The sequence below is a fragment of the Taudactylus pleione genome, unplaced genomic scaffold (genome assembly GCF_031769625.1).
Source record: "Taudactylus pleione unplaced genomic scaffold, aTauple2 ptg000242l, whole genome shotgun sequence".
Taxonomy (NCBI): domain Eukaryota; kingdom Metazoa; phylum Chordata; class Amphibia; order Anura; family Myobatrachidae; genus Taudactylus; species Taudactylus pleione.
This window is the reverse complement of record NW_028284644.1, coordinates 12,302,359-12,374,447: the sequence shown is the minus strand read 5'-3', so window position 1 is coordinate 12,374,447 and position 72,089 is coordinate 12,302,359. Positions and strand designations below refer to the sequence as shown.

Sequence of the window (72,089 nt, the reverse complement as noted above, 5' to 3'; positions counted from 1 at the left end):
AACAAAAAAACTGTAATAACAAAAAGAAAAAAATGGCGTGCCCCCCCCCCCCAAAGAGCAACCAGCCTTGGGCTTTAGTGACCCAGTGCTGGGTGTGCTTAAATACAGGAGACATACGATGCAGGGGTCCCCTGTACTTAAGCACAACCAGCACCAGTTTAGTCTGAACCAGCACTGGTAGCCAAAATACGGGGTACAAACAATACAGGGGTCCCCCATACTTTGCGCAACCAGCACTGGGCTCTGATCCGGTCCTGATTCTGGAAATAAAGGGGAAAAAATTAGTAGGGTCCCCCTGTATTATCCAGAACCAGCACAGGACTTTTTCTAGTGGGGGGCTAATGGTACAGCCAGGGGAGCCCTTTCACCGGGCCCCCAGTCAAAGCATTAACTCTGACCGCTAGTCAGCACAGCCCGGGGATCCCTGGGAAGCTAGGGACCCCCACAATAAAGGGGTCCCCTTCTCCAGGCCACCCCAGGCCTAGGTTGATAGCCTGGGGCTATCCCCGGCACCCCTGTGCGGTGAGTGCCGGGTTGATTATGTAGTTTAGTGCATTTCAGATAATTAAAAATATTGGCCCTCATTCAGAGCCACTCGCTAGCGGCAGTACGCTCGTTCCGAGCGATGTTCGCACATCTGCGCATGCGTACGGTTTTTAGTACGCATGCGCAAACCAGTCAGTGCGGCTGAAAATCGTTGGTACGCAATATAGCGAGGGCCTGCTATTTTGAGTGACAGAATGAGGCGTATGTGGGTGGTAACAGGGGAAGGTGCTTGAAAACGGGGAGTGGAGATCCGAAAGCAGGCGTGCTTAAAGGTCAAAACGGGCGTTTTAAGGGAGTGCATAATTAATACAGCAGCGTCATTGACCACGTCACTTGTTTTTTTTTAACTCAGAACTGCTCGCAAAATAGCGGTTGAAAACACCAACCACAAGAATAGCGAGCAGTTCATACGCTGTACGATGTACTCGATTAATCTAATAAATAGCGGACATGACGTATGGTGCGTGCGGCCAGGGGGCGTTTTTATCAAATAAACGAGCGTATGTTTTGCTCGCTCGTTCAGACTTAGAGGTGGGAACAGACTGCAATTTGCGAACGGATCATTTGAATAGCCACCCCTTGTTTTTGAACGAACGACCACAAATAGCGAACGGCTCTGAATCAGGCCCATTGTCTTTTGCTGGTACTTGGAGAACCACAAGTACCAGCATTCGGGGCATAACGGCATGCTGATACCTGTAGCTCCACAGCAAAAACAATATTAAAATAAACACAGGGCACACACACACTGTTCACAGTATAAGTTTATTAAACATACATGCACTCATACTTGTACACACACATTTACACATACTCACCTATGTATCCCTGTAGCCATCTGTCCCCTTCTCCAGTAGAATATCCATACGGTACCTGTGAAAAAATATCAACATTCACTGTTTCCTATGCGAAGTTCGGCTCCTCTTCGGTCCAAAGTAGGCATGCAGGTACTTGGCAAAATAAAAAAAAACGGAAAGCGCGGACCCACGTACTTAAGTACTATTCTATAAGAAAGGTACTTCCAGGATATGAGAGCTTAGCGGCGGGCAGGGCCGGATTATGGTTTGTGGGGGCCCAGGGCAACAACAAACTTGTGGGGGCCCCCAGTGTGGTGAGTCTGGCTGAGGGTCTGTGTGCAGGACTTAGGAGAGCTGCGGCAGGCACTGCCCGACATGTCAGTACTGCATACTTACTGGTTAATGGGTGGAGGCGGAGCACTGCAGAGGATCTCCATCTCCTCTTCTTCATCATCACTCCAGCGAATCCGTTTCTTCCGCCGGGCCCAGCACCTGACCACTGAAGTAGAGCGGCAGCAGTGGGGAAAGCACTTCAGAGCCTACGGGCACTTCTGTCATCAGCCCCGAGCGCCAAGAGCTGCGGCCATCCTGGAGCGCGGAGTCTGTGAAGGGGTGTGTGCTGCTGTGGCCTCTCTGCCCATATGCTCACTGGCCGCTGTGGACGGGGGCGGGGACCAGCGCACCAAACTACTGAGCCCCGGAGGTGAACTGGAGTGCAGGCAGCGCAATGCTGTTCTGCCCTCCATTAATGTACTCTTTGGAATCACTGTGTGGGGGCCCTCTATGTATGGGGGCCCAGGGACGACCGCCCCTGTCGCCCCCCCTATAATCCGGCCCTGGCGGCGGGATTTCACCATGGAACCCCTCTGCTGAGCGTTCATTGTGTGTGCATGTGTGAGTGCATGTATGTATAATAAACTTATACTGTGTACGGTGTGTGTGTCCAGTGTTTATTTTAATATTGCTTTTGCTGTGGAACTACAGTTACCAGCGGGCCCATAATGCCCCAAATGCTGGTTCTTGTGGTTCTCCAAGTACCAGCATGCGGGGGAGGCTTGCTGAGACCTGCAGTTCCACAGCAAAGACAATATTTTTAACTATTTGAAATGCACTGACTACACTACATAATCAAGCTGGCACCCACCACCCAGGGGTGTCGGGGATAGCCTTGAGCCCCTTTATTGTGGGGTCCCCAGTTCCCCAGGGATCCACGGCCTGAGCTGGCTAGCGGTCAGGGTTAATGCTTAGGCTGGAGGACCCAGTGCAAGGGCTCCTCTGGCTGTGGCATTAGCCCCCCGCTAGAAAAAGTCTGGTGCCGGTTTTGGTTAAAACAGGGGGATCCTACACATTTTTTCCCCCTGCATTTTCAGAACCAGGACCAGATATTTTGGCAACCAGGGCTGGTTCTGACTAGCCCGGTGCTGGTTGTGCTTAATTACAGGGGACCCCTATGTTTTTTTTTAACACAGCAGCACAGACGGGTCACACTGACCCGTCCGTACTCTGGGCCTGATTCAGACCCGCTCGCAAGTGCTGAGCGCTCGCAAGCGGGTCGATGTTGGTCCAGTGCGCATGCGCACGACGGAGGCGGCTCCGTCGTGCGCATGTGCGAGACCCGGATAGCGATGGGCAAGCCATCACTCCGGGTCTCGCTACAAAGGGGGCATGCTGTCGATGTTGAGTGACAGCACGCCCCCTTTGGTGGACAGGCAGGGGGCGTGGCTGCCTAGAGGCGTTCCCATGGAAATGCCTACCATCTAGGGCCGGCCCCACTGACATCACAAGTGATGTCAGTGAGTGGACTTCTTGCTCTGTAAGAGCAAGAAGTCCATCGGGACTTGCGGCAACGAGACCTTACCACAAGGGTCTCGTCGCAAGTCCGACCATCATCCTGGCCACTCGCATTAGCTGTGGGTGGTCACCCACAGCTATGCGAGCGGCCAGGAGGCCGCTCTAAAAATACAATAGGCGGGCACTGATTCAGAGAGAGCGCTCTGAAAGAACGTCCGGCTCTGAATCAGGCCCTCTGTGTCCAGGGCTGCCATCAGGGGGGTCTGCCAGGACAGGAGTCCCGGGCCCAGATACTCAGCAGAAAGGAGGAGGCCCGTCTGCTCCTTCCGCCCACTCCTATTTTCTTTGAATAAAAAGTGAAAGGGGGGCAGCTACCTCCGTGGTCCGAGCAATAAAAGTGAATGGCAGGGGACACTGTAGCACGCTCCTACTACCCGCCCCCTCGGCAGTTCAATAAAGTAAATTTTTTTGTTTTTGACCCGGCGCGCATGATGTCGTGCGTGCCAATGACTGGAAGAGAGAAACAGAGGAGCCGCGGCGCTGAGGACTCAGAGCAGTGCCAGCAAGAACAAGAGAAGGTCTGATAAGTCATGTTTTGAAGGCTTGCAGCAGCATGAGATACGGATATGAGGAGTGGGACTTCCGGGCTAAGGCTGGAGACGGAGAGTGGAGAGGCAGAGGGGGAGAGAGAAGAGAGTTGAGCTGGCTGTATTACTTATATAAGCAGGGGCACAGTGAAAGAAAGCTAGGTACATTAGAGAAAGGAGAAAATAAAAGAACATAGCTGTGCATATTATAGGGACAAGTACAGAAAAGGTACAAAAAGAGGAGCCAGGTGCAGAGAGGAATATAATGGGAGAGAGCCATGTATACTAGACAGGGGCAGAATTATAGATAGCTGTGCATAATGCAGAAAGAGTGACAGACAGATAGATACCATCATGACAGTGACTGATGTCTGGTGATCTATATCTTTCATATGGACATTGGGCCTGATTCAGAACTGCTCGCTAGATGCGATCGCTCGCACGATGTGTATGCAAATTGCATAGGCAATGCTACCGCACAGCAATGCATTGGCATGCCAAATATTTATTAGAGAGCGATCACATAGTGTATGCAGACACCCATCAGCCTGTTTTAAGACGCCCACTTGTGCACGTCATGTCCAGGAAGTGTATGCAACCATCGGTACATCGGATGCTATCGCAACGCTTGAGGTTGGCCATACCCTGCCGCAAGCACTGCGAGCACTTCAGTGTAAAAACAAGCCATGTGACGTGTACTATGATGCTGTCTTATAATTATGCACACCTCTAAAACGCCATTGAGATGCTCAGGCACGCCTGCGTTTACACCTCCACTCCGTTTTTAATGGCCAGCCCGTTACCACCTACAGTACAAATGGCTTCCCCTGTCATTCACTCTGCTGGGCTGTCTATGCACAGCGAGCGAATGCATTGTGACCTTTCACTAAGGTATGCACATGCGCACTGCAATGCATACACACTGCATACCATCGGCAGCAGCGAGAGTATGCATCTTAGCGAGCGGGTCTGAATGAGCTCCATTGGTAGTAATGCTTGTCATTCTACAGAGGTGGTAGGATTGCTGATCTGTCTGTTTTTTATATGCCACGAAAATAGACTTTATTATTTGCCTAGTGCCTACCTTGAGGTGGTGGTAGACTAGATAATTTTTTTACGGTGGGGGGGGAGGGAGCCCTTTGCCTATTTTGTCAGTCCCAGGCCCCACAATTTCTGATGGCAGCCCTGTCTGTGTCAATGACACAGATGCAAGTAGCACGGATCTCCTGGTCTGTGCGTGCATCTGTGTCATTGAAATACACTTCTGGAAATACAGGATGGTTCCAGCACTTTCTATGACTTATCCTATGAATTTGTTTGATAGTGTTCTTGATGTATTTAGAGATATGTAAAAAACAGAATGGCAATATTGTATAATACCGTAAAAAAAGGTTTCTCTATTAAGAAATATAAACGCACTCACCATTTACCGGTGGGTGATAGGCGCTGGACACAATTTTCACCGTGATTCTGCGGTGGTTGCAAAATGCAATGTAGATCTGGATATCTATTGAAATACACTACTGCACATGCACAATCATCAGACTGTGTATGTGAGAACAGACAGTAACTTGGAGGAATCCCAAGGACCCATCTCCTGGAAAGTTTTGCACCATGTAGACCATAGGCTGCAATGTATAACACCATCTATAAATGTCATTAGCTGACAAAGCCAAGCTCAGGAATTATTTGTATTCCGGAGCTTGGTAATTAGTAGAAACCTATGGTGGCTGCTTTTGTGATCAAAGAAATATCTGTTGTAGTCCCCAGTATATACATTCAGGGGGTGCCTAATATTTGCAGGTAGGCCCCGAAAATGACTTTTCAGGGATAAATCATAAATATTTGTTGTTAAATATTCTGCATAATAAAAATGTTTTATATTTTACCATATAATAAATAATGTTTTATGTATTCATTGCCAGAGTCTCCATTCCTTACTGACTGCTACTGCAGGGCGGCTCCAGGGTTCTGAGCACCCTGTGCCGGCTCCTGAGAGAGCGCCCTTACCATAGGTCACGCCCCCAGTGTGACGTTATTTGGAGGCGTGCTCACATGGCACGCCTCCAAATAACGTCAGGCTAACGTCATCCATTCACTCTCCGGGGGTCCGGCACCACCACAGCGGTGGGGGTCCCCAGCCTCCCGATTTGACCACCCACGGGCCACTTCGGCCCGCGGGTGGAACAGCAGGACGGTACTGTACCGCTGAAATCGGAATGCTGGGGAGGGGTGCCGCCCCTGTGCGACCGCACTGGTCGAACACCCCTAGAGCCGGCCCTGTGCTACTGTCACAGGATGCACAAATGATTACTGCTATGACTGTTACTGTACTGTCCTGCTGGTGCTGATTAGCAGCCAGACACAATCATGTTATATACAGCAGCCTTGGAAAGAGATAAGGTGGAGAAGTTGTCCAAAGCCACCAATCAGCTTCTAACTGTCATTTATGTACAGTAGCGCAATATTTGAAATGATAGTTAGAAGCTGATTGGTTGCTTTGGGCAACTACTCTACTTTATCTCTCTCCAATGCTTGATACTTCTTCCCAACAGTGTTCTGTCCCCCTTTCACTTAATTAGCAAGTTACAATTATTATTGACAATGGCTATGTCTTTCAGAGCCACTCGCTAGCGGCAGTACGCTCGTTCCGAGCGATGTTCGCACATCTGCGCATGCGTACGGATCGTTATACGCATGCGCGAACCAGTCAGTGCGGCCGAAATTCATGTGCTCGCAATATAGCGAATGCCTGCTATTTTGAGTGACAGAATGAGGCGTATGTGGGTGGTAACAGGGGAAGGTGTTTGAAAATGGGGAGTGGAGATCCGAACGCAGGCGTGCTTAAAGGTCAAAACGGGCGTTTTATGGGTGTGCATAATTAATACAGCAGCGTCATTGACCACGTCACTGGGTTATTTTATAGCCAGAACTGCTCGCAAGATTGTGGTTGAAAAAACCAACCACAAGAATAGCGAGCACTTCATACGCTGTTCGATGTACTCGATTAATCTAATAAATAGCGGACATGACGTATGGTGCGAGCGGCCAGGGGGCGTTTTTATCAAATAAACGAGCGTATGTTTTGCTCGCTCGTTCAGACATGGAGGCGGCAACAGACCGCAAAGAGCGAACGGTTCATTTGAATAGCCACCCCCTTTTTATGAACGAGCGAGCGCTAATTGCGAGTGGCTCTGAATGAGGGCATTTGTCTTGGTAAATAGGGTAAGACATTCACAGTATAAAATAATGGTAAAATAATAATAATTGCATTTATATAGTGCTATTCCCCAATAGGTCTTATGGTGCTTAAAAATGAGTTTTATAGAACTTCCCTTTGTTAACTCTTTTTCTTTGACATCCATAGGGTCCACAGGGAGACCTTGGGGTGTAGGTTGGATTTGGATCCCGGGCACCACACAGTTAAAACTTTTGCTCTGAGGATGCACTGGTCCATCCTTCCTATACCCTGCCCCCGAGCCAGAGGCATCTCAGTTGGTAAGTAGCCAAAGGCTGGAGGAGGATAAGAGAGAAGGAAGACTGGTACACACAAGAATCACACTCTCACAGAGAAGAAAAAGGGAAACCAGTGACCAGAAATATAGCCCATATGAAGCCAGGTGCATCAGGGCGGGTTCCCTGTGGACCCTATGGACTTTGAAGAAAGAGAGTTGACAAAGGTATGTTCTTACCATAACTCATTTTCTTCTTCAGGGTCCATAGGCTCCACAGGGAGACCTTGGGGATGTCTCAAAGCAGTCCTTTTAAGGGTGGGGATGCTCCTGTGCTGAAAGGAGAATCCAGCGCCCAAAGGAAGCATCCTGAGAGGCTAAGGTATAAAATGCATAGAACCTTAGAAAAGTCTGAATGGAAGACCACGTGGCCGCCTTACAAAGCTGAACAGCCGAGGCTCCATGGCAAACCGCCCACGAGGGGCTCACAGACTAAGTAGAATGAGTTTTAACAGAAGCTGGAACAGGCAGGCCTGCCTGTGTGTAAGCCTCTGAGATAGTCATACGAAGCCATCTGGCCAATGTTTGTTTATTGGCTGGCCATCCCTTTTTGTGAAATCCATAGATCACAAACAAGGAGTCCGATTTCCGAAGGGAACTGGTATCGATCAACCGAAATCCTGAGAGCGCGGATCACATCCAATGAGGCCTCACCAGCCGAGAGGTCTGGTGACTGAAAGGCTGGTACTATAATTTCCTGTTTATATGGAAATGAGAAACCACCTTAGGAAGAAACTTAGGGCGAGTGTGAAACACAGCCCTATCCTGGTGAAATATCAGAAAGGGGGGATGACAGGAGAGCGCCCCCAATTCTGACACCCTCCTATAAGATGCAATAGCCAGAAAAAAAAGAGTCTTCGCTGTGAATCACTTGAGTTCTACAGAATCCAGGGGTTCCAGGATCGTAGCTTCTGGTACGATGCCATTGGAAATATGTACACCACACTCTGTGGTAGATCCGAGCAGAGGCTGGCTTACACGCTCTGAGCATTGTGCTGACTACAGAGCTAGAGAATCCTTTTGACTTCAGGAGGGATGTCTCTAGAGCCACGTCGTCAAAGACAGACAACCCAGGTCTGGGTAAAGGTAAGGACCTTGAGACAGCAGGAACAGAGTGTCGATGGAGAGACTCCAAAGATCTGAGTACCAGTGATGTCTGGGCCAAACTGGATTCACCAGCAAGACAGTGCCTCCGTCTTGTTTGAACTTCCGAAGAACTCAAGGTAGACTGGAGGTAATAGGTACACAAATTGGAAGGTCCACTTTACTGGTGCATCTATCAAGGTTGCCCCGGCATCTCATGTTCTTGACCCATTCACTAGCAGTTTGTGATTGTGTTGGGAGGCCATGAGGTCCACCTCTGAGAGCCCTCATCTGTGCACTAGGAGTTGAAACACCTCTTGGAGAAGTGACCATTCCCCGGGATGCACGTCATGACGGCCGAGGAAGTCTGCTTCCCAATTGAGAACTACCGGAAGGAACACTGCAGAGTGACCCTCGGCCCATGAAAGAATGCGTGACACTTCTGTCATTGCTGCCTGACTTCGAGTGCCTTCTTGATGATCAATGTAAGGCACTTTTGTGGCAATGTCGGACTGAACCTTTACAGGATTTCCATGAAGTATGTGCTGGGCCAGGTTGAGGGCCTTGTAGACAGCTCAAAGCTCCAATATGCTGATTGGCAGGGTTGAGTTGACAGATGTCCAACAGTCCTGAAAGGAGCATGGATCAATCACTGCACCCCAACGCAGGAGACTGGCGTCCAATGTTAAAATTACCCAGTCCGGGATTCAAAAGGGGCGACCCTTGGATAGATGAGATGTCTGTAGCTACTAAGATAGAGACAGACGCACCTCTGGAGAGAGCACCATCATCTGAGCTTTGATCTGATGGTGAGCATATTCCACCATGTCGAAGGTGGATCCCAGAACCTGCATTGCTGAGGGGATCAACACCCGGCGACTGTGGAGACATCTGCGCACTCGTAGTTGAAGTGTGGAGATCTTGTCAGAAAGATTCTCTGATCCTGAAAATCCAGCCGGGCTCCCAGATGAATCATTCTCTGTGAGGGATTCAGGGAGGACTTTTTTCAGTTGATTAACCATCCATGCTTGTGCAGGAAAGCAATGGTTAACTACAGATGGCTGTGAAGCACTTCTGGGGATCCTGCTAGGAGCAGGAGGTTGTCCAGATATGGAAACAGTTGGACACCCTGACCACACAGGTGGGCCGCCCTGATCGCCATAATTTTGGTAAACACCCATGGAGCTGTGGAAAGTCCAAGGGGCAGAGCCTGAAATTGGAAATGTTGCCGTAGTATAGCAAACCGGATAAATATCGCTAATGTGAGGGCGCTATAGGTACCTGTAGGTACACGTCCTGAATATCCAGAGATACTATAAAGTCCCCAAGCTCCTATAGTTAGGATGACGGAGCAAAGGGTTACCATCCTGGACTTTGGCCCCCTTAGGAATTTGTTCAAGGTTCTGAGGATAGGCCGATGAGACCCATTTGACTTCTGAACCAGTAGAATAATAATAGTGGGACTGGCACAATTACCCCTGCTTGTAGCAAGGACTGCATGGCTTTCTGGCTTTGTAAGGTCTTGTTCGGGTCTGAATGAGGGCCTGTGTAGAAAAACTGGTGGGGAGACCATCTGAGAAATGAGAGGGTGTACCCATTTGAGACCATTTCTCTTACCCAAGTATCTGTGGTGTTTTGACACCAGTACTGGGCGAACTGAAGAAGTCGGCCTCCCACTCTGGGATATCCCAGAGGGAGGCCCGTCCTGTCAGGCTGAGGGTTTATCCTCGAGCTTTGAAGCAGGACATCTGGTGGTGATTGGCGGCTCTAGCGGAAGCCGACTGCCTAGGAAAAGACTGATCTTTAGGCTTTCCTAGGCCTAGCAGAAGTAGTTACAATCTGGTCAAGGTCTTTGCCCAGCAAGATCTCCCCATTGTAGGGTAACTGTGAGGTTCTGGTTTTGTTGTGGGCCCGGGGTGGTAAAAGGAGCAGACACTGAAGCAGACTTAAAAATAAACGTGGAGTTTTTAATGAGTGGCTTAACAGACATGAATGTGGAAAAACAAAACGTCCAGGTATAGCACTAAAGTGCACTTGGGAAACTGTAGTGAAACAATGGGAAAAAGTCCAGGTAGTGATAACAGAAGGTAGTCCAGTATTCCAGGGTTTGTGAGGCTGAAAAGAATTGCAGGCTGAAATGAGTTGCAAACTGAAGTAAATTGCAGGCTGAAGTGAATGGCAGGCTGAAGTGAATTGCAGGCTGAAATGAATTGTAGGCTGAGAAATAATGTCCAGGGAAACTGCAAGTGGAGGCAAGGTGCAGGGTAACAGCTGACACAGGTACTCAGGCAAGGGAGAGGCAAAGGAGGAGGCAGGAGCCAGCGGGGCTGGAACAGGCAGGATGAAGCAGGCTAGGTAATGATCACAACAGACAGGTGAATGAACACAGGAACTCTCTCTCAGCTCTCACTCAGAAACACGTTGCACTGGCAATGAGAGGAAGCTCGGCACTCCCTTAAATACGAAGTGCTGCACTGTGACAGGCCAGAGAGAGCATGTGACACACCAGGATAGGGCGACTAGGTCACATGACCAAAGGCAAGATGGCGGCGTCCATGCCATGGCGGAACGGAAGCACCACCAGGCCTAACCAGACCAGAGTGACAATATGCCCGCACAGGACTACGCACACCCAATCCACCCTGCAAGATACCAGCACCACCGCCAGACGCCCGTCGCCATAGCGTCCTCACAGGTAATACCTGCCGGCCGGCATGCAGAGAAACCATGGTCATGACAGTAACTCTTCTAGGCCTTTCTTGGAATCCACATCAGCCTTCCATGAGTGTAGCCACAGGGTACGGTGGGCAGACACGGCCGCGGCCGAGACTCTGGAGGTTAGGAGACTGGCATCTAATGTTTTTCCAAAATAGTAGGATGCATCTCGAATGTGAGCAACAAATGACATCTGATCCCTAGAAGCATCTGAGGGAAAAGTCTTCAAATGCGTCAGCCCAGCCCTCTGTAGCTTTAGCCACCCATGCAATAGCCATGGTTGGATGGGCAACAGTCCCTGAAAAATACAGAATTATGGTATAACATACCTTTTGATACTTATTTTTCTTCGAGGTCCATAGGGTCCATAGGAATTACCTTGGGATATATAGTTGGATAGCATCCAATGCACCAAACAGCAAAGCTTTGGAGCTCCCGGCATGCACTGGTCCTCCTTACTATATACCCCGCCTCCAGCCATAGGCATTCAGTTCATGACCAAGCCTCGCGGCAAGAGACAGAGTGGAGAAGGAATAAATATGTCACGAGAAAGCACTCAACAAGCAAAGAGGGAATCCGTGATATAAAGTTTAAGAACAAGTCCGTCTGAGGCCATGTGTGTCAGGGTGGGTGCCCTGTGGACCCTATGGACCTCGAAGAAAAAGAATTATCAAAAGGTATGTTAACTCCAAGCCTGTTTCTTGGGCTTCGTGACCTTATTTCCTGACGGTCTGGGAAAGGACTGAACCTTGGCCTTACTCTGAGGACGGAAAGTCCGAAAGGACTGAGTTCCTAATCCCGACGGCATTGGGGCCGAGGGTAAGCATGCCGACTTGTCTGCAGCCAAAGTGTCCACAATTTTGTCCAAATCTGGTCCAAATAAGACCTGGTCATTAAAGGGTAAACCTTCTAATCCTTTCCTGGACTCAGCATCTGCTCTCCAAGATCGCAGCCAAAGAGAGCGTCTAGCTGATACTGCAGCCGATGAAGTGCGAGATGTCAGGAGACTAACATCCAAAGCAGCTTCATTCACATATGTAGCCGAGTCTCTGAGGAAGTTCAATTTGTTCACTGGTAGCCTCTACAGGTAAGAACGCCTCCAAGGCATTAGCCCAACGTTCCATGGCCCTGGCCACCCAGCATATAGCCATAGCCGACCTAGGGAGTAAATGGACTTTAGGCAAACCTCCACTTTTCTGTCTGTAACATTCTTTAATGATGACATGGACGGCATAGGAAGTGTTGTACTTTTGACAAGGCGCGTAATATGAAATCAACCTGAGGAGTTTCCCATTTAGAGAACTACTTTTCCTTAAACGGATAAGTGGCCTCCAACCATCTCTGTGGTTGAAATCTCTTGCTTGGAGCTTTCCAGGCTTCCTCCAGGTGCTCAATTAGCTGATCCGACAGAGGAAAAGCTGTCGCTGAGATTTTGACTTCCTTAAAGAAAGCATGCCTGGATTTGGCTGCTGGGGTATCCTCGTCCCAAATATCCATTGCCACACGGACCGCCCGAATGAGGCCATGTACATAAATTTTGGACTTTGGCTCTGCCTCTTTTTGAGGGGTCTCTGAATCAGATAAGTCCTGAATGTCCCCATCATCAGTCGACACGTCATCATGATAGTAAGTGGACTGGGATGACAGTACCTCCTTCCTAGTGGTACGCTGGAAGGACTCCCCCTGTAACACCTCCGTCAGGTTTTACACCGTATTGGAGAGAGTATTAACCCATACAGGTTCAGGTGACGCCTGGTAGGGAGAAGGTTGTAAAGGCATATTATGAGTCACAACCAACTATGCTTGTGCTAGTGCTTGTGCAAAACAAGCCCAGGGCGGCTCTTGAGAAGAGCTGGGCCCAGCAGGTAGTCCTGCATTTCTGGTACACAGGATACACAATCCTCCCACAATAATCTCTCCCTCCTTTATTCCAGCCAAACACCTGTTGCAGTACTGTGTGAGGGGAATATCAGCTTGTCCAGAATAACTGCCAGACATGATGAGTGAACTGTGAAGTAATTTGATCCCGCAGCAGCACTGTCACCGCAAGGGCTAGTGAAATAGAAGTACAGCATACCTCCCAACTTTTGGAGATGGGAAGGAGGGACAGGGCGCGCGCCGAAGGTGCACGCGCCCGAAAAAGGGGTGTGGCTTCCGGAAAGGGGCGGGGCCAAATGAAAACGGGGTGGAGCCTCGCGGCTTCCCCCCGTTTTTGTCACTATAGGGGGCGTGCCCAGCACTCTCCGAGATGCTGGGCAGCCCCCCAGGCTCTCCTTACGCTAGTGAGCAGATGCCGTGCGATGCGCACAGCATTTGTTCACCTTCTGCACACCCGCTGCTCTGCTAGGCAGAGCAGTAGGTGTGCTCTCCCCAACTTCCCCCCCACCGCGGGACACTGCGGCCCGCGGGCGGGACAGTCCCAGAAAAACGGGACAGTTGGGAGGTATGGTACAGAGATAGTTAAAATGGCTGACAGAGAAAAGAATACAGTCAGACAGCACGCATTCGGTATGAAATCCCGGCTGCCGCATGGCTGGCAGTTCGATTCCCGCCAGCGGAAATGACAAAAGAGCAGAGCCCGGGAGCGGAAGCCCGGGAGCGCTGGAAATCCCGATCGTCCCTAAGGTAAGTAAAAACTAACCTAACCAACCCCCCTAACCCTCCTTAGGGGTGCCTAACCCTAACCCCCCCCCAAGTGCCTAACCCTAACCCCCCCTTCCCCGCTGCCTAAACCTAAGTCCCCCCCAGGTGCCCTAAACCTAACCCTCCCCCCCGTGGCTGTCCGCTTGCGGCGCCCGGCATCCCTTCGATCCCTGGCGCCGTGCCAGCGTCTCGGCGCCGGCGGGGTGTCGGTGTGGCAGCATGGGCGTCCTCCGAACAGCCCATGCTGACTACTCTTGAAAAAAAAAACTATTTTCAGAGGCTGTCCACACAAGTGACCCGACTCCTGTGCCGTGCACCTATGAAACTGAGGTGCCTTGGCATGGGGGCGGGGTATAGGAGAGGGACCTGGTGCATCCTGGGAGCACAATTTTAACTATTGACGTGCTCGACGACTGACGTCATCAGCCTATACCCCCAAGGTCTCCTGTGGAGCCCTATGGACCCTGAAGTAGAAATAATCCTGATAAACTCTACAATTAACATGGAGTATAAGTGAAGTTCTAAGTACATGTTTGGCCAAAGATATACTAAGTCCCCCCCGAGAACCCTAAACCCGCTATCCGCGCTCGGCATCCCTTCGATCAAGATGCCTGGCGTCGGGCTCCCAGCGTATGTCTAATGACAGGCATCGGCATATCGACGCCTGTCTTTAGACCCTTGCCGGGATATGACAGTCGGGAAGCCGGCTGTCGGGATTAGGTCTGCTGGCTTCCCGACTTCATACCGTCACTCACACACTGCAGCAGGCGAGCGTGCGGGTGGGCTTCCAGGCAGGCTGCTGGGTGGGAGGTAAACAGAGAGGGAGCTGGCTGGCAGAGCAGGTGGGAGTGCAGCAGCCAACGCAGCATGCGTGACCTGTGATGTCACGCTGCCACATCTTTGCAGGTCACTGCCCGAGGGCGCTTGAGTCTCCCAGAGCTCAGCGGCCCGGGCTGCTGCAGTACTGTAAAATGTGCCCGGTGGCTCTGACCACCACGGCACACTTCACAACCGACCACGACACGACAGCGGATGAAAACCGCTGTGGTGGTGCGTGGAAGCGGTGTTAGTGTATGCAGTGTAAACACTGACTGGATGGCTGGGAGGCAGGCTGACAATTCTCTCTGCATGCTGGGTGTGTCGGCGGCCCCACAGTAGTAGAATTGTACCGGCCCGGGGGGGCAGATAGCACCCTGACCCCAGCCCAGCCCGCCCCTGGGTATACTGTACATATAGGTCTGACTGGAAATGCAATATGGCAGTAGTAAAATGGTGCATCTAAAGCCACTGCCATTACTCTGCATATGTGCGTATTTAAGAATTGTTTCTGAGACAAGCAACCCGCATATTACTTGCTCACACACATGGATGTTTCACACTTTTAAGATGCATTAAACTCTGCATCGGTTTTACAATATATATTTCCCATATACTGTACTCGGAATCGGTATGTGATCAAATCCCGACTGCTTCTAAAGGTAAGTAACCCCAATCTACTCCCCCTAACCCTCCCTTAGGGGTGCCTAACCCTAACCTCCTCCCTCTAAGTGCCCAAACCTAACCACCCTTCCCCGCTACCTAAACCTAAGTCTCTTGGGGGGGTGCCTAACCCTAAGTCCCCTCGGGAGCCCTAGAACCTAACCCCCCCCACAGCTGTCCGCGCCCGGCTCCCCTTTGTTTGGTATGCCGGGCATTGGGCACCCAGCGCAGGTCTAATGACAGGCGTCGGGATTTCGAGGCCTGTCATTAGTGCCTTGCCGTTCATGGGAACGCCTCCGTTTGGGCAGCCACCCCCCGGCCCGCCCCCTTTGTTGCGAGACACGGAGCGATGGAGTGCCCGTCGCTAGCCAGGTCTCATGCATCCTCACGACAGAGCCAGCTCCGTCGTGCGCATGCGCTGTGGGCCACCCTAGACCTGGTTGCAAGCATTTAGCGCTTGCGAACAGGCCTGAATCAGGCCCACAGAACCTCATTCAGAGGCGGTCGTTAGTTGCAAGCGGTCGCCCTGAATCAGGGCGGACGCTTGCATCCTGAACGACCGCCTCCTTGTCGATCGCTAAGCTGTGGGTTAACACAGCTTAGCGACCGACATGGGTGATGGTCAAGACCATCGGGCTTACAACCAGACCCTAAGGTTGGGTCTGGGCACTCACAAGCCCCAGGGAGCTTCCTGCTTTGATCGAGCAGGAAGCTGCCCACTGACATCAGCAGTTATGTCAGTGGGGTCACCCCCAACGGCAAGCGTTCTGGTGGGAACGCCTCCGTTTGGGCAGGCACACCCCCTGTCCGCCTCCCAAACGGGGCGAGCTGTCACTCACTGCTGCGAGACCCCTAGCGATGGAGTATCCGTCGCTAGCCGGGTCTCGCACATGCGCACGACGGAGCCGGCTCCGTCGTGAGCATGCCCAGTGGGGCAACATCGAGTTGGTTGCGAGCGCTCAGCGCTTGCGACTGACTCTAAATGACCCCCACAGTGCAGAACTTCTGGTACACCCCTTCCAATGAAAAATCGTGTACTTGGAGGGGTTTAAATAGCATAATTTGATTAATAAAGACATGTCAGTTTACAGGTGAATTTCTCTGTAAAGCTCAATAATGGGTTAAATGATGTGGGAAAGGTAATGTGGAGTGTTGTTTTGATGGAAGAGGAGTGTAGGAACTTGCAGATGAGAGGTAAAAGTGTTTATTCCAGCTTTTTACAAAATTGCATAAAAACACTGAAAAACCACTATATGGACATTTATCTGTACCCCAAAATGCTGGACTTTAATTTGCTGAAAAACACTTGCTGGCTATAATTTTTCACCCATTAATACAATGTGCAAAAATCAGCCATTTGACACCTTTTAAGAACGGTAGTGTCTAGATGCCCTTCACCGAGTGGACCCTGACGCCATCAGTTACTGTCCAATGTCATTCCCTACTAACAGCGCCTTGCAAAAGTATTCACACCCCTTTACATTTTTCATGTTTTGTTGCCTAACAACCTGGAATTAAAATGGATTGTTTTAAGGTGTGCATCATTTCATTAACAGAACATGCCTATAACTGTGAAGTTGTGTTTTTTTTATATTGTGAATCAAACAATATTTAGGACAACATAACAGAAAACTTCAGCGTGCATAACTATTCACCCCCCTAAAGTCAGTACTTTGTCGAGCTACCTTTTGCGGCAATTACAGCTGCAATTCGCTTTCGATAAGTCTCTATGAGCTTGCCACATCTTGCCCCTGGGATTTTTGTCCATTCCTCAAGGCAAAACTGCTCCAGCTCTTTCATGTTGAATGGTTTCCGCTTGTGAACAGCAATCTTCAAGTCTGACCACAGATTCTCAATTGGATTGAGATCTGGGCTTTGACTAGGCCATTCCAACACATTTAAATGTTTCCCCTTAAACCACTCGAGTGTTGCTTTAGCAGTATTCTTCGGTTCATTGTCCTGCTGGAAGGTGAACCTACATCCCAGTCTCAAACCACAGGGAGACTGAAACAGGTTTTGCTCAAGAATATCCCTGTATTTAGCACCATCCATCTTTCCCTTGACTCAAATCAGTTTCCCAGTCCCTGCTGCTGAAAAACATCCCCACAGCATGATGCTGCCACCACGTTTCACTGTGGGGATGGTGTTCTTGGGGTGATGGGATGTGTTGAGATTGCGCCAAACATAGCGTTTTCCTTGGTAGCCGAAGTTTAATTTTAGTCTCATCTGACCAGAGCACCTTCTTCCATATATTTGGGGAGTCGTCCACATGCCTTTTGGCACACTTAAATCATGTCTTATTTTTATCACTAAGTAATCGCTTTTATCTGGCCACTCTTCCATAAAGCCCAGCTCTATGGAGTGTACGGCTTATTGTGGTCATACACTAGTCTCTGCTGTGGAACTCTGCAGCTCCTTTAGGGTTACCTTTGGTCTCTGTGCTGCCTCTCTGATTAATGCCCTCTTTGACCGGTCTGTGAGTTTTGGTGGGCAGCCCTCTCTTGGAAGGTTTGTTGTGGTACCATGTTCTTTCTATTTGATGATGATGATGGATTTTATGGTGCTCCGGGGGATCATCAAAGATTTGGATATTCTTTTATAACTCAACCCAGAATTGTACTTCTCAACAACTTTGTCCCTGACTTGTTTGGAGAGCTCCTTGGTCTTCATGGTGTGATGCCTCTTGCTTAGTGGTGTTGCAGCCTCTGAGCTCTTTCAGAAAAGGTGTGTTTATACAGACAGATCATGTGACACTAAAGCTGCCCACACACGATTTGGCGGATTTTGACGAATCGTAAAAAACATGCCCAAATCGTGAGTTTCCACTCACGGTCACGATGCCAATGCGCGTGTCCCTGCTGGTCGTACATCGCATCTTCAGATCTGCCGTGCTGTAGGGCAGATTTGCCAATCTGGGACATGATGTGATGCAGATTGTGAGTATTTTTTACTCACAATGGATCTCACAATTCATCGTACGTCACGGAATTTGACATGGAGGACCCTGTACATGCCCAATCGCCATCTTGTGCAGCATCGTGGATAGATGAACGACGCACGATAGAGCCTGCCTGCACACTGAAGTCTGGATTGCAGCACTTTGAGAGTATTGGTACTGTATTTAATGCAACCCCACTGCCCACCAATGTGTGCCACCCACTTATAAATGCATGACCCAGCCACCGGAATGAGGCGGGCGGTGGCAGGGTCAAGCATTAACCTTCCACTGCCCACCAATGTGTGCCACCCTTATAAATGCATGACCCAGCCACCAGAATGAGGCGGGCGGTGGCAGGGTCATGCATTAACCTTCCACTGCCCACCAATGTGTGCCACCCACTTATAAATGCATGACCCAGCCACCGCCCGTCGGAATGAGGCGGGCGGTGGCTGGGTCATGCATTAACCTCCCACTGCCCACCAATGTGTGCTACCAATGTCACGGGCCACCGAATAAATAACTGCAAAATCGTAAAACACTCTAAATAATTTAAAATTGCAAAAACAAATTTAGATTAACAACAAAAAAATAAAACATTGCAACAACATCAATACATATTGTCGAAGCTGGATGATTGGCTGAGATCAGATCTTTGAAAATATCTGAAGACGCCATGTTTGCATTGTCTGCACGACGCCATCTGGCGTAGTCAGAATATCATTGTGTACGGCGCTATTTAGCGTTGTGTACATCTGCCGTGTTACTGCACACTGTTAAAGTCTTTACATAATAACTGCGCACGGTTACACATATGTATTTAAAGACTTTATATATATATATTTAAAAATGCTAGGTTTGGTCAGTGCTGGGAGACAAGTCCTGTGGACAGGTCTGTGACTAGTAATTGAAAAACACACACATACTGTAAGGTGCAGACGAGTGTTTTGAATGAACCATTGTCTTTAAGTGTGACTATCATTTTATGCTTAAAGGAACTAGCATTTACATTCCAAATAGGCTGGAGAGGCCTCTGATTACATTGTAACTCCATCAAGTATCTGCTGACCATTTATGATCAGAACTCCATTGTCTAGTCATTTTTGAACTTAGGGCCTGATTCAGACCCGGTCGCAAGCGCTGAGCGCTCACAACCGGGTCGATGGTGGCCCAGAGCGCATGCACACGACGGAGCCAGCTCCGTCGTGCGCATGTGCGAGACCCGGATAGCGACGGGATGTCGAAATCTCTCTGGGGCTTGCGGCAACAAGACCCTACCACAAGGGTCTCGTTGCAAGCCCGATGGTCGCGATGGTCTTGACCATCTTCCTGGCCACTCACTATAGCTGTGGGTGGTCACCCACAGCTATGCGAGTGGCAAGGATGCCGTTCTAAAAAAAAATAGCCCGGCCCTGATTCAGAGCAAGCGCACTGTCAGAGCGTCCGGCTCTGAATCAGGGCCTTAGTTCAGACAGAAGTAATATCAATAATACCAGTTACTGGATAAAGCTATATATATTATATATATATATATAAAAATACATGACACTGATGCACATTTGCACACACATATATATATATATATATATATATACACTTAAACGATCGCATGTGTATCCACAATGCGTGCACACATATACACAGTTGCTATTGTAAATATAAACACACACAGCGCATGTTTGCGCTGTACACAACCCCTGCACACAGCACACCTTTTACGCTACGTATAGACGCACAACGCATACTTACATATAATCATAAATATACACGCACTCATAAAAGGTTCCTTCACATTAAACGTAATATTAAAGGTTTTAGTAGCATATAACTATGTTGTGAAATGTATGTATATGATATTTAAGGTATACAACATGGTAGACATGGCATGTTTGGTACTATACTGACAGCAAGGTAGTCGCATCTTGCGTTCGATGGTTATGGATCATAGGAAATTATTGGTTAGAATGTATACTCTGTATGTAGTGTCTTAAACCAATTAAAGAAAGACAATGTAATCTCAAGAGTCTGTGGAGAATCGGGACATACTCCTAGTGAACCGTCCTATGAACTACAGTGTACTACAAAGACCAAGAACCAATGGAATTATGGGGGTCATTCAGACCCACTCGCGAGCAGCAGTACGCTCGCAAGTGGGTCGATGTTCCCCACTGCGCATGCGCATGACGGAGGGAGCTCGGTCGTGCGCATGCGCGAGACCCGGCGAGCGACGGGCTTTCCATCGCTCGGGGTCTCGCACCAAAGGGGGCGTGCTGTGGATGTTGATTGACAGCACGCCCCCTTTGGTGGGCGTGCCTGCCAGACGGAGGCGTTCCCATGGGAACGCCTACCGTCTGAAACCGGCCCCACTGACATCACTAGTGATGTCAGTGGGAGTGATTTTGGCTCGGATAGAGCCAAAATCACTCCAGGGCTTGTGGCAGGGAAACCCGACCGCAGGGTTTCCCTCGCAAGTCCGATGGTCAAGACCATCGTGACCATCTTTTTGCGCGCTCGTATATGCTGTGGGTGGTGACCCACAGCTATACGAGCGTCCAGGAGGACGCTCCATTTTAATGGAGGAGGGCCCTGATTCAGAGCGAGCGCTCTGGTCAGAGCGTCCGGCTCTGAATCAGGCCCTATGTTTGTCTGTCTACATTGTTGTTATCATGATCTGTTATGGTATATAGCCTGTGTCCCGGTCCCAGTCAGTAGCCATTCTTCTTGGATGACCAAAGGCTTCTGGAGTGATGACTGTTTACTGGGACCGGTGCGCATGCGTATGGATCAAGCTGTACCTTTTGTATTTAATTGTCTTTGCGCTAATTGTGATAGATCATAGCGTGTAACTTACTTTTTGTTGCAATAAGTACTTTTTGTGCTTTGGAAACACAGTTGGGCTGGAAAGCAATTATTTATTGTGCGACAGGTAGCGCTAAATAGCGACAATATGGTATTCATAATATATAAAATTTGTTTATGCAATACATTTGTTTATGATGTTTGAATATACCACCATAAATAAATGTATGTCACATAAACAAATACATTGCAACAAAAATAAAACATATTACAATACATATAAAAACACATTACATTCCTCAAAAAAAAAAATACAAATAAAAACATAATAAAAAACACAAATAAAAACATATTAAAAACCTAAAAAAAAGTTTTTAAAAATCTGGAAAACTGTAGAAATAAACATTAAAAATGTACGAAAAAATTCACAATTCTAGATTAATAAATGTCCTTATTATTTTTTCTTCCTAGCAATCTCTATGGATAGTGAACGGGAGTTTGTGACGGGATTCCTAGAGATCCTCTAGTCAAAGGAGTGTCTATTGTGGATATCCTGTCGACAATACCACAACAAGTCGCAGAAATTGGCAGCTTTGGGGGTGTTGTTGGACTACAGCAAAAACTTCATTGCGGATGCTGACCTTAAAACAGTACGCCACAAAATCTAGAACCTGTGTACCGTCTACATAAAGGAAAAGAGAAAAGTAGATGATTCAAAAAGCTCTGATGCAGGCACCGACGACGTGTAGCAGGCAACACTGTGCTACTATCACCTGATAAGCTTCATCAGCGAACAGGAGCCACAACGCCAGTCAGTTGTCCTGATGGCCAAGCGAGAGGGAGAAGAGGAGGCGGCAGAAGTGAGTGGACTGTCCGAGGAAATTTTGGTAAGTAGAGACACAGTTCATAAACCAAAACTTTTTATTGCTTTTGTAGCTTAATCCCAAATGTCCACTATAGTAATTTATCTCACATACAGTCCTCCTGCCAGGGCACCGCACCTGGTCCGTTGAAATAGGCCATATACTCCTCCCTCACTTCTTTGGCATGTGCTGTTGATGTTGTAGGAATTGGTAGTGCAGACACTGATGTAAACTGGGCAATCTCCTCCGGTGGTCCTACATCTTCTGGTCTAGCTGGGACTGGTCCTCGTTGTGTAGTTTTCCTTCGCAGAAAGTTATGCAGCACACAGCACGCCATCACGACCCAGTCTATCTTCTCCACACGTAGGTTTATGGTGGTGTGGAAAATGCGGAACCAGTTGCTGAGTATTCCAAACGCATTTTCCACAATGCGCCGTGCCCGGGATAGATGATAGTTGTAGACCCTCTTCTCTATGGTCAGGCATCTCTGTGCAAATGGCTTCATCACATGTTTGTCTTCATCTGAAGCACGGCCATTCTTGCCGACATCCACAATCAAAAATTCGTAGCTGGCATTCACCACTGCCATGAGAACGATGCTGAAGAAGCCTTTGTAGTTGTAGTAATATGATCCAGTGTTGGCAGGTGGGTTGATGCGGATGTGTTTTCCATCGATGGCTCCTCCACAGTTAGGGAAATTCCAACGTTATTCAAATTCTTCAGCGATGCTCTTCCACTCATCCACGGTGTTAGGAAACTGGAAAAATAGTAAAAAATGTGTTAAAACATGACTATAATATTGCTTTTCTTTTGTTTCTATATAGACTCCCACCAAAGAGCCTGATTTGTCCTCCACGCCGGACCTAAGTTTGGTCGGGGACAGCGAGGTGGAAAAGTTGACCCCAATACCAGCACCCATTCTACCAGGACCATCATCTTCTTCGGTACCACCTCAAAAAAAAAAAAAAAAAATAACAGGGAAGAAAGCAGCAGCACACAGAACAGGAGGACTTGTTTCTCCAAAAAGCTGAAAGCATCCTTTAGAAACTACCGGATGATATCGACGATTGTACTGCATATTAATAGTCGCATGAGAAAAATGGATGAGGTCACTAAGAAAAACTTCCAGAGGCTCGTCTATGAGCTTTTAATTAGGTCACTCAACAGCAATTTACACGACTCCACCTACATTGCAGACCCACTGCTTTATTCACCTGCCCCAACTGCCTATGTCAGCCCCCCCAGCCAAGTTGGAGATTACTCCCCCACCCAGCACCCCAACCCAAACCATTTATAATGCTCTGCTGGAGTCAGAGGAAGATTTGCCGCGTTACTCTTAATTTTTAGTTTTTTTTTCTTCTTCTTGCCTGTACTATCAACAAATTGTATCACTCCCAATAGGTGCTGGCTGTATGCTATACAGTGGTGATGACACTAATTGGACAAGGTCACTACACACATGGCGCAAGTACAGATTGCTGGAACCCGGGGCCATAATCTGTACTTGTGCCATGTGTGCATTGGCCTGTTCAATCTGGTGTCTGACCCACCGTACAACATACAGCAGGCTACCTATTGAGATTGATAAAATTTGTTGATAATGCTGTTTTGTACAATTTATATACATGTTTATTTTATATATTAAAAATAAATAAAAATGATGTTATTGCCAACAGTTCAGTGCACAGTCTGGTTTATGCAGCCTAATTGGCTGTCTGATAACATAGTTTAAATAAAAACAACAGAAAAATTGTTGACACAGTGCAGAGCAGTGTTATTGCCACATTGCCTGTCAGTTTTTAGAATGAGTTAAAAAAACTTACAAAAAAATGTAATTGACTACTATGTAGTGTTGTTGCCACACAAATGTTAATGACTGCTATGCAGCACAGTCTTGTTAATGCTGCCTTATTGGCTGTCACAGTTATGATAGTTATATTTAAAAAAAAAAAAAAAAAAAAAAAAAAAATAATAAAAAACTTTTTTCTTTGACAAGAAACAAATGTGTAGTGTGTTTTTTTTTCTTTACCTTGCAATACTGGTACTGCAGCACTTTAACGATAGCCTTGAAGATCTCCAGGTTGATGACGCCCAAGGACTGAGGTGAGATGAGTGACCCAAACTTCAGGTCTTCAAATGACCTTCCTGTAGCCAGGTACCTTAGGGTAGCCACGAGCCTCTGTTCAGCAGGGATTGCCCTCCGCCACCATGTGTCTTGCCTCCGGATGTGGTGGGTCACCAGATGCAGCAACTCCTGGAAGGTAGCGTCATCCATGCGCAGGTAGTTGCGGTAGTCGTCTGAGTTGTTCTCCTTGATCGCCATCAGCAGGGACATGTGAGAGTGAGTATCCCTTTGCTGCAGCCACTCCTTGGTCCAGCATGTTCTTCTCCTCCTTCGCTGGGCCCTCTCCTGGATCACCTTGACCCCAGCTTAGGCGACCAACACTCTATACCGATAGGGATCCATCAGCACAGAATTCAGGAACAGGATAGAATGCAGTTCAGTGCTCTCGCCAGAAATTTTTTCCAGCCGGGTGGCATCAAGAAGTAGCCAGATGGGGGCCCTCGCAATAAAAAATTTTTTAAACCCTGACATTATGATTTCAACTTGAAATAACATTTTATATATTAATTTTCCACTTCTGGTTAGGGGCCCAGTCGTCTGATTATGAAAAAGATGCAAAGTTTGTAGAATCTGGTCCTTTTTATACATCTCCCAGATACTGTCCCCACTTGCAGGCTCCCAAAGTGCCGGGTGGTAGGCAGTTTCTTGCCAGGTGGTGCAACCGCCAAAAACAGCCTGGGGGGGGAACACTGCAGTTGCACACACTTGCAGGTAGAAGACACTTTGTAAACGGCAAGCCAAATACAAAGAGCACAGTAGAAATGTACAGGGAATTACCTTCGCTGTCGGGATTTGAAACCATCGGGCTGCGGCAGTCGGGATTTGATCCGCCGGTCATTCATACTGATTTCATAAGCGAACCTTTTAAAAACCTCCAGCACATTCCTTATGGCCACTACCAGTCTTCTATATGGCCCTGTTATTACAGTTTGGTCCTGCTATTAGTTTCACTTTTTTGGGGTTCAGGAAGGTTTCCCCACTTTTTCATGCACTTCTCCCAGGTTGCATTTTGTAGGAAAGTTGTGCTGCAACCTCACCGTGACTACTGCAAATTGCCATTTCTAAATGATCCTCGCACTTCTTTGGTGTGGGCATTCACGCAATATATGCGCATTACATGGCACAAACTTGCTTTCGCAAACTCGGATTGACCCCAAAGATTATGTTTGAGATGGAATTTTTCCTCTAGAGCTTTATAGAATTTAGTGCAGATAAACATGATATATAGAAAGTAATGCAATTTTAAATAAGGCTTTAAATGGCTGGGAAATGGGTGAACATTTGGAGCTAGACTGACATATTTATATATTTCACCAGCTAATAGAAATTACATTTCGGCAAGAGTTAATTATTTTACTAGAAATATTAAGGAAGTCGGCATCAGGCAGTGTACGTGATGCGATATAAATATTCCCTTTCCAATCCATGGCATAGAAAGGCCGTTTACGTGCAAATTGGTGTTTTCTGACGAATCTGCAGACTCCAATTCTGAAAAAAAAAAAAAAGCAGGGTACAACAGTATATAAACAATGTTCGTGCTAATATCTGTTGAGCTCAAGATCATGCGCTGATGACAAGAGTGACACGTTTAATTCTATAAAATGTAAGATAATATTGTAGCGAATCTGCCGCCGCCCCCCCCCAGCCTAGGGCCGACTCCATGTTCCATTTTTCTGTCAAACGTGACCTCTCAATCTCACTTGCTATCGCTCTTGCAGCCGCGCCACCTACCTACATCTCGTCGCAGCAAATTATCTCCGAGAGTGATGTTTTGAATAATCCAATCATCGCTTTGTTCGCCCTGTACCACCCAATGGGCGTGTGAGGCGTACATACAGCGAGATAGGCTGCCCTTGGCTCAGGCAGGGCTTGAGGCGGCGGTTGGGGAGGGGGGGAGACGCGAAGTGAAGCGGCGACACATTGCAGTTTAATTCGGATTCGGCAGTTTGGAGCTGTTACGGAGGGGGAAGGGTGAGAGTGACGGGGGTCGGGCGCTGTGCAGGGACCACCTGATACGCTCGGGCGATTCGCCGCGATACATTCGTCTGTCTGCTCCGCCTCCCCCGGTTTTCCCGCCTCTTTTCACTCCTTGGTGAGACGGCCATTAATGCGATCTATTCCCGGGGAAGGAGGGAGATCTGGGATTTTGCCCCCCTACTTCTAGTGATAGCACGGATACGCCTGGGCCTCTCTGCTTACAGCCCCCACCCTCCATAAAGCGGCCTCTCTGGGGTTTCTTACAAAGGAAGCCGCTCGTCCCCCCCAGCTCCCACCTCCTCCGTCTCCAGTCGCTGCTTGTTGTCCGCAGGAACCATGTCCAGGCCGGTCAGGTAAGTACCGTGGGTCAACGGGGCCTGTGGGAGCGCTCACCCCTTCCCCGACTACACGTGCATCTCTCTGCCTCCATCTAGCAGCGCACTGTATGTATGTATGTGTGTGTCAGGGCCATGCAGCCTGCATATATGTCCTAAGTACAGCATCGGCAGCATCCAGATGTGGCAGAGCCCCCATGCTGTACACACATTCATCATCTATCCCCGTCCCAGTAGCAGGAGCCGGGGCTGCATGTGTTAGATGGAGAGAGAACGTGGCCTTCCGTCTTCTATGGCTATAAGTAACAGGCAGCTATTTTACAGCACTTAATCCATTGTCTCCCCGGTGTGTTCTACCCTCTATTGGCTGAGGCATCTCAGTGTGTAGGAAGGCATTAGTGTTATTAATCATGAATTGCCAGTCTCGTGTCTTCTGGGTGCAGACGACTGATATTATTGCCTTTTTAGATCTTTATTACATTTATGTGGCTATTGAAGATGTGCGTGACCTAGATCTTGTACAAAGTGTAACAAAACAGCAATATAGTATATTGGTTTGTATACAATATGCATAAGCCTATATACAAGGTTACAGTGGGCTGGTCTAGCAGCTGCTTCTGGGGGAAGGGCACAGATTTGTGTACACCGTCTGCAACACATTGCTCTGTGCATGCCTACCCGAACAAAGGCTGAGATGGCCACACATCTTTCTGCCGCTTTGATTTTGCTAGATCTATTGCTTTTACGAGAACTAAGTTGCAGAATGGTCATAGAAATAAGTTTTTCTATATTTCCAAATGTAACCTGCCCCCCCCCCTCCCCCCCACGCGCGCACACTCTAAAGCAATATTTCATGATTGTATTGCATGTATGTACAAAGCTGTCACATCTTGTCTATTCCGTTTTGAGTTGTAGTGTGCGTAGGTTTTTAACTGTAGATCAAATATATTTGTGTGCATTGAAGAAATCTTTTTATTGTAGCAGTCTTCACTGGGGAAATGCATATTTTTAGCAATCAGTGTTGGGAAGTCTGTTTGGTTTTTCCATCTGTGGCTGCATGAATTCACTATCATACTTGCAAATCCACTTTTATCTATTGAGAACATTAACTTAAGTGTCTAACAGTTGGATTCTACATTGTTATATTTGCTGAAACTTTCCTAATGGGTAAGATTCTTGGTAAAGTCAGAATTCTAATGTGTCCTTACTAATTTCAAAATTATGTTTTTACATCTTATTTTAGGAAACCTTTCTATGGCCTCATCAAGCCTAACTGTACATTAGGCCAAATTGGCCAGTGATGTGTAGATATGACTAGGGACTAGGCTGAGACCACTAAAGAATCAGTTACAATTCCACCCCCACAACTCTAAAAGATCTGCCTTTTTTTTTTTTTTTTTTTCTTGTACATGCACTCTTGAAAAGGTGTAGTAAGACTAGCACTCCCATTTTTCTGTTTTTAAAGGCAAAACAACCTGTCTTTTTGTGTGGGAGTCTCAGGCGCATTCCATGTGCAAACCGTTTGTTATACAGCATTAGATTATTGTCAATTTATTAGTGTTCACACAATACTAATTTTGTGCGGTTTTCTTTCAAACAGGAACAGAAAAGTGGTCGATTATTCACAGTTTCAGGACTCCGATGGTATGTGCAGCGGTGCATTAAAATTGTGAAATATAAGGTGGTGATTCAATTCAGTGCGATTTGAATAGTGGAAAGGGGGCCCTAGACTGCACACCCTGAAAACATATACAATGGGAGGTGCTACCTGTGGAGACTACTGTTGCAAACATGCAAAAAAAAAAGACAGATTCACATCTCCAACATTACTCATTATATATAATAATACATTCAGGTGTGCATAAGAACACACTAAATAGAATGTGGGAAGGGGGCCCTAGACTGCACACCCTGAAAATATATACAATGGTTTGGGGGTGTCTTGCGCTATGGATTTCATCTCCATTATGTTAGGGACCTACCCTCAGAGGTTACCTGGGCACGGTGGGTAGGCCCATAGCCATGATTATGCCAAAACCTTTTTTATAATTTGCAAAATTCTATTGCAAAATCTATTATTATAGATAATGGGTAATGTTGGAGTTGTGCATCTGTAACTCTTTTTTGTATGTTTGCGATTTGAATAGTGCCAGGAGTGAGTTCCTGGGGCTATTCAACTGTCCCCATAGCTATTGGCGCACACGTTCAGCCCATAAACAGCATTGCGGCACTAGTGGTGGTGCAAGCAGAAATCCTGTAATTGGGGTTAACAGCGAGGTCAATTAAAAAGCTCCGGGAAGACCTTCACGGCGCTATTCAAAATCGCATTGAATTGAATCTCCCGTAGTGTTATGTTGGTTGTACGAAGTGGTGCAGATTGCATGTTTTTTAAATGCATTGAATATTTTAAAGAAAAGGGACCGGGACTGCACACACCCTAGCTCTTTCTAATGGGATGTGCTACCTAGCTGAGACTTGGTACTACAACATAGAAAACAGGGGGAAACAACCATTATAATTATACGTCATACAATATACGAAGATTTTTGGCATAAATTTGGCCAAAGTTCTGATCTTACCCACCAACGTCAAGATAACCTCATCGGTAAGTCCCTAACATAGGGGTTCATGTCTGGGGTGTAGGGCACCCCCAAACCAAACCACCCCAGGGCACCACCACACAAAGAAAATAATTAAATTAGCAGTGAAGTGTTAGGCAAGTGAAAGTGGCTGCATACACACACGATTTTGTTACCAACGATTTTATGAACGATTATCTGTCAGATTTTTTAAAGTGTAATAAACTAATTTTTTTTTTTAACTGCAAACTATTTTTGCATATTCCCTTAATGAAAATCGTTGAGTTTGTCAGTCTGACAACTACAAATGTGAACGTGCATGAACGATAATCGTTCATCGTTCTAACTCAGAAAGTGAACGATTTTTTCAACAATAAGCGATATAGTTTGATTGTTCAAAAAATCGTATATGCACCTAGTGTGTGTTTGCAGTTTTTGAAATATACAGCAAAGTGTCGGGCAGCCAAGTGCCTTTTCTCAGGCTACCAGAGTAACTGGCCACATCAGGTGTACATGGGCTTCACTTAATTAGCTAATTATTATGTCATCAATTTAACACCTGCATCAATTATGCATAAAATAAACAGCAAAATACAGCAATGTTTTTCGGGCAGTCAATTACTGTGTTTTTCAAATTCTGTAAATAAACACTTTGATGTTGAAATCACAATTTATAGTGCCCTTTTTCACATCTTATGCTGCATCTACTACATCCTGATACCATTGAAAACATTGGACACTGGAGTGCCCATTTCCTGTGTCTTGGTCACTTGTATCCTAAATATACTCTTACTCCATTAATTTTTTATTTTAGAGCATATAACATGACACTAAGTTAAATGATTATCAGTATTTGCCCCTGCTGTCCATTTTAAAGACTGGCTTATTACCTCACCCGAATAAATACATTTTTTTTTTTTTTTTTTAAATCTCTAAAGACAGACCTATTTTCTATGTAGAATTATCTATTTTGTGGGCTCTTGTATTTATGAAACTGAATTATTTCATTATGAAGTATTCTCATTAACTAGGACATGCTCTGGTGAAGTCATTACTAAATACTGGATATAGTAAGGATTATAATGCCAGCCCTCTAGTAACCTAGGCAACCATTAAAATATACCTTCAGTGGCTCAATTCAATGCAAATTGAATAGCGCCGGGAAGGCGCTCCTGGAGCTATCGAATTCAGCGTGCTGTTATGTAGGAGAATGCCCGTTCTCGTACCTTAAACTGTTTAGTCGCGAGAGCCGGCATTTTCCGACTTAAGTGCCTGGCGCGATGCTGTTTCTGCAGCGCTAAGGGAAGAAAACAGCAATGCATCAGCAGCTTTGTCTGATTTCTGCTTAGTCAGGCTTAACAGCACGCTGAATTGAATGGCTCTGGGAGCTCCTTCCTGGCGCTATTCAATTCACATTGAATTGAGCCCATAATGTTTTATTTTTTTAGATGACGTGGTAGCATCTTGCGTGTTTCAGACAGCAGCTCTCAATCATTAATTACTACAATCAACTTTACACAAGGTATCCTGCAAATAAATATCTTCACATCATTGGTGAACATCACTGCTATGAAAATGTAAAAAAAGAAAAAGGAATTTAGTGGTTTAAGAATTGTGTAAAATAGCTGGAGAGGTAGCACATTTGCTCCGAGGCCAGTTAAGCTCTCCTTGTTGAGGCTTAGAGTGAGATCTGTGGCAGCAGAGGATGCACAAACTACTTATCTGAAGGATTTCTTAAGACTGTTTGATCCAACAGAAATTCCACCTGCACTGCTCTTTTCAGGCACCTCTTATACCTGTCCCTGTAGAGGATTTTTCAGGAAAAACATGTATATAATTTGGATTAAGAGCTCTTCCCACTACCCTTTATTGGTAGATGGACAAGGGTCATGCCACTGTATCCATTTGTTTTAATAGTCTGTGTTGCATAATTTGATAATTACATCTTTAAAGATTTAATTAAGTCAAGATACAGTTTATCCTTTTCAACTTGACATTTTCTGAATTCATAACTGGTGTATAGAGTTGCTCCTGTTCTGCAGCGGTATGAAATGCCCTGTCATAATTCTGGTTTGTTCACTCATAGCTAGTTATTGTGCATTGTGGCCTATTTTCTTCAGGGTCCATAGGGATCCACAGGGATTCCATGGGGATAATGTGGTTGGAGTGATCCAGGCACCAAACATTTAAGCTCTCAGCTCCCAGGATGTCCCTGGTCGTCCTCCACATATACCTCGGCCACAGGCATTCAGTTCGTTTGGTGCGTCAGGATTCAGACATACCTATGTAACGGGGACTGCTCAGGCAGTCCCAAGCTTTTATTTTGTTTTATTTTCTATGTTCGAGTTAGCAGTGCTGAGCGTCTGAATTAAGACTGCTGCCCTGCAACTCATCTACCTCCGCCAGGCCGCAACACCAGTAACATCTCTGGTGATTTTGGCGGGTCACAGCAGAACTTGCTAGCAGTGATGCTGGGGCCCAGACTGCAACGGGATGCATGGAGATGTCGGGTAAGGTGATTCCTCACTTACAGGGAATTGCATGCGGTAGTACTTCTGCCGCTGGAGACTCACAGGAAGCCGCTGCAGTGATTGCCTGGGATGCCTGCTCCCTCACTAGACCGCCGGTGCTTTATCGTCTGATGCCGGGGGTTGACAAGACACTTCTGCTGTCATGAGGTAAGCTCTCCCCCGGCAGCTTCTCCCCAGACGCGGATCCATCAAAGGTTTTGCTCGTCTGGGTCGCTCCTCCTACCCTCCTCATGTATGAGATGCTCACATATTGATGGGAGGAAAAAAAATAAAAATTTGCCCGAAATTTCAGCGGTCGTTTTTTGCCAAAGTGCGCAACTGACGATTTTTTTTTTTCTGCTAAAGTATCATTAGGGGGGCTGTCTAAAGGGTTCTGAAAGAAATGCCCACATTTTTAGCCAAAAATAGGGATTTTGCGGGGGGTTTTTTTTTCTTCCAATTGCATTTTCACCTGTTTTTTTTTTTTTTTTTGATGAAAAAATATTGCAGTTTTCGCTGCTAATTGAATATGGCCCTTAGTCAGAAACGCTACGTTGCTTATTCCGTCAGCATCTCCTCTTAAAGATCTTACAGATAGGAAATTGAAATGGCTTAAAGTAGTTTTTCATCATTTAGAGCACAGGTTCTCAAACTCTGGGCCTGATTCAGACCTGGTTGCAAGCGCTGAGCGCTCGCAACCGGGTCGATGGTGGCCCTGAGCGCATGCGCACGACGGAGCCGCCTCCGTTGTGCGCATGCACGAGACCCGGGTAGCGATGGGCAATGTGTCGCTCTGGGTCTCGCACCAAAGGGGGCGTGCTGTCGATGTTGAGTGACAGCACGCCCCCTTTGGGTGGGCCGGGGGGGTGGCTGCCCAGACGGGAGGCGTTGCCATGTGAACGCCTACCGTTTGGGGCAGGCCCTATGACATCACAAGTGATGTCAGTGGAGAGATTCCGGCTCTTAGAGCTGAAATCTCTGGGGCTTGCGGCAACGAGACCCTACCACAAGGGTGTCGTCGCAAGCCCGATGGTCTTGAACATCGCGACCATCTTCCTGGCCGCTCGCTATAGCTGTGGGTGCTCACCCACAGCTATGCCAACGGCCAGGAGGCCGTTCTAAACAAAAGAAATAGCCCGGCCCTGATTCAGAACGACCGGCTCTGAATCGGGGCCTCTGTCCTCAGGACCCCACATAGGTTCTGTTTTCCTGGTCACCCAGCAGGTGCACAGGTGTATTCATTACACACTGACACATTTTAATAGTTCCACAGATGAAGCTAATTATTTCAATTGTGATTCTGAGACCTGGAAAACATGCACTGTTTGAGGTTCTGAGGACCAAGTTTGAGAACCATTGATCTAGAGCTTTTACTTGACCAGCTAAGGCTTGGGTATCCAAGGCTGTTGAGGAACGGACGGGGGCATTGGAAGATACTCTACCAAATGCTACCAGAGAACAGCTGACATACAGTATATTTCGCACATATGGGCATCTATCCCTATTTGGGAGAAGCTGTAATAGATGCTAGGTTTATAAAGCATCAGTAGCTCGGTTTTGTCTTGTGGAGCCCTTTTGGTTAAGGTCCTCGAAAGCAGATACGGGGTCTAAGAAGGCTCTGGAATCCTTACTATTTGGAGCAGAATTAGATAAGATACTGCAACTCTGGCAGCTTCACTTTTTGCAGGTCTGCTAGCAACAGCTACATTAAAGTCTCTAGGAAGTCTTCGCAGGACAATCTAGCAAGCTAAGAGGTCCTGGTCGGCCAGACATCCAGCTTCTAAGCTGGATGACGAACCCTCTGCTTGATGGGGCGGGCCTCCCCTCCTGGGGGAGCCCAGGGTGGGAGGCCGACTTCAATTTGCGCACTAATGGCATCAAATAACAGACACCTGGATCCGAGAAGTGGCGCTTCAGGGGTATGTTCTCACTTTCTGTAAACATTCCCAGAAGTGTGTTTTTGTTTTTTTTTGCACTACTCTCCCATTGGAATTTATCAGGAACTTGGCCCTACAGTAGGCCATTTACTCTTGGCTGCAGGCAGGGGTGATAATCCCGGTTCCTGTGGTTCAACAGGGGAAAGGATTATTAGTCCAATACTTTTTTTTGGTTCAGATACAGAATGGGTCTCATCGCCCTATTCTAAATCTGAAAACCCGCAACAAAGTTATCTGTGTACCCAAGTTCCGTAGGGAAACTCTTCGATCAGTGGAACCTGTATTTTAAATTTTTTTTGGCTTCTCTGAGCATTCAGGGTGTGTACTTCCATGTGCTGTTTAAGCCATCACACCAACAATTCTACGGTTTGTTGTCCTGCAACAGCATAACCCAAAGTGTAGTGCCTGAAATTGGTAATCGACGGCCAGAGGTTCTTCACCAAAATAATGGCAGTGATGGCCTATTTTAGGATTCTGGGAATCAGAATATGGCCATAACTGGGTGGGTCTTCTGATAATGGCAGTCTACAGCTGTTCTACAAAACCATCTCCAACTAACCATTGCCTGCCTACAGAAGCATGGCTGGATAATCAATTGGAAAAAGTCTTCTTTCTCCAATACAGCGGATGGTACATCTGGGGGAGCTTCTGGATTCTGTCACAAAGGGTGTTTCTGCTAGAAGACAAGATGGTGGCCCTGTCATTGCGGGTACGCAAATTGCTCCGCAATCAAAGGGTATCCATTCTATCAGCAATGCAGGTCTTTGGGTAGATGGTATTCACCATCGACATGGTGGAATATGCTCCGTTCCACTCCAGGCTTTTGCAGCAATTGATTTTCTCCTGATCGAACGGACGTATCATCTAATATGGTACCAGAGGATCCTTCTCACTCCGTAGATTCGTGTCTCTCTCGTGGTGGCTACATAAGGATCATCTGGATAAAGGTCCCCCATTTTTGGATCCAAAATGGGGTGCTTTTCACTACGAACGCCAGTCTTCGCGGATGGGTGACGGGTCATTGCATCTTTCAGGGAAGATAGACAAATTGGGAAACTAATCTGCCCATAAACCTTCTGGAGCTTCAAGCAGTTTACAGTGTGCTAATCATGGCACAGGACCTGTTCCAGGGCAGGCCGGTCCAGATCTAGTCCGACAACGTGACCACAGTAGCCTATCTCAAACATCATGGAGGCACGAGAAATCATGCAGCCCTGAGGGAAGTGATAAACATTCTGGGCCGAACTCAATTCAGTGCAATGTTGAATAGTCATGGGAGGGAACTCCTGCAGCTTTTCAATTCAACGTGCTGTTAGAGTTGTTGGGAATGGGTTAAGTCTGAGAATGCCGGTTATCGCGACTTAACCTGGGTGTTAAGGCGTGGTAACCGGTATTCTCTGACTAAAGTGCTGGCGCGCGTCTAAGTCCCCGGCACTTTTGTTGGATTTCTCCTCGCATCCCCAGGAGGGGTGCGAGAAGAAATCCTTTGGCCGCCCAAACAACACGGTGTATTAGCTTCGGGGGCTCCCTCCCGCGGCTATTCAACATCGCACTGAATTGAATTTGGCCCTCTGATATTGGCAGAATACCATCTTCCGGCTATCTCTGCTAAATTCATCCTGGAAGTCCTCAATTGGGAAGCGTAATGCCTTAAGTAGTCGGGACATGCACGTCGGAGAGTGGGGTTCTCCTCCTGGTGGACAAATGGGACATGGGACCTACCAGACATAGACCTCATGGCATCACGTCACAGCCACAAGGTCTCCAGGTAAGGGTCCAGGACCAGAGACCCCTCAGACACCTTTGTAGATGCACTGTCAGGAGGATGGGACTTCAAGCTGGCGGATCTCTTTCCACCGATTTCCCTCCTTCCAAGGGTCCTCAGGAAATTCAAGCAGGAAGACGGAACAGTAATACTGCTGGCTCCTGCTTGGCCTAGACGTCTTTGGTTCGCCAACATATGGAATCTATCCATAGATATTCCATTTCCTCTTCCTTTATGGCTGGATCTGTTAGTGCGGGGTTCCTGCCTGCATCCGGACTTCTCATCTGCCCTTGACGGGGTAGCTCTTAAGGCCAGTTACACCCCTACTGGTTTTGGCCTACCGGGCAAGAACCTGGCGGTAGCTGGCCAGGTTTTTTTCAGGCTCTCTGTGCCCTTCACAAGCAGCGGCTTTGAGCCGCTTTTTTAATTTTTTTTATATTTTATTGGGCATGCGCAGCAGCTGCTGCACAAGCCCATGTGTGTGAAAGGAAACATTGTTTCCTTTACACCACTGGTGTTCAGGGACTGACACAGCACGGCAGCCGTCCTGCACAGTGGATATTCCCGGCTGTGACACTGCCCCATGCCGTGTGAAAGAAGGCACCTATTTTTTTCACACCCGGCAAGAAACTGGCAGCTTTTTGTCGCCTGGTCAAAACCGGCAAGTGCTAATTAGGCCTAAGGATTCCACCTTAAGAGGCAAAGGTTTTCTCCAGCTCTGTAGTTTTAAACGATGCTTGGGGCACGAAAGCTTTTTTTTCTGCCCGCATCTGTTAGTTTGACATTCTGTTGGCTGTTCCCACAAGAAAGTGTGTCCCTAAGGTTTTAGGGTTTCCTGGGTACTTCTTTTTCTAAGCTGGGTTAGACTTTGGACTCAGCCTAGCCACCCTGGGATTGCAGTTTCTGCACTGTTCAGAAGAGAATTGCTTCTTAGAAGGTTAGAATTATTTTTTTTTTTCAGGGGGTTCTCAGATTTCAGCCACCTTGTGTCCCAATGGTAGCACTGTGGGATTTGTCTTTGGTTCTCAAAGGGCTATAAGCTCCCCCATTTGAACCTCTGGACTCTATAGATTTGAATAGGGTGACGGCGGAGACATCTTACTTTCTCCTTGCTATCTCTTCTGCACGCAGTATCTTATTTTGCAGCACTTAACATATTTATTTTATTTTTTTTACCACCAGGTTAGAGCTGTCCTCCATACAGGGGAGGTTTACCTTTTTGTAAGGTAATGTCCCGTCTTCACGTGAATAAAGAAACTGTTCCAGTTTCTTCACCTACAGAAAAATCTGAAGTCTTCAAGAATGGGGTTCATGCTCTGTATCTATGTGGAGCGTACAAACTCTGTTATGAGTTTATCACAGTTTTACACTAAGGCTGATCTCCCTGTCCTTTACACGGCGACAGCACATTCTGCTCTGTATGTGGAACCATCATGGGCGTTTCATTGTGGTACCTATGTTGAACAATCGTGCAAGGCAGCCACATGATCTTTTGTCCACACTTTTCTTAGATTTTTCGTCTTTTGCTACTTTTGCCTCTCAGGATGCTTCCTTTGGGGCGACTAGTTCTCCTTTTCTGCTCAGGAGCATCCCCTACCTGTAGGGGAACTGCTTTAGGACATCCCTGTGGATCCCTATGCACCCACCCTGCCGCATCTTGCTTCATTGGGTAATTTTTTTGTTTCGGGCACTGATTCCCTCCATTTTCTGAGTTTCTGGTGTACGATAGTTCTTCCTTCTCCTTTCCTACTCCTGCCTTGGGGTTATTTGCAGAACTGAAAGCCTGTGGCTGGAGGCGGGGGTATATATGGAGGAGGACCAAGGGCATCCTGGAAGCTGAAAGCTTAACTGGTGCCTGGATCACTCCAACCACATTATCCCCGTGGACCCTTTGGACTTCAAAGAAAGATCAATGGTAAGTCTACCATAACTCATATTTTTTTTTTGTTTATCTAAATACAGTTGGTTCATGTGCCCTAGGGCAATATCTACCACGTTTTTGCAAGCTGCCCATTCTCTAACTTTGACCTGAAAATTTAATTTGCAGTAATACTGCAAAACCAATATTTTTTTTTTTTTAATTTAATTTGTGGGCCAAAACTGTCTATTTTGTAAGTTAGTTGTGATTGCGGTCTTTTCCTTTTCAGGCCTTGTCCTACCTAGTATTTTAATTTGAGAATGTTAAGACTTCTGCTTTTCCCGGGCACCCTACTGGATTATGAAGTGTTATAACTTGTTATAGAACTAGGCAGTATATGTACTAGAATATTGACACTGCAGTCTATAAAACAAACAAAATAAACATCGTTCATATGAAACAAAACTACTTTTTATAGTATTAAAGTAAAAGATGCATCTACAATGAAGTAGATTCTATAGCACCCTATATAGTGTATTTAAGGCAGGTCTCATCCACACCAATACTTTCCAATCAGTCACTTTTTGATATAAGTTTTAAGAAATAACCTATTCAACAGTCACAGGAGAAGAAATGTCAATTTGTGAGAACTGTCAATTTGTTTAGGGCATGCAATTAACAAAAAAAAAAAAGTTGAAGTGTAAATATTTTTACTTAATGCTAAAACACACCTGAATGTGTAGATAATAAATTTACATACATAATATTTAAGAAAATCAATTAAATCCAGAGTTGGGGGTAGGGAGAGGGGTAAGTGCGGACAGCTTTTGAGACAGTGCTGAGGAGCTTGGAGCAGACAGTGCTGGGGGTAGGGAGGGGGCAGTGAGAGATAGAAGCTGTTGCAGTACTGGTGGACACGGTGGGGGTTAGGGACAGGCAGAACTGGGGGTAAGGAGGGGGAAAGGGGTTGATGGCAGCTGGCGCACTAGGGGGCAAGGAGGGGGGTAGGAGGCAGGCAGTACTTGGGGTAGGGAGAGGGCAAAGGTATATGGCAACTGGGGTGGCAATGCTGGGGTCATGATAGCAGCTGGGCCACCAATGGGTAGAGGGGGTAAGTGTAGATGATAGCTGGGGTAGTATGGGAGGCAAGGGTTGATGGCGACTAGGACAGTACTAAGGGCAAAATAGGGGATAGACAATAAGCGGCCCCCCAGATGTTGCAGAACTACACATCCCAGCATGCACTGCAACAGTTACTATTTGGCCATGTGCAAGGCAAGCTGGGATTTATAGTTCAACAGCTGGGGGGCCACTTATTGCCCACCCCTGGTAGGTGCAGGCAGTACTGGTGGTAGGGAGGGGCTAAGGGTAGACAGTAGCTATGGCAGTACTGAGTGGCAAGGAGTGAGTTAGGGGTAAGCAATACTGGGGGTAAGGAGGCAAGTCAGGATAGCTTCTTAGGAAGTACTGAGGGTAGGGAGGGGGGTTAAGGGTAGACAGCACTTGGGGTAGTGGTTACCTCCTTGCTTTTGCTGGGAGCCCCGGCCGGGTCACTGTTGCAGCTCCCGTGCAGTGTCCACCACACCACCTCCTGCGTGCAGGGAGCTCAGGCTGCTAGAAAGACCTGCCCCAACCGACAACGCTGCTGCAGCCAAAGAAGAAATGCCCGATGCACTGTAGACAGTGACAAACTCGGGGAGAACGTGCTGGTGGGCATGGAGGGAAAGTGGAGGTATCAGGACTTAGGGCGGTGATTGGCTGGGGACCAGCTGCTGGGTGGTGTTCGGCAGCTGCGCACAGAAAGAAATAACACATTTTGGGAATAAAAAGCCAGGATATCCCAAAAAGCACAATAGAAAAAAACTAAACTGGTAATGCGAAGGATAGGCTAGGTAATAAAATCAAGTGCTGATTATAAAAATGGACAGATGAGTAAGATGCAGCAGGGATGAGGAGGAGGAAAGGGATAACCTCAACAATCCAGGGTCCCCATTCAGTATTTGTGTGCATTTAATATTTAGGCTTTCTTTTTTTTTTTTTTTAATACGTAAAATGATCAATTGCTAATCTCCCCATGGTCTATTTAAGATGGCATTTATCACATACTGCTGTCATGCAGTGCCTGAGGTTTCTTTAAACGCATATTAAAGATTAACATGTTCCACTTGATTAGGAATAATGTAGGGGCTAGTTGGAATTATCTGATTATAGCTATGTGGGCTTCGTTGGACTTTGTTACTATGTATATCATTTAAACAATCCCATGGGAGTCTTTCCCTTTCTTTTAGCATGCTCCATTGATTTGTTACGATTTGTGATGTTGCAATTACTGATATTCCCCTTTCCAGGATGATCTCAGCCGGCAGTGCTGTTGACTGTATAACTATACTTAATATCCACTAGGCGATTCAATTTAACAATAACGTTATCGTTCAATCGCTCATTAATCGTGCATTAAAATGTCAAATGGCCAGCGATGCGCGCTCTGGCTGATTGTTTTCGACCTCAATCATTGCCTGGACATGCAGGAAAACCTGCCGATAACGACAGGTTGGGCATATTCAGGGATGAGGGAGGGTGTCTCCACTGACCGACATATGGTTCAGTGTGGACACACTGCACAGGATAGAGAACGATTGTACAATTACAACATTGTAATTGTACAATCGTTCTCTATCCTGTGCAATGTTGTAATTGTACAGTCGTTCACTCTCGTGTAGTGAATATGCACCTTAAATGCTACAGAATATTATGTGCTTCTTTGTTACTATATGTAATAAGCGAGACATTTGAAATGTGACTAAAATGTTGTTTGTAAATGATTTTGTAAATTCCAATGACTACCCTAAGCTGCCTATGAAATGTTTCTGTATCGGAAACCGACTTGTCAAAAATGTAAAGCCTAGTTTTTGTTTTTTTGCTAGAACACCGTTTTCTAGGTGTTTTTGAAAGTTTTAAGTATTACTAAAATCTAAACCTGCCTGGAGTAGGCAATATCATATCATCAAGTTTCTTGTAACTTGGGTATAGTTGTAATGTGTTTTTTTTTTTTTTCCCCCCCCCCCCCCCCCCCCACATCTCAAAGATGAGGACTATGGAAGAGAATCTGCCCCACCCAAAAAAGTCCGGGCATCTCCAAGAGAAGTGAAAGAGAAAAGGCGGCCCGGTAAAAATTCGCAGGAAGACAGGTAACAGCATTTCCTATTGTGTGTTCTGTCAAACCATTAAAGCCTTTTTGTAAAAATAGACTTGTCATTTTTCAAGTGAATTGTTAGCCACCCATTTATAAAACAAAAACCTGTACATAGATTTTCCTTCCGTTTAAAAAGACAGGTAACCAATAGGACAAAAAAATCTATTACTGCGTACAGGGCCCTGGGCAGGTAGCACTGTCGCTGCCCCATTGAGTGTGCATTTGACTTGCAGTGTGCTTTTAATGGCACCCTGCCGCCAGTGCTGCTTCTGCGGAGATGCTGCTATTGCCTTGCACCTTGCAGCACCACCTGAAGCGTCTTAAGGAATTTCTGGGCAGTGCACTGGGTCCGGCTGTCCCGCCTCCTCAGCATGATGTGACTTTTTTGGAGGGAAGTACCTGTTCAGGGCAGCACAGTACCCTGCTCTTGTACAGCCCTATAGTTTATATATCAGAGTATAGAAACTCTATATCTTGTTTAAAACAAACGCGTACACCTTCTATTTCAATAGTGAGTTTGTATTTCTTGTGTGCTTATTTGTTTATGTACTGTGTAAGGCGCGGTGGAACCCTTGTGGCGCCATATAAATAAGGGATTATTATTATTCCTCCATACTTTAGTGTTTGGGGAGGGGGAGAGGGAGAGAAGTGTTGAATTGCAAAAGTCTCCAAAACCAGTTTGGTGAGATTGCTGTTCCTTATATGCCAAAAAGTTTAACTTTTACATGGTCTTTTCTATTAAAAACAGTGAGGGTTCGGATGAGAAAGAGGTCAAGAAAACCAAAAAAGAAGAGCATGACTCGGCAGGTAAATTACACATGATTCATTTTGTTGCTGGCCTAGCTGCTAAGTAGGAGACCCTTTCTATATCACCCCATTGATGCGTATTTTAAAGCCGTTTTGTTTCACAACCTGTCGGGAACTATTCCTTCTGATTGTTTTGCGTGACTTCCCTTTTCTATGTTTGGATGCTTAAAATGTGGTGTTTTTTTTTATTATTGATAAAGTCCTACTTGTGGCTAGAATATCTTTAAAGTGGTTACCTTCCATGCATTGTCATTAACTGTATGAACAGTGATAATTTAGACTTTTTTTTTTTTTTTTTTTTTAACTTACGATGAACAAAACTACATGAGACAATAAACTACCCACTTATGCTGCGATATAAACTGTACAGTAGACTTCAAAACTGTAATATCAACCGGATCGCATATGTTTGTTTTAGAGTGTTGTGTTTTGTTTTGTTTTTTTGCTTGGGTATGATTGGGGTTTTTTTTGTCCAGCAAACTTGAGATCCAAAAGGGATTTCCACATTTACAATTTTTGGAACACCGTGGCCAACTCTTGTAACAGTTGCAGTGTGCTCCTGCAGCTTACCCAAGCATCAGACGGGACAAGTATAGTGCTCACCTACTGGTACATACTTGTAGCTGCATTATACCCAGTGCCACCATAGTGTGTTGCTTTACTCTGAAGATATGTCTGGCAGGGACAAGGGTAACAACACACTTCTGCACTCATTCTGCTATCCTGCAGACTGTGCTGCAGGTTTAAGCGCAGAGGATTTGGTTCAGGATGGATTGTGTGTGAGGTGTTATAATCCACCAGGCACTTCAAACCCCCCGGCACCTGTACAGGAGCCCCCTTGGGCTGCTTTTTTTCCCGTCCTAGCTTCCATCGCGGGCTGCTTAGCGTTGTCTGCTGTTTTCAGCTATGCAGACTCCATGTGCCTTCACCATGGGTTGCCGTTTTATCTACTTCAGTGCAGAGCCTGGCGACTTCCCCTACTGCCCTTCAGACCATGTTGCAGGGTGAGAAACCCCTAATGCCTGTTAAATGTACTGTGTTGTCATCACAATCCACACAGCTGAGTCTGAGATGTCATCTGATGACTGAGATTCCTGATTAACACCTACTCCCCTCTACAGGAGGTGGAGACTGTCTAAAATTAATTTCTACTTCAGGGTCCATAGGGGGTCCACAGGGTTGAACTTGGGGGTATAGGTTGGGAACCAAATCCGGGCACCACGCAGTTAAAGCTTTTAGCTCCCAGGATGCACTTGGGTCCACTCTCCCTATAACCCCACCCCCAAGCCAGAGGCACCTCAGTTTAAGTTGGTGCCCGGCCGGAGTCGGGTCACCGTTTAGTGCAGTGGGGAGCTAATTAGCAACCCCTAAGCTTTATTTTTTCTAAAGGACAAAGTTTATTTTTACTTTGGATTCTTCAGAGCGGCAGCGTCAGACTGTCCATAGGACGTCTAAGCTGCCGCTCCGTGACCCCGCTGGCGCTGAGACGCCAGTACAGATCTGGGGATCTCAGCGGGATCTCACCGCTTGCGGTGATCCGCGCATTTGAAATGCAGTCCTGTCCCCAGAAACCGGAGGCGCCGGCAGTGGCGGCGGGCCCCCCATACCCCGTGTGTCCACTAGACCACCAGGGACTTGGTGTTCGGTGTAGGGAGCCGGCGTCCCGGGGGTTAATAGCCAGCCAGGGGAGGCAGCCTTCCCTGTTACAGCGGCTCCTCCCCTCAGCTCAGCGCGCCTTTCAGTATCTATAGTCTGGCGTCGCTGAGCTGCTTCCTCCGCGGGCCACGCTTCTTCTGAGGTCTCCAGCGGCCATTTCTTTGTGGTGCAGCAGAAATCTCCGGAGATGGCAGTTGGTCCAGTTCCCCTGCGTACCTCACCATCAGGTCAGTGTACACAGCGCTGTAGCCTTCCCAGACACTGAATCTGGGTAAGTTGCATGCAGGGTAATAGTGCAGTATATTATGACATGTTTATGTATATATGTGTATATTTGCATTGTATGTGACTTATGCTAGTGCTGACTGTACTTCTCTCACCTGTCAGTGTATATCTATCCCTTTTCCTTATCTGCCCTAATACAGCTGTGCTTGGGGTGGTTCTGAGACCTCACATTTATATACTTGTTAATATTTGTGAGGTTTGTCACATACTGTTGCGTGCTGCACGTTGCCATATTTTGAGTGGAACTGTGTGTTGCATACGCTGAAAATGGGTCCCTGCAGCTTAATTTTAGTATCAGTCAGGACCAGTATAGCGCTGCTTGATCGCAAGGCTTGGTCAGATATCTGACCAGGAGATAGAGCGTTATACTGCACCCATTTTTACTATCCTGCAAGCCATGTGCTGCAGGTGTTAGTGGGTTCTGTATGTGGCGTCATCGGGTGCCGGCCCCTTTTACAACCCCTTGGGTGGTTTGTTTTCTCGGGATCTTCTTAATTGCGGATAGCCGGGCGGGCCCCATTGTTGTACCTCACTTGGGGTTACTTCACCATACTGCCCTTTTTCATCTGAGGGTATCTCGCAGTTTCTTGCACTCTTCCCCTGTGACACAGACTATCGCTCCCTGCTGGGGTTTTTCGAGTATATGAATTCTCCCTGGTGTCACAATAGTCTGTCATGCCCCTTGCAGGGATTACCACAACAGCCACCCTGGGTGGATGTCGTTTTTCTACGAAATGCAAATTGGTGTGGTTGACGCCCTGTGGTTACTTCCCAGTTGGCTCTGCCGTGAACTGGATACTGTTTTGGGCTCTTTCCCTCTTATACGGGGGGAAGCCTATTTCAAGTATTATTATCCCTGCTTTAGGGCTGGTAGGTCCATTCTGGTTAGAGTGAATGTTGATCTGCACCTGTATCATACACCCTCAGTATTACGTGCCTTCTGGTTCCCTTTTGTTGACTAGCGGGTGGATCGCATGGCAGGACTCTGGCTGTTGCCAGATATGAGGTATTACAACAGTGTTTGGCCTCCTGTCCCAAATTCCCTGAGGGTCATCACGAGCCCCTCCTGGGGTGGATGGGCGTGTTACTCATCGGATTACAGACGTTACTACGCATCCCATTCCTGCGTGGTCGGATTCTTCTGATCCGTAGGTGGTAACTCTGCCTGAAATCAGTATACTTGCTTTCAGGGGTTGTTACCCATCCTACCATGGCTATAGCATGGTTGGTTAATACTATTGCATACTGAGCTGATGCATTTGTAATGTTTTTTCCCCTCCAACACGTCTGGGGTTCAAATGTATTTGGTCGCTCACATAATATATGCAGTTGTCATAGGTGGACATGCCTATATTGGATACCAGTCTCCTAACTTTCAGAGTTCCGGCTGCGACGGTATCCTCCGTAATACCCTATGGCTGCGCTCTGGGAATGCAGAGGTGCAGATACCATCTATAGGGTAGATCTTGTTGGGTCCTGACCTTGACAGTGGCAGTACAAATTTCCCGCCTTCATCTATGCCCACTACAGGGCCTCAGACTAAGTCTATTAAGTCTTTTTGTCCTCTGGGTCAGCCTAAAGGTCTGTTTCTTCATAGACTGTCGGCCTTTACAAGGGCCGACATATCCAGTACCGAGCAGGCCTGGACTGCCAGCCGATCCTGCTTCTGAACCTACGGATATATCGTCAGCCTGACGAGACAGGCCTACCACTGGGAGATGGCGATTTTCTCAGTTCGCCCGGTACTAGTGTTTAGTTTCCGCGGCTATGTGGGTAGGAGGGTACGCCCTCTCTTTGCTCAGGCGGCCTATTTCCATGTGATGGTACGCAGGCCCTTATTTGGACCCGAACAGGGCCTTACAAATCCAGAAAGCTATACAGTTGTTGCGGTAAGCGGAGCTAATTGGTCCATCCCCACTTTCTCAGCGAGGGACTGGTTGTTCTGCTTTCTTTCTGGTGCGGTGACTGAATGGTCCTCTTTGGCCTATTCTGTCTCAATTCCCTGAACCAGTTCCTAAAGCTACCTGGGCTCAGGAGGCAATCCCTATGCTCCATCATACTATGTTTGGAACCTGGGGACTTTATGGTATCACTGGATATACAGGACGCGTGCCTACGGGTACTTACAGAGACCTTGCCTCAGCATGGACTGAGGTTTGCTGTATCACAGCACTTACGATTTTTCGGGCTCTGCCTCAACCCCACAGAGGTTTACCAGCGTTTTGGATTTTCTGACAGTTCTTCTGTTCAGTATATCCCAATGCTCCTGTACCTGATTGGCTTCCTGCTCTTAGCAGGATCACCGGGGTACTTTACAGCCGAGTCAGGTTGACTGTGGCTTCTTCAGGGTGCAGACGTTTAATCAATGGGGAAAAAGTCCTCCCTGCATCCCTCTCTGGGTATTCTTCACCTAGGAGCCCTGCTGGATTCTCAGAATCTGAGAATTCTTCTGGCGTAAGACGGCATCTCCACTCTTCCATTAGGAGTACATGGATGTCTGCGCAGTCGACATATGTCTTTACACTCTGGGATGCATGGTCCACTATTCAGTGTCTGCCTTTGGAAGGGTGGAATGGGCTTAGTTCCATTCCAGGCCTTTCCATAATTGGCTTATCTCCAGATGGAACAAGTTTTTTCTGTCTGCTCACTGTTCAAACGATGATGCTCTCCCCGGAGGCAAGTCGGTCCCTTTTCGGGTGACCATCTCGTCCTGGGTATTCTTTGCTAATGACAGTGTCTGGTTCGCATCCATTTCAGTGCAGTTGGATGTCCGTCGATTCCACCCTGTCAATTAACTTGTTGGAACTTTAGCCTGTCTTGGGCCTTCACTCTGGCATAGCCCTTGTTTCCCGGTGAACCTGAAAAAGTTCAGTCTGACAGGGTCAGAACAGTGGCTTCCTTTTTAGCAATACTGTTCGTTGGGTGGCAATGTCAGGTATGTCGTACATTCGGACATTGTCTGAGGGTCTCCTCCCGACCATCTCGACAGTGTTCATTTCAGGTGCTCTCCATTGGGAATCGGGAGTCCTCAGCCGTCACGACGTGCATCCCGGGGTCTAGTCTCTTCCCCAAGAGAGGTTTCATCTCCTGATGAGCAGGGGGGGGGGGGGAGCGCCCTCCTGAAGTGGCCTTCTGACTCTCACACTATGGTGTTGCAGTCCAACTCTGGGGATTCTGAAGCAACCTTCAGTGACTTTGTCAGTGAAGTGGTTCCTAACAATTTGTGTACCTGTGTTCTCCGGTCTCCATTCTTCCTCGAGGGAAGTGTTTCAATCGAGACGGAGATGCTTTCCTGCTGGTGGCTTCTGATTGCCCCAGATGTCAGGGGTACTTGGTTTTTCGGAGTCTCTCCATCGATACTCCATTCCTGATGCTTCACTGCCCAGACCTGTTGTCTCAGGGTCCTGGGGTTTGCCTTGGACCTGGGTCGTTTGTCTTTGACTGCGTCCCTACAGTGGTCTTACGGCTTCCCTGGCTTTGTCATTGTTGGAATGATTAGAGCACATGGATCAGCTTTTGCTGGGACCTACCACAAACTATGGCAGCCATAATTCTTATGGTATTATACCTGTTGATACGATCCTCTGGTGTCCAGGATTTCCAGATATTCTGGCACTCCTTCCTGCTGGCTTGGGTTTCACCCTCGGCCTGGCCTTCCTGACAGTGCGGATCTCTACACTGTCAGTATGATTAAGATATGGAATTGCTCCACTCTGGTATCCAGTTCATCCTTTGGAGTGTTTTCTGGATTATGCCTCCATTTGTCCTCCCTAGGGACTCCTTGGGAGTTAGTAGTGGTTCTTCGTTAACTCCGTGGAAAGTTAATGGAACCGCGGGTTGTGATAGCCATTACATGGTCTATTGCTTTGGCTTTCTCTTTCTCTCAGGGAGTTTATATCAACCAGGTGAGTGTCGGAATTGGGAGCGTTCTCATGTGGCTCCCTCTTCTGGAGGGCATCTTGTCAGGGTGTGAGTTGCTCTCACCCTGTGTTTCTTCTTAGTGATTTTTAGGTTCCATATTATTCTGGAACTTATGGTGCGGCCATTCAGTCCCCAGTCCTCTCGGCTGGTGTGGCCTCATTGACTGTGGTCCGGCCTCTGGATTTATGTGATCCGTTCAAGTTCCTGACGGAAATCGGACTCCTTATTGGTGGTCTGAGATTTCTGGTTTTAACAGGAAAGGATGGCCGGCCTGTGGCCAAATGTTGGCTGGACGGCCTCGTATGTCTTCTTCAGGGGCCTACCCATGGGTAGGCCTTTCTGTTGTTGATGCTTGTTTTTCCTCGGGCCATGTAACCCTCGTGGGTGGCTCGCGGTGGCGCCTTGGCTGTTTTGCCTTGCTAGGTGGCCACGTGGTCTTCTGTCCACACCTTTTTAAGGTTCTGGGCTTTGGTTTCCTTTGCCTCTCAGGATGCTTCCTTTTTGGCGGCGGATTCTCCTCTCAGCACAGGAGCATCCCCTCCCTTGGTTGAACTGCTTTGGGACATCCCCAAGGTCAACCCTGTGGACCCCCTATGGACCCTGAAGTAGAAAACAAGATATGGTAAGAACTTACCTTTGTTATCTCTGTTTCTGCGAAGTCCATAGGGTCCACAGGGCGCCTGCCCTGACGCACCTGGCTTCAAATGGGCTGTGTGGCTGGTCACCGGTTTTCCGTCTCCCATTTCTGTGAGTATAGTTGAGTGTTCCAGTTTTCTCTCTTTTTCTCTCCTCTGGCCTTTGGCTACTTACAAACTGAGGTGCCTCTGGCTTGGGGGTGGGCTTATAGGGAGAGTGGACCCAAGTGCATCCTGGGAGCTAAAAGCTTTAACTGCGTGGTGCCCGGATTTCGTTCCCAACCTATACCCCCAAGGTCAACCCTGTGGACCCTATGGACTTCGTAGAAACAGATAACAAAGGTAAGTTCTTACCATATCTCTTGTTGTTCCTGCTTTGGTGTGAGCTGTCGGATCCGTCTTAGTAATAGAGAATGACTAGCCAGCCCCTCAATCCAAGCACCCTCTGTTTAAACGAATAAAGGCGACTTCCGCAGAATTCCCTCTGTCAGATCAGCTAGTTGAACAACTGACAACTCTTACCAGGCGATTGCCAGGCTGTAATCATTCTCAGAGACGTTTGGCCTAATGTTACCCATTTCCTGAGGCTCATTGTAAAAAATGGGAATCACCCACTGCGGTGGATTCCCATGTTACACATTGAATTAAGAGTGCTACGTTACCTATGCCTTCCATTTCTTAAAGGATCATACAGATAGGAAAGTGGAAACTTGCCTGAAAACTATTTACTCTTTCAGGGGCTGTTGCCCGCCCGTCCATGGCTATTTCATGGGTAGCTAAAGCTATATAGAGCTGGGCTGATGCACTTGAGGACTCCTTTCCCGCAGATGCTACTGGGGATCTAGTGTCATTGGGGGGGGGGGGGTCACATTCGAGATGCGGCTGCATATATTGTAGATACCAGTCTACTGACCTCCAGAGTCTCGACTGCAGCTTTGTCTGCTCGCCGTAGTCTTTGGCTGCGCTCTTGGAGAGCGGATACTGATTCTGAGAGGCCTGGAAGGCTTGCCCTGCAATGGGGAGATCTTGTTTGGTCCAGACATGGACAAGATTGTTGGCAGCTTAAAAATCAGCATTTCTGCCTTCAGCATCTGCTTCTTCAAAGCCTTGAACCTCTTCCTTTAGGTCCTTTCGTCCCCAAGGAAAGCCCCAAAGGACAGTCCTTTCCTAGACAGTCGCCAAACCAAGAAAACCGCCAAACCGAAGAAACAGGCCTGGAGCACAAGACTCCCTGCTGCTGGTAAACCAGAGGATAAATCCTCAGCCTGACTGGGCGGGCCTCCCTCTGGGGTATCCCAGAGTGGGAGGCCGACTTCAGTTCGCCCAGTGCTGGTGTCAAACCACCACGGATGCTTGGGTAAGAGCAGCGGTCTCTCACGGTACGCCCTCTCATTTCTTCGGCACACGCCCCACCAGTTTTTCTGCACAGGCCCTCCTTCAGACACGAACAAGGCCTTACTTATTCCATATTGAAATTTTTCTTTCAGTATCCACAGGGGTACCATGCGGATAATGTGGTTAGAGAGATCCAGGAACCAAACGGTTAAGTGGTCAGCTCCCAGGATGCCTCTGGTCATCCTCCACATATATCCCGGCCACAGGCATTCAGTTCGTTTGGTGTGGCAGGATTCAGACACACCAAGCTTTTATTTTACTTCTGTTTTTGAGCTAGCAGTACTAAGCGTCTGTTTCAACCACTTAAGTGACTATTTTTCCAAAAACCGCGCTCCAAAATTGTCGGTGTTTTTTTATTGAATTAGGTCAAGAACATAAGTTTAAAATTATCAATCACTATTTTATTTGAGAAAATATATTTTTTTAAACAAAGTATAACAAAAATAGCAATTTTTGTTATACTGTAGTGATAGCCATTGACAGCTGTACCATCAATGATACAATCATCATTAGAAGCCATCAATTGTTTAGCGATTGGTTGATATCTGTGTAGACCACAACTGCCGATGTTTCCTAAACATTGATCGAGGGTTGCAATTGATGGTGCAACATTGATGGCCACCAGTAATGGCAAACGACTTGTTTTCAGTCAACCATCGATGGTTTGCAAACAATCGATGGTCGGTTGCCATCCCTAATCAGGCTCTGTGATGGCTATCAATATACATGTTCGATATATACAGATACATATCTGCCCCTGTTTAGGCACATATATACCACACACACTCCTCCCTCTGAGGCTGGACGGAGTCTGCGGGGCGCATGGAAGCAGCAGCCAGAGCTGCGGCTGCTGCTTCCTGTACATAAGTGATCACACTAGTTCCGGAGCCACAGCGGGAGTGTGTCCCGCTGGCGGGCCGGATACAAAGCGGCTGCTGCTTCTTCACACACAGTGATCACTGTAGTTCTGGAGCCGCAGCGGGAGGGTGGCCCGGATACATAGCTCCACTACTGCTTTTTACTGAAGGGGGTGGAGCCGGCTGCCTGATCACTGCTGGCCACAGTGATCAGGTCACAGCAGCGGCTGCTGCTTCCATGGGAGGGGGTTGCCAACGATGCCCGATCACTGTGGCCAGCAGTGATCATGAGAGGCAGCCACGCTTGCAGAGGGACCAGAAGGTCCCTCTGATGTAGGCGGCTGCTGGAAGATTAGCTTCCAACAGCCGCCTAGTGTACGTTTCTGACTAGTCGTATTAGATACGACCATGTCAGGGAAAGCCCAGCTTGGTGTGGTATCTAATACGACCGTGCCAGGCAAGTGGTTAAGACTCATGCGCTGCAACTCCGTCTACCTCCACTTGGCCGCAACACCCGTATTGTCTCGTGATTACTGCTGTTTTGATTAACTGTATACCTATATTAATATACGTTTAAGTTCGGGTTTTTTTTTATATTGGCTGCATTGTGATTCTTGTCTGCTTTTAGGAAAGCAATATTTTTCTGTCCCATGTCTTAACTTTAGTGATGCATAAATATCAGTGACTTGTCAATTTTCTTTTGAATCAAGCTGTTCATGACTTACAGTATGTGGCAGGGCTGTACCATCTGCATGCCAAACCTTTTATTCCGACTCCATGAATGGCAAATGCATATTATGCATTGGTTAATAACAAATTTACTGTAGTAAAAGGGTAGCACAATGCATCTTAATAATTTAATCACAATGTAAATAAAGCTACTTGAAGTGATTTGAACATTAAGGGGCTAATTCGGAATCTGATGCTTTTTCAGTCTCCTTTCAATCCGGCTGCAGATACATGCTTACTACATTTTGTCAATGCAAGAATTCAGCTGTGTATACTAAAAATCTGTGCAATTGCATGTGCCTGTGTCGCCTACTGTTATTTCTGCAAAAGTCATCCTTAGTGCTTACACCAACCCCATGCTGGGTGCAAAAGAGCAGTCTGAAACACATGTCCCATCACTGTCCGCGTACTGCAAAATGAGCCCTGCAGTTTGCCGACACACATGAGACGGATCAGTTCTGTGTGATCGCTTGGTCACTGCCCAGAAACGCCCATTAAATGGATCGTGTTCAGCAGATTGATGCTTCTATCCGTACACACTAGCCAACTCTGTCCACCTGCTGAAGTCTGATTTGGCACATGTGCAGTCGCCGATTGCTTTGGTGCAGTATGCTAAATCATTTTGTCCACACTGCGATTTACACCTGACTCAGAATTGGACCCAAAATTATATTTTTAAAACTTCTGAATATAAAAACTTTGCTAAGATTCACTTAGTTTGCGCCAACCCTGCATTTTATACAAATTTAAAGAAATGCTTTTACAAGAAACAGGATATAACTTAAAACTAAAGAATATTTCAAATGGAAACTAACTGAACAAGTTCATTATTAGTCCTATGCTTACAATCTTTTTATAACTACATTACCAAATTATTTCCTATAAAGATTACTTCCACTCTGCTGTGTATTAGAGAAATTGTATTAATTACAGCAACATAGTTTCTTTAATCAGCTTATGTACACATTTAGGACTAATAGGCCCCAAAATATATGTACTTGGACAAAAACCTGAACAAATATGCTGTATGAAAATATACCATACGTTATTAGTGAACACTTAAAGGGAATTCAAATGTTTGCACCAGTAGCTGTCAATGATTGGCACCCGATAGATCAATTCAGTTGTTGCTCTGTTAGGCTAATGGCCAGTGTCATTTCTACTTGCTGCCCCCTGAGGTGGCAAGCAGAAATGTGTGGAAAGTCCTTGTTTTTCGGTGTTTGGGAGCTCTAAACTGGACTTACACTGGTTTAGCTGTTACACGTTGCTAAACTCTGTATTTGGGTGTCTAAAATAACTGAATTGCTCAGTTAGGCACCCATTATCTCAACGCCCAAAACCATTGAATTTCACCCTCCATAGAAATTTTTGTTTTTAATTTTGAAACTGAAGTCAATACACTTCTGTCTCCACCCAAAATTGTCTGACTTCACAGCACTGGTTTGTGGTCTTCGAAATGTGAAACATTTGACTAAAACAGAATTTTCTATTATCTGAATCCTGTTTCAGAAGAGGATTTTGGCAGTGATGATGACTTGGCCGCAGGGGATGGAAAAGCGGATAAGGACTATGAAAGTGCAAAAAAGAGTAAAAAGGGCAAAAAGCCTACACCTGAAAAGAGGCGTGGTTCCAAATCAAGGAAGAGGGCTGCTCCAGGTAACAAAGATTGATTTCCTTTTTTCTAAGCTGCAAGTTCTCATGAGCATTTAAATCTTGGAGCAGTTTGTTTTAAATAGCCCTTAATGTTCTACAGTACTGCAGAATACAGTAATCCCACTTGTGTAATAAGGTGTTTATGCACCCAGTGCAGAAATGACAAAATACTAGTATCCACAATTTGATCTGCTTTTAATTTATTTTATCAGATTGTTTGTTTGCTTCTGCATGCTTTTGTCAAGAGAGCTGCCTCTTCTTTCTAGCTCTTGTCCTAGCCATAATTAAATATTTAAGGTTTGTATTTTTCAGTGTATAGCTTTCCTCTAATTCTGTACATTAGCACCTTTTCGGTTCCTTGATCAAAATGTGTGTGTGTGTATATATGTATATATGTATATATATATATATATATATATATATATATATATATATATATATATATATATATATATATATATTTTAATATAATTTTTTTTTTTGGCTTTTGCATTAGATGACAGTGATGATGAAAAGGAACAACGTAAAAATGTTCGCCAGCAAAGGCAAGCTGCATCCAAGGCAGTCTCCAAACAGAGGGAAATGTTGATGGGAGATGCTGGCAGTGAGGATGAGGAGCAAGAGGAGGAAGACGAAGCACAATTTCTTGAGAGTGAGTTAAAAGGCACTGGCTTGTTTTTACTGTGGACCCTTTCCAAACTGATGTGTTAACCTCAACGGATAGGTTATTTCACCCCTGTTCTGAGCTAATGTTCAATTTGTTACACTTTTCGTGTTCTTTAAAAAGAAGCCACTGTTTAAAGGTGAGAGCTTCTAAACGGTGTACTGTCTACCTCAGTACAAAGTTTGGCTAATACCTCCTAGTTTTTCAGCAAAAGGAAAAGCCTTTACCTACTAAACGTGCTGTTATCTTCCCAGTTATCTGATTCTGATATATCATCTGGGGAGGCAGAAGACTCAGACCTCCCACACACTGTCTCAAGAGGTGAGACAAACCCTCCAAATTAAAGCTGTAAAATCTATTTTACAAATAGAAGCTGAAAAACCTGCTCCTAAAACGACCACATCTGATCAGAGTGAGGGAAGCATGGAATATGCCTGGTAAAAGGTTTCAAATTCCAAAATGTTTAAGATCCTTTTACCCTCTTCCGGCTAGGGATTGCACTAAATGGGTAGTTCCCCCAGCAGTGGATTATCATGTAACACATCTGTTTAAGAATGCCACTTCCTTGACAGACTATAGATAAGCTTAAAGAGGCTTGTTGCAAATCCATATGCTCTTACAGGTGCTATTACTCGTCCTGCTACAGCCTGGGTGGCAAAAGCCATTGAGAGTTGGGTCTGGCCCTAGAACAGACATTTCCCCCTTATGCTTCAAGGGAGCAACTATCCTACATATCACATCAGATGCAGCCTCCTACTCTGGAAAAGCAGCTATGGATACGGCTTTCCTGGTCTCCAGGATATCTGCCACGTCTGTAGTGGCCCGCCTTATTGTTTGGCTCCATTCCTGGAAAGCAGGCAGGCTCAAAAAGGGCTCTGGAGTCTCTTCCTTATTCTCAAAATATCCTATTTGGCAGTTTCCAAGACTGCGTTCATGCCCTCTACATATAGTACAAAGCCTTGGGCATCTTCCTTTCGGTCCCAGTGTTCTCGCCAGAAATTTTTTCCAGCTGGGTGGCATCAAAAAGTAGCCGAGTGGGGGGCCTTCGCAATTATGCGTGCACCGGGAAAAGGGGTCTCTCCCTTACCAATCCAGCCCGACAGGTCTCAGGCTGCTCCCCCACTGGCTCTGTCAAAATTGCCCATTATGCAGTGCCCCCTGTATTTGTGCCCATTATGCAGTGCCCCCTGGGGTTTAAAGAGTGTCCCTTTAGGCAGTGCCCCCAGACTGGTCCCAGCCCAGAACTTACCTTTACTTGCTGGCCGCTCGCGCTCCCACTCCCGTTGCCTCGCACTGACTGGATCTAGTTAGATCCAGCAGATGCGGGGGTAGGCTCCTCACGTCGCGGGTGATGTCATGACGTCACCCACGCAGTGCATCACTGGAAACGCTTGCCTCTGAAGCGATCGGAGGCTTCTTGAGCCTCCAGTCACTTCAGAGACCAGCGTTCCACAGCGGGGGTCAGTGGGGGAAAGTGCCGGGCGGTAGGCTGTTTCTGCCGGGCGATGTGCCTGCAGAAAATAGCCTGGGGAGAACACTGGGTCCTTTCACCCTCAAGCTTAAGGATCAGTATTTTCCACGGCAGCAGGCATCAGCCAAGTCCTCAAAGTCTAGGGCAAAACACGCCTGTTCTTCTAGACATCCACCTACCAAGTCTGAAGACAACCCTACAGCCTGATTGGGCGGGCCTCTCCCTTGGGGCTCCCAGGGTGGCAGGCCAACTTCTTCAATTTGCCCACGTTTGGTGTCGGGCCACATCAGAGGCCCTGTGCAAAAGAACTGCTGCTTGGGGGTTACCTTAGGAAGGATAGAGCATATCTATGGGAGACCAGTCTGGGTAAGAGAAGTGGTCTCCCATGGATATGCTCTATCCTTCCTAAGGTGATCAGCAGTAATAATTCCGGTCCCCTCCTCACAACGAGGCAAGGGCAATTATTCCACCCCTTTCCTTGTTCAGAAGCCCAACTGGTCTCATCGGCCAATCCTCAAATCTATGAACAAGTTTATCAGGGTGCCCAGGCTTCATATGGAAACCCTCCGCTCTGTTATCCTGGCTGTCTCTGGACAATCAGGACGCTTGCCAACATGTACCTATAGCGCCTTCTTATCAGCAATGTTGCCGTTTTTTATCCTACAACAGCATTAACAATTTCTGGCCCTACCTTTTTGGCCTCTCGTGTCTTCACCAAATCATGGCAGCCTCCCATCGTCTTCAAGGGATCAGACTACTCCCGTACCTAGACGACCTCTTGCTGTTGGCCGTCTTCCCAGAGACTCTTCACCGCCATCTGCAGGTAACAGTTGCCTTCCTACAAACGCACGGGTGGCTGATCAACTGGAAAGTCTTCCTTGACACCTTCTCAGAGTGGTGCATTTAGGAGCCCTCTTGGATTCTCAAGTTTAGAGGGTCTTTCTAACAACAAAGATCTCCTTAATAAAACACCAAGTGCGCAGACAGCTCCGCAGTCTGAGTGTCATTTCACGCTGCAATGCAGACATTGGGATCAATGGTGTCCACCTTTGACATGGTGGAGTTTGCTCAGTTTCACTCCAGGCCCCTTAAACACCTGATCCTTTCCAGGTGGAACAAGCTACCCCTTCTACTTCTATCCATGGAGGTTTTGTCTGTACCTATCCTGGTGGCTACAGACATTCCATTTAGACAAGGGTCGCCCCTTTTTGATCCCGGACTGTGTTTTCCTCACCACGGATGCAAGCCTCCGAGGGTGGGGCATAGTGACTAGTCAACACTCCTTCCAGGGCTGCTAGACACCAGTCGAGGCAGAGTTACCATTCAATGTTTTGGAACAGAGCTATCTCAGGATATTTTTCAGGGCAGGCCAGTACAAGTACTGTCCGACAATGCCACGGCCTACCTCAATTTACCAAGGAGGCACTCTGAGTCGGGAAGTAGTGTCCCACAATCTCGCATGGACCGAACGCCATCTCTGGTATTCATCCTGGGAGTTCTCAATTGGGAAACATATTTTACGTGCATGTAGGTGAGTGGTCTCTACATCCAAAAGTCTTTCAGCTCCTGGTGGACAAATGGGGTCTGCCGGATGTGGAACTCATGGCCTCAAGACACAACAACAAACTTCTAGTATATGGAACCAGGACAAGGGATCCCGACGCAGCCTTTGTGGACGCCTTGTCAGTAAAATGGACCTTCCATTTGGCATACCTCTCTTCCCCAATGTCCCTGCTTACTCGAGTTCTTCAGAAGTTCAAGCAGGAAGGGGGTACAGTCCTGTTGATAACTCTGGCTTGGCCCAGATGCCATTGGTACTCCGATCTTCATAGTCTCTCCGTAAACGTTCCTCTATAAGTAGACTGGCTAGGTCCGGATGTAAACATGGACCCCGAAACAGGTCTGTCTTTAACGACTTGGCTCTTGAGACATCCCTTTTAAGGGATTTTCCAGCTGTGGTCCAGACCATGCTCAGCACGTAAATCTGCCTCAGACAGAATTTATCACCGAATATGGCATACATTTCCAATGGTGTGCTCCTAGAAACTATGACCCTTAAGTTTTTAAGGTTGCTAGAATACTTTCCTTTCTGCAGGCTGCATTAGATCTAGGCAACCGCCTAGCATCTCTGAAAGTACACCTTTGCTCTGTCCTTATGCTTCTAGTGCAAAGTTGCTCCTCTACCAGATTTTCACACCTACCTAAGGGATTGTAAGCTAACGCTGGCCAGATGGGTTCGCATTACTATCTCACAGGCTTACACGCAGTCTGGGCTTCCTGTGCTGGCTACAGTATTTGCTCTCTGGGTCCCTCGTGGTTAGCCTGGCGTGGCGCCTCAGCTGAACAGCTACGCAGGGCAGCCACCTCGTCTGTCCACACCTTCCTTTTGGGCGTAGGGTTTTCCTGCGTATCTGCCCTTGAACTGCTTTGGAACAACCTCATTTGTCTCCCTGTGGAGCCCTATGGACCCTGAAGAAAAGTTGTGGTAAAACTTAACTTTAACTCTTTTCTTCGAAGTCCACAGGGCACCCGCCCTGACGCTCCTGGCTTCTATGGGTTTCTTCTCTTGGTCACTTGTTTCCTTTTCTGTGCGAGTGTGATTCTTCAGTGTACCAGCTTTCCTTCTCTCTTCTCCTTCTCCCTTGGGCTTGTTAACAAAACAGAGTTGCCCTCAGGCTGTGGGTGGGGTATGGGGGAAGGACCGGAGCATCCTGGGATTGAAAAACTTTGCTGTTGGTGTCCAGTCCTCAAGGTTTCACCTACACCCCCATTCTCTCTGTGGACCCTATGGACTTCGAAGAGGATTAACAAAGATACGTTTTACCATAACTCTCCTTTTCATATACTGTAATCGGAAAACTAGAGTTGTTTTAACACTTCTGCTTTTTTTTTTCTTCCAGAGGATTCTGGCAGTGATGAAGATTTCATGGTGGAAGATGATGATGATAGTGATTATGGTCGATCAAAGAAGAAGAAGAAAATCGTGAAAAAACCTCTGCCAGAGAAGAAACAGAAAAAAGTACCCAAGCCCAGGCTAAAAGCTACAGGTGAGGATTCTGTGTCTGCAGCAACTAGTTGTCCTTTTCTCTGCTTTTATAATATCATTTGAAGACTGCAGAGGGAAATGTTCAAACCTTAGGGCTATAGTGGAGAAACTGCCCATAGCAAACAATCTGCTTCTATCTATCATTTATGAAGCAGTCTACAGAATGGCAGAAACCTATTGGGCAATGTCTCCACTTTCTCTTCCAAAGAATGTGATACTGCTCCCCTACATTTTGCTCATCTGCAAGACTAATTGGTTTTCTTAAAACAATGCTGTGACTTTTGTTAAAGCTTGGTTTGAAGATTATCTTTTTGCATTGTAATATATTTTACTTTTACTAAAGTATCATTTAAGAGCAGAGTTTGTTTTCCATCTGTAGCACTGTGAATAGAACACTCAATGGAGACACCTCCACACATAGTTCACCTATATTGACATGACAAGCATGCTGCAGCCAAAAAAGCTGCCTCCATAGGGGAAAGCAGTTCCCTTTCTTACTGGTTCTAGGGGATTGTATACATACTGTAATTGGGCTCATGGTGAAGACAATACATCATACTTAAATTGATTTATGCAAAATGACTGTCTGTATTCAGTTTATTTTCTACAGACCTAATTGACCACTATAGGAGAAGAACATGGTACTTGTTCAGGTGGTAACTGTAATAACTAAATAGTCGGCATGTTATATTCATGTAAAGTTCTTCCTGCAGTAACACCCAGTCCAGTGAAGGCTAAAGGAAAGAGTCGCACTGCAGCCTCAAAAGCATCAAAGGAAAAATCTCAGTCGCCCAAAGCTGAGGAGGAAGAGGAAGATGATGAGCCAGAGACCCCACCGCCAGAGAAGAAATCGTCCAGCCCTCTGCAAGAAAAGTCTGGTGAAGAGGCATCTGATGAAGAAGCTCAGTCCACAGAAGACTAAACCTTGTGTTTGGGGTGGGTTGGGGGGTTAGGGTGTGAGGGTGATTGTTTGGGGAGATTTTATTAAAAAAAACAAACAAAAGATTAAAAAAAAAACCACCAAAAAAAAAAAAAAAAAACAGATGGACAGATTGGTTTTAGAACATGAAAGGCTATTGCTTGACTTATTCATCTCCAACTCTGTCTTTTAATTTCTGTTTAAGAGTTACAAATGCATTTTTTTATTTTATCCAGCAGAAGGTAATACCTTTTGCCATTTGTTGAGGGTAATGGTTGGTCGTTCCCATCGCCAGTTTGAAATAAAGCCATGCACATTTTTTTTTTAAATAAGTTTGCATTGTGAAGATTTGTTATCCCCTCAATCCTTTCTATGTCCTTTTTTTTTTTGTTTGTTTTTTTTGTTTTTACATTATTGGATACAACTTTAGTGATAGGAGTTTTTGTAATCTGGAGAGTAGAATGCTGTTTAGTAGTAGTAATGGGTTATTTTGCTCCCTTTTCACGAATGGGAAGCTCACCAACCCTTTTTATTTTCTTAATTTTCTCCCCACCTATTTTGGCCTAAAACAGTGACACTAATGTCCTATGTATTGGCATGTTCTTAATGGTTTGTGTTTTTCCTGTTATTTTCAGACATTGCTAATTTTTATTTTTTTTTAAAGGCATTGAATACTAATTTCAGTTCCTTTAAAAAAAAAAAAAAAAATGAAGTCCAACAAAGCTTCTATCTTTTTAACAGTTGTAAGCTCTAAGGTGCTGTGCCACGCAACAATGTATTGCAGGCCTTTGCTGAGGTTTCTATTACCCTGACCTTTTCTGCACACCCAGGTATTCTCTAGTCACGTGCGTTACATTTGCATTGACAGCTTGGATGGTATTGACTAAAAGATATGTATATAAGTCTGAAAATTGTTAAAATACATAATGTAAGCAAACATGTAATTTTTAATTGTTGGAAGCCATCTGATAAAAGTTGAAAGTGAACTGTTATCATGAGTCTTTCCTTTTTTGTTGTGATGAACATTGCTATACTATGTGGTGTTAATGTTGTGCAGGCTGTTGATCCAGGACCATTGACTTCTGTTAGGATTTGCTTATTGTAAAGTTAAACTCTAAAGAATGGTAAATTTGTGTGTGAGGAGTGGGGTTATTTTGTTTGTTCCTCCTTTTCTTAGCCCTATCTGCTGTATATATGAATGTATTATATCTGAAATCTGACTTGCCTCATGGTTGAAATTAAAGTGTCTTATAATTCGGAGAGGTTTGATACCAGGAGGGCTTTGAAAACTGTTGGCATATTCAAATCTGCTGCACCTTGAGCAAAATACACCTGTTTAGGAAGAAAATGTTTTTACATTGGCATTTTGTGGTATATCCCCTGCTGTAATCAATTGGAGCAAATGTGCAGTGACAGGATATAGATGCATATATATATATATAAATATAAATAATTTGCTCCTAGGTAAGTGGTTCCCAAACTTTTTTGAACCACGGTGCTCTAGAGTATTAGAATTGTTTTTGCGCTACCCCTAAGCCAAAAGTCAAACTCTGGGGGGAAAAAAAACGTGAAGTGAATTGTGCTTACTGGTCATCCTTAAATTCAGTTATGTGGTGGTGAACAGGTTTGCGCTTCTGTTTGTACACATATTTACATTAGATTGACCATAAATTTGATTTGGTGCTGGACCACCAACCCGAGGCACCCCTGAAAGTGTCCCAAGGTACCCTAGGGTGCCACAGCACACCGTTTGGGTACCACTGTCATAGGTAAATAGGGGATTGAACACTGATGTAGTGTCAGAATCTGTATGTAATGCCGCTGCACCTAAGCTCGGCGTATGAAAGCCCAACGCCAGAAGGCCGGCAGATGAAGATCCCGACTAGGGTAAGTAAGTCCCTTAACCCTCCCCTCTCCAGTTCTAATTTCATTAGCTTGTTTACTACCTGTGACTCATGGTTTAATATCTGTATCCTAGTAGGCTAACTGCAATTGCTGCTTTACTCAGTGCATGGCTGTTTTTAAGAATGGTTTGCTCCATACCTCTAAAGCTGATCAATACCGCTAGCTGTGGCAAAATCTAATATATATATATATATATATATATGTTCTATTCACATGAACCATACAAGAAAGACCAACCAGTCACTGGTTGCAACGCATAAATTATTAGTTGCAGATAAAATGTATATTTTCATACCAGTCAGGTATGCTCAAGATGCATGCTTCAATGCATACAGCTCAATGAAATGTCTAAACACATTGTCCACAATGGAATTTGTCCCTAGAATATTACCTGCAATACCAGCAGACTACCTCGAGGAGTGTGGTCTGAATGTCGCATGCAGTTTTAAACCAACCCTAAGTGCAGTCTATGCCAAATCTAACCCAAACATTCAGACCATGTTGAAAGTCTGTATTTTGTTGCCACACCCCTCAATGTGCTGGTATTGCAGGCAATTTTGGAGAGATGAATCCCATGTGTTGACATTACAACTATCTAATTTGGCCACCTGTGCCTTAACTTTCTTGGATAATTCCTTTTGTCCAGAACAGGTTCCCAAACTCTGCCGTTACAGTTCAGATTTTAAGGATATACATGTCCACATGGTTAAATCAAATTGAGATACTAATTGTCACCTGTGCTCAAGCATGGATATCCTTAAAATGTGTGCTATAAAGAACCTCTGGTCTAGAGCACTGGTTCTCCATCTCAACACTCACGTTTTGCCAACAGGTTATGTCTGGGATAATTACCGACCCAGCAAAATCGATAAACTCGCATGTGCATGATTAAAGCAATGCACAAAACATGGCTTGTTTTTGGTACTTGAACACCTGGTCTTTTCATATTTTGCTCAATTACAAAAATGAAATTCTAGTAAAGGAACCCAGTTCACCTCAGCAACTTCAGTGTATGGTGGCAGCTCTTGCTGACCAAAATGCCCTGGTTCAACATTTTATTAGCATTTATGTAGTGCTTTACAGAAAATGATTTACATCGATTACCCATCCCAATAAGTCTTAATCTTTATTCTCAATCACAGTTGTCACATACGTACTAGGATTAATTTTCAGCAGCAGCCAATTAACCTATTATTTTTTTTGACAGTATGTGGCCCAGGAGTTGAGTGACAGCATGCCAGGGCAAATTGCAGAGGTCTTGAAAAAGAAGGGTCAAAACTGCAAATATTGATACTTTGCATAAACTTAATGTAATTGTCAATAAAAGCCTTTGACACTTATGAAATACTTCTTACTATGCTATACTGAAGTAAAATTACATCTGACTAAAAGGTCTAAACACTGAAGCAGCAAACTGTTAAAACCAATACTTGTCATTCTCAACTTTTGGCCATGGCTGTACTATATACTGCTTAGACTGTGGCCAAATTTGTCTGTTACAAAGTATTTCCTATAGCCAGTAGGGTCTGCATGCATGCTTAGCAGGAAAGCTGCATCAATTAATTTTTAAACACTGACATTTTGAACTATACCATATTACAATTTACCGGTCTAAGCTATTACATTTTAGTGTCACTGGATATGAGATTTTTATTTGTGTTCTACCACTGAATGCTGCGTTATTGATATCTGTTACATTTGTATGTTTTTGGATTGTTTGGATCTACTATACACTATTTTATTAAATTATCGATTTTACTAATTTAAAACTAGTGTTTGACTAAGCGCTACCTGGTATTCCTTATATATTGCACTTTTTAGAGGATTGGCATTCCTCTATCCTGTTTAGAAGCTCGTTAATACACTTTAACAATTGGCTCTGGGCCATAATCAATTAGGCTGCGAAAAGCCGTTATCGGCGATAATTTATTGCCGATTATGTCGTTTTCCCCGTTTTTGACTTCTCCCCATATTCAATTTCGAAAACTTTTCGCAGGTACGAAAAGTCTTTGGCAAAAACTGGGGATAACTTTTCACCTATGATTAGGTGGCGAGAAAAGTGCAGAATTGGTGTTTTGGGATACAAAGTACCCTGCACCCCTTGCAATGTGTTCGGTGTAAAAAAAAAAAATTTAAAGTTCAACAGGATACCCCACAAAATGTACTTTCATTTTGGGGGTAAAAAAAATAATTGGGACAAACTTATAAACTAGCGAAAATGACTCGGAGTCCCCAAGTATGCGGCAGGTGTTTTTTAGAATGGTTGGTTGCGGCAGGTGGATTTTTAAAAGTTCACTTTAGGGACTTAAAAATATGCTTGCACTATTTTCGTGTACACCAAATTTGATGGGACTATTTTTTTTTTATTTTTTTTTTCGGAAATGTTGCTAAATACTAATCTTCACCACTTTGTTAAAGACTCATTAAAGCACCTGCCGACACCGTGTAAAAACCCTAAATACCTTTATTAGGGCTTTTCGGGGGTACCCATAGTTAGCCCACATGTTAGTACATCTTTTGGGGGGTGCCAGGCTGATTTCCCCAAAAACACAATTGCAGTTTTATTTTTGATATCTAGTCAGTATATATCTAAATGTGGCATTTTGGTCCCACCTGTAGACCTCACATCTACTTGTAGGAGCAGCCATCATTATCAGTACAAATTTGCACTTTAATTTTTGTGGGAAACATCTACAAAATAATGCCCCAAATTTTGGGGGGAGAAAAACAATATAAATTCAGAGGGGGAAATTTATCAAATCTTGGTGAGATACAGAGACCAAACCAATTGGAATGCGATAGGGCAGTGTTGGCTAGCCTTGACACTCCAGCTGTTATGGAACTACATAACCCAGCATGCACTGCTACAGTTTTGCTATTAGGGCATGCTAAAACTGTGGCAGGGCATGCTGGGATATATAGTTCCATAACAGCTGGAGTGTCAAGGTTAGCCAACACTGCGATAGGTGATCCTGATTGGATTGTCCACCTGCCTTGGCTAACTGCACTGCGACAGCAATGCCTCCCACTGCTCTCACCCTCCCAGCTAGCAGGGAGTCATGGGTGATCACATGTAAATAAGAGCTATTTAACCCTCATTCAGTATAATTTTATTAACAAAACTGCATATTTGTCAATATTTAACTGAATCCGGTTTAAATAGCTCTTATTTACATAGTTTGATAAGAAAAATTACACAATTTTGGGACATTTTAAAAAAAATATTAGCTAATTTAAAGTGGTTAACATAACCTGATTCCTTATGCTGGGTACACACTGGCCGATATATTGGCTGATCAGTTGATCGTCTAATATATCTGCTCGCTGTCGGCCAGTCTGTACAGACGATCATTCAACTGCGTCTTTCAGACATATCGCATTGTCCATCGGCAAGTGTGAACGGGTGATCTGTAGACAGTGGCAGCTGCGGGGACCCGCGGCTGCCGGATAGTTGATGGTCACTTAAACACACTGAACGGCCATCTAAAGATATATCTTTCAGGTGTGGACCCACCTTCAGGCACAATTTGTAACTCAAATGTGGTTATGGTTCAGTCTTCAGAGCAATCAGATTAGAGAAAACATGCTAAAATATTTGGAGGCTATAAAAGAAATTGATTTCCTTTTTCAAGCCTGAATGGATGATGTTGCAGCTAACGGTAGGTCATTTTCATGGTTGTGCTATTGTAAAAACTGGACATGATGATTCAAAGATCAATTACCTATGGTAAGAAAATATTTCTTTATTTTACTTCTATTTTAGTTCAGAGGTACAGTAACAACATATCTTTCTGGCAGACTGTACCAGACAGTTTTCAGGTAATGCATCCAGGTTCCTTTTAAAAGGAAAGATGGAAGACCAAGAATAAGGGGTCTATGTTTTAATGACTGTGGTACTGCTGTGATTATTAATGGTGCAACTCGCTGGGGCTATTTTCATTTTTAATATATCCCACCTATGTACTACAAAGATCTTATAGGGACGGTAACCGATGTCCCTGCAAGTTATATCCCTGGCATTCAGGAGAAGTCTTTTACGGAAGTGAAAGACTTCTCCGGGGGAAAAACCTAACACTGAGCATGCGGCCGGGGGCTGTGGGGGAGAGATCGAAAGAGCTCTCCTTCCTCTGGGGACCCAATAGACAAATAGTAGTTTACACCATCTGAAGGTGGTGTAAACTACTGTGGCTAAATGCTGGAAAGCTTTGCTTGTGGGAGTTTAGTACGTAGGGGGTCAGATCATAGTCCCCCATTGATAATAGGGATTGCGATCTGCAGTGCTAGTAGCAGTGTAGTTTCTACATAATTTTATGTAAAAATCAGCTTGATACATAGGCCTCTAAATCCTCAATGATTATGGAATAATGCAGCTCCATCACTCTTGTTACGTTACACCATTTGCAAGTATGTGGAGGGTGGGAATCTTTCTACACAAGTCCAGAACATTGTAAGAAAAAAAAAATTATATAGTATGGATACAAACTAGATTTTCAAATGCTATCACAAACTACTGGAAGCAAGAACTTGCAGTATGTCCTTATGTGGATCTTATTCTGCTAATAGGAAAATCAGAAAACAGTGCCCTGAACAACACACTCCAAGTGGTCTCTTTCCTAGTAGAACATGGATGAAACATAAATGCCAGCATCAGTCCCCAGCTGCCTTCTCATCAGCTGCAGTTTCTGAGAATTCAAATAGACATAATGAGAGATGTCATTGTCATAATAGAGAATCCAAAAGTTACCTATCTTATAATAATATTGTTGATGTGGTAAAAAATGTCAAACTTGTTCATCATGTTGACGTTTCCACCAGTCTGTTGACATACAGGTGTTTTTTTATTTTGCTAATTTTATCCTAATCCCTGACCCTAAAAATAAGCAAAAAAAAAAAACTATATGTAGACATTCTGGTATCAACATGTTAAATGTTGGGTTTAAATCTTACAGGGTACACATGGGAAAGATAGTAGGATGGGAAAGAGAAGAAGGGTATAAACAGTACTTATATGATTGTCTATGCTGTATATATTGTATAATGAATGTGGTTCTATCTGTCCATTTATTATAAAAATACAACAAATAATACTGAAACAGTCCTTTGATTTTGCTTGGCATCCCTCTAGCTTTAAATATCTGGGGGTGGTGCGAAATACTGACCTATCCCGTCTCTTTACAGATAATTTTACCCCTCTACTCAGAAATTTTAGATTAGAACTTGGGGCATGGCATTGTAGAAATATTTAATGGTTCGGAAGAACCAGTATAGTGAAAATGAACATTCTCCTAAGGGTACTTTATTTATTGCAGACTCTCCCTATTCATATTCCACAACAGTGGTTACTTGACCTTCATAGACTGGTGAGAGATTTTGTGTGGGGAGGACGGAGACCCCATTTTAAACATGACACACTTTCGGCAAAAGCATTTAGGAGGGTTTCGACTCTCCCACTTTCCTACATACTATAGTGCCATCATACTGGGTAGGACACTTGAATGGTTTAGAGATGAGGACGATAAGCAGTGGGTTACTTTGATATACATTGGGAGGGAATTAATTTCCAATGTATCCTTGGCTATCTAAAATATCCAATTTATCTCACCCCACTATTGGCCCTACATTGCCACAGTGGAATAAGTTACAGAGGCAGCCCTGCATCTCCTTGTTGTCGCCCCTGACCCCTCTCTTTGAAAACCCTAATTTCCCTCCAGGCTTGTTAAGTTTTAAAGTATGGTTACAGTTGGGGGTGACACGTGTGGGCCAGCTGGTGGGAAGCACTGGTGTACTGCCTTTCTGTGAATGATGGTCCTTACCAGGTTCTGAGATTTGGCGCTACCTACAGTTAAAACTTTTTGCCCAATGTAGAGACTTAGAAGTAGCTAGTGGCAGACCGTTAACCATCTTTGAGAACATGTGTCTGGCGCCTACCCGTCCGACACACTTTCTCTCCAAGGGCTATAAACTCCTGATTGAGAACTCTTTCTCAACCCTTCCCAGATTCACAGGGGATTGGGAACATGAATTACAACTTCAATTAAAGTGGAAGAATTGGCAGAAGATTTTTCTTACTACCTTCTCCTGTTCAATTAGTTACTCAGTAATAGAAACGCAATACAAGGTGTTTTCCCGTTGGTATCGATGCCCTCTGACCTTGGCAAAAATATTCCCCAACATATCGAACAGCTGCTGGAGATGTAACCAAGAAATTGGTTCTCCACTACATATATGGTGGGACTGCTCAATTTTAAGACCCTTTTGGAGGAAAGTTATTTCTCTATGTGATTTAATTATATTTTGAAACACACCCACTGATCCCTCCTTTTGGTTACTAAATCTATTTCCCAGTGCTATAGCGGCCTATAAAAAGTCTTTGCTTAAACATTTTAATAGTGCTGCTAAGGCGGTGATCCTGGTACACTGGAGGTTGATTGCCCCACCCACTATACAGGAATGGTTCCATAGATTGGATCTGTATATGTCCATGGACGATCTTCTATTGGGAGTGGAAAGGTATGATGAATTTAATACTGTATGGGGTCCATGGCTTGATTTCAAGTCCTCTTCAACCTTTGCCAAGATGTGCAATTAATTATAAGACACTAAGCTGCTAAGCTTTTGTTCTATGCGGTAATTGTTGCTATATTCCCCCCCCTCTTTCCTTTTCTTTCCCTCATTTGTGTTGTCTAATGTTTGATGCTTTGATTTCTATTTCTGCTGTGCCATTTCACATGGTATTATATTTATATACTTCTGTATATGTTTGAGGTTATTCTGATTGCATAATTTTCTGTGATTTGTATTGTACCTCTTTTTTGTTACGCCATGTACTAACCAAAATAAAATAAACATTGGAAAAAAAACACAACAACTATATGTAGGTTGTGGTGTAATATGCTGGTATGTAAATGAGAGAATATCAGATAATATGTAAATACAATATAATAAGATAAATAAATCTTAAAGACAACTACAGAAACACACTGTGCACATAGAAAATAGTATCAGTAACAATTTCTCTGAATATCGCTATAGGTTGGCAACAATGTCTTTTTCCCTGCAGGTAAATCTTCTGATGGGACCTTCAACACACTTCTCAATAGAGCCTCCAGTAAAAGATGAGGAAAAATAAATGACAAAAAGAAAAAATCATAAATGTATCTTAAAAGAAAAGCAAGGTGGGTAGTTTTCAGGTTTGAGTTCTGTCTGTGCGCGCACCTCCTACCTCAGTTCATGTTTGGATGCCACATGTAAATCCTGGTGTGGAAATGGCTGGTGTTCGAGCCGCCGCCGTCGTAACACCCGTGTTGCTCACTCCCGTCTGCTAAGGCTTCGCTTCCGCCTGCCCGTACCAGAAGAGTCGTCGCTGTGCAAGCGCTCCACTAGGGGAATTCCGGAAGTGGCAACTCTGTGTGTGCTGGTTCTTCAATGAAGTCCGGATAGTCTGGATACACAACCTGCTCATGAAAAGCCGAGCTCTTTCTTACATTCCCAGGTAACACACTGTCCTGTTGTATGCTCTGGCTTCCGGATTCTCAGGTGGATGTGCAATCTTGTGGGCGTGGCCAACGCGTTTCTCCCGGTCTGGGCTTTGTCAAGGATAATGGTGGTTGTATCCTTAATGAGGGTGTTCCTCTTTAAATAGCGCTATCATATCTAAAATGACTTTATAAGGTTGGTATTTTCTGTTAATTGCTGGTTGTCTCGGTGGCGTATGGTTGAGTGGTGGTCTCTTCGTGTTCCATTCCTCCGTCCTATTTTGTTGTAGGGGGGTGGACATGTTATGTTCTTTAGTTTCCCAATCTAGTGTGCTATTCAGGTATCTCCTGTGTCTTTTGTTTTCCCATCTTTTTTGAGTGTGTTCCCTTGGCGGATCTAAATACGTAGTAATCAGTCCGTTATGACTTCCTTTATGGTGTGTGGTTTTAGAGTATGGGTGGTATTCCACAGTGACTGTTTTCTTCCTATAGTTTTTGCATATCATTCAAGCCCTTTTATTTATTGATATTAATTGCTTTTATCTAATTTCCCTACACCATTTACTTGCATACAAAGCCCAATAAAAACACAATGATACTCTGACACAGATTAAGTGGTAAAAGGTGTTCCTAATATTTTTTTTTTTTAGCACTTTATTAAAGCAATGCATATTATTAAACAGTATACAAAATAGTCAAAAAAAATAATAATGTTAGTACAAATTGTGTCTTTTCAGAAATGCATTAAATAAATCAAATATTGTGTAACAAACACTGTTTCTGACATTGTACCTTCATAAAAAGGGAAACATTGAACAGACAATACAAAAAAATTAAATAACAAATACATTTCAAAAAAAGAATATAACAAAAGATGCCTTTCTTTGTTCGCCTATCTCCGCCCCCACATTTCCTCCTCGAGCAGTACCCTTGAAATTTTGTCTATAAATTAATAGCTATAATCCAGATTTACAAAACTATTGGAGGATCGTTATCCACTATACGATGCATGAACCATGTGGTATTTGAAAAAGAGTTACATATCTGTGTTTTAACAGCTGTAGAAAGGGTCGCAATGTAACTCTCCCATACTCCGAAGAAACGTTCAACCTTTGTCTCCTTTTCCAAAGTAGCTCCCACCCACTCCATTCTAAAGAGATAGAAAAGTTTAGCTTTGAAAAGACTCATAGGAGGTGGTTCCGGTTTAATCCAGCTCTGCAGGATGGATTTCCTTGCCGCTGCACTTACTGCCAACAATAGTTTATGGCTTCCTCTTGTTATACGCAAATCACTGGAAATAATCCCAAACAGTGCCCACTCTGGACTTAGAGGTAAATAATTGATTAAATGTGTTACTGAATATGAACGAACATCAATCCAAAATTTACGTGTTATAGGGCAATCCCAAAGGCAGTGTTTTAGGTCTGCTTGGGGATTTCCACATTTAAAACAATGATGCGAATCAGATATACCAATCAAAAATCTATGTGGTGAAAGATATGTTCTGTGTAATATGTTAAGGAACATTTCCGTATACATAATGGAAGGAAATGATCTACAGGCTTTGTAATGTGCATCTAGCAATTCATCCACCCGCAGACTCGGAATTTGGGAGGTCCAAACCACAATACCTCTCTGAGATTTGGTGTGATCTAACGAGCTTCGAAGCCAATTATAAGCTGAAGAACTCGCCCCTCTATTCTGAGATTGTTGCCTCAGCATCACATCCAGTAAACTATCCCAGTCAACAGAAGAAAGATGTTTTATTACCAGACTGACATAGTGCTGTGCCAATAAAAATGCTACAGGGTATCCGGTTATCACTGGATATTTTTCAGACATCTCCCGGAACGTGAGGGGTCGGTGGGCCTCCATATTTACCATGCACCCTATATTGGTAGTAAAAGGGTATCCAGCTCGCCCTTCCTGAAAACCTGGATTTGATATTAATGGGAGAAATAATGTGTTATGAGCGTTTAAATTATATTTGTGGCGTATGATGTACCATAATTTTCTGACAGACCATAGTAAAGGGTTATCACGATATTGAGGTAAAACTTCTTGATCATATAAATGCAAGAAAGATATAAGATCGCCCCCCTGAAGAAATTCCCTTTCCAGAGAGGTAGCTGCATAGTTATCATGGCAATGTAGCCAGTCTTTGAGGTATCTGAGATGAGCTGCCTGGCAATACAACTGGACATCTGGAAAATTAATTCCCCCATTAGTTACAGTTTGTTGTAACTTTATAAGCCCAATACATGGACGTTTGCCCTTCCATATGAACTTCCGAAATAAGAAATTAAGTTGTTGGGTGTCAACATTAAAAGTAAAACTTGGATCAAATATAACAATCTAGGGAATGACACCATCTTGATTAAATTTGCCCTGCCTATATAGGATAGTGGCAATGCTTTCCAGCCCTCCAGCTCACCAGACACCCCTCGGATAGCAGATGTGTAGTTTAGTTCATACAGAAGACTTGGCTTCCGTGGTATAACAATCCCTAAATAGGTTATAAAGTCCGATCTCCATTTTAGTTCAGCCTCCCCCAAACCATTTACCAAAAAGTTTCCGGAACCCAATCGAAGTGCTACCGACTTTGACCAATTAACTTGGAATCCCGAGCAGTCTCCAAATTGCTTTAAAATATGAAATATTTTAGGCAGTGACTCTGCTGGGTTTGATATATAAAGCAAAATGTCATCTGCAAAGGCGGTGAGTTTAATTTCTTTATTTCCTATCTTGATCCCTTGAAATTCTAAATCATTATGGAAAAGACGTAACAAAGGATCTATCGCCAGGTTAAATAGAATTGGAGATGGGACAACCCTGACGAGTTCCTCGAAACATAGTAATTGGAGCACTGTTGTGGCCGTTGATTTGTAAGATGTTAGTTGGCGAGGCATATAGATAATGGATTAGGGCCCTCATTCAGAGCCGTACGCTCTGAGCAGAGCGCACGCTCTGCATGAGGGCCGGGCTCCTTTTTCATGGAGCGTCCTCCTGGACGCTCGTATAGCTGTGGGTCACCACCCACAGGCTATACGAGCGTGCATTTTGATGGTCGTGACCATCGCGACCATCGAAATTGCGAGCCGGAGCCTGCGGTTGAGGTTTTCAACCGCAAGCTCCGGAGTGATTTTGGCTCTATCAGAGCCAAAATCACTCCCACTGACATCACTAGTGATGTCAGTGGGCCGGCTTCTGACGGGAGGCGTTCCCTTGGGAACGCCCCCGTCAGGGAGGCACGCCCACCAAAGGGGGCGTGCTGTCAATCAACATTGACAGCACGCCCCCTTTGATCGGACACAACGAGCGAAGGAAAGTCCTTCGCTCGTCGTGTCTGGCGCATGCGCACGACGGAGCTCCCTCCGTCGTGCGCATGCTCAGTGCAGACCATCGACCCACTTGCGAGCGTACAGCCGCTCGCGAGTGGGTCTGAATCAGGCCCTAGGTCAATAAACGAAGAGGGAAAGTTTCTAGCTCTAAGCACCGAATATAGATGTGGCCAAAGAACTGTGTCGAAAGCTTTTGTTGTGTCTAAACTCAGTAGTATATTTTTAGAAGCCTGTGATTGTGAAGAGGCAATTGTTGCCGCTATGGCTGAGCGTATGCCTTTAACAGAGTGTGTGTTTTGCACAAATCCTAATTGATGTGCCGTTAGTATTTGAGGGAGTATGCATTGCAATCTGTCTGCCTTGAGTTTTGCAAATATTTTTATATCCGAATTAAGTAGCGTTATTGGTCTGTATGTATCTATTTCCTGGAGGTTTCGATTGGGCTTGGGGATCAAAATAGTATAAGCAGTTAAAATAGGGAAAGGGTGTATGGTTCTGCAAGATATTATTGAATAGCTCTACTAAAGTAGGGGCTATGTGTGATTGGAGTATCTTGTAAAAGTCATTTGACAACCCATCCGGGTCTGGGGACTTATGGAGATGTAGCTGAGAAATAGCTGAACTAACTTCTAAAAGCGTAACTAGCAAACCGAGCGATTCAGACTGCTCTACGGATAGGCTAGGTAAACGTGCTTCTTGCATTATTCGGCTATGATGATCTGCATCAAATGGAAGGGTTGAATATAGGGTACTAAAATAACATTCAAATTGTTTCAGAATGTTCTTGGAATCAGTCAATATTTGATGAGTTTGGGGGTGACGTATCGCCGTTATATATCGTTTATATGTCTTACTTTTGGACATTGTTGCTAAGAGGTGGCCCGTTTATAATATTAAATTTAAAGAAAACTAAATTCCGTTGGGCTTGTGACAATAAAAAAATCGTTTAATAACTGTTGGGCTTCAGTGTACCTTACTAACGTCTCGTCACATGGGCTAGCCATATGATTTTGTAAGGCCAAATTCAATGAGTTATGCAGTGCGAGGTAGTCTGCATTTGACTTCTTTTTTAATCTAGATACATAGTCTATAATGTGGCCTCTCAAGACGGTTTTTGATGTGCCCCAGAATAAAGTGGGAGTATCCCAGTGTTCTATGTTGTCGTCCACAAACAACATCCATTTATCAGTCAGAAATTGTTTGAAATCAGCTGATTGATTCAGATAACTGGGGTAGCGCCATCCTCTCTGCCCTCCCGCTTGCAATGCTCTTTCCATGTTCACTGATATAGGAGCATG

At 45.4% G+C, this 72,089-nt stretch overlaps 2 protein-coding genes across 2 annotated transcripts; one reads left to right on the top strand and one right to left on the bottom strand.

Moving 5' to 3' along the window:
• Positions 1 to 21,278: 21,278 nt before the first annotated feature.
• LOC148516770 (uncharacterized) lies at positions 21,279 to 25,746 on the bottom strand. Its single transcript, XM_088479624.1, has 3 exons — positions 25,610 to 25,746; positions 23,783 to 25,366; positions 21,279 to 22,510 (listed from the first exon to the last, which is right to left on the bottom strand). The coding sequence occupies exons 2-3, from the start codon at positions 24,086 to 24,088 to the stop codon at positions 22,460 to 22,462; spliced, it is 357 nt and encodes a 118-aa protein (XP_088335750.1). The 5' UTR covers positions 24,089 to 25,366; positions 25,610 to 25,746; the 3' UTR covers positions 21,279 to 22,459.
• Positions 25,747 to 25,758: 12 nt separating this feature from the next.
• On the top strand, positions 25,759 to 59,062 carry NUCKS1 (nuclear casein kinase and cyclin dependent kinase substrate 1). Its single transcript, XM_088479623.1, has 8 exons — positions 25,759 to 26,208; positions 27,791 to 27,834; positions 39,925 to 40,027; positions 40,781 to 40,839; positions 51,827 to 51,973; positions 52,467 to 52,622; positions 57,006 to 57,152; positions 57,865 to 59,062. The coding sequence occupies exons 1-8, from the start codon at positions 26,192 to 26,194 to the stop codon at positions 58,071 to 58,073; spliced, it is 882 nt and encodes a 293-aa protein (XP_088335749.1). The 5' UTR covers positions 25,759 to 26,191; the 3' UTR covers positions 58,074 to 59,062.
• Positions 59,063 to 72,089: the final 13,027 nt, after the last annotated feature.

Excerpts from the sequence above, each read along its gene's own strand:
- NUCKS1 (XM_088479623.1), top strand. Across the intron at positions 40,840-51,826 it reads AGAAGAGCATGACTCGGCAG|AAGAGGATTTTGGCAGTGAT; the intron begins GTAAATTACACA and ends ATCCTGTTTCAG. Across the intron at positions 52,623-57,005 it reads CGAAGCACAATTTCTTGAGA|AGGATTCTGGCAGTGATGAA; the intron begins GTGAGTTAAAAG and ends TTTTTCTTCCAG.
- LOC148516770 (XM_088479624.1), bottom strand. The coding sequence starts at position 24,088 with ATGTCCCTGCTGATGGCGATCAAGGAGAACAACTCAGACGACTACCGC. Across the intron at positions 22,511-23,782 it reads TGCAGTACCAGTATTGCAAG|TTTCCTAACACCGTGGATGA; the intron begins GTAAAGAAAAAA and ends CTATTTTTCCAG.